The sequence below is a fragment of the Nelumbo lutea genome, chromosome 6 (genome assembly GCF_056320005.1).
Source record: "Nelumbo lutea isolate HS-2025 chromosome 6, American lotus-T2T, whole genome shotgun sequence".
Taxonomy (NCBI): domain Eukaryota; kingdom Viridiplantae; phylum Streptophyta; class Magnoliopsida; order Proteales; family Nelumbonaceae; genus Nelumbo; species Nelumbo lutea.
The window spans coordinates 44,134,405-44,206,493 of NC_142689.1; the positions used below are offsets into that span (position 1 = coordinate 44,134,405).

The window sequence follows — 72,089 nt, forward strand, 5'->3', positions numbered from 1 at the left end:
ATATAAATATTATAATATGATATTTATAATCTGCATATGATATTTTATATCTTATGCCATTTAATATAAAATATAAAATATAAATAAAATATGTAGGCCTGAAATCAGGTCCATCTAGTCCCGACCCTTGTAGGCCTAGGCCCAGGTTTATGTGCCCTCTATTTGAAACTTCCTATCTTCCCTCATCTTCCCTCCTATCTTCCCACGTTTCTCTCTCTCTCTTCTTTATTCTCACCGTTTTCCCCTCTTTTCCTCACCCCAACTAATCAAATTGCTGAAATCACCTGGAGGATAGATCATCTTCTTCCCATCAACACACCAAACAGGGGTGGTGGTGCGCTCCCCTCTGATCGACCACCCTTCTCCCTCTCCTCTAATCCCTTCCTCTCTTATTTTGTTTTTCCCTCTTTCCCCCTTTCCCTTCATCTCACTGGCGACCGTTTCGAGCCTATTCTCACACCCTGTTCTCTGGTCGTGAAGGAGGCCTCACAATGGAAAGATCCCCCATTTTCGATCGGATTTCCGGTGATTATTCACCGTTTCCATAGCTTCATCTTATTCCCACAAAATTTACATCAATTTCCTTCAGCTTTTGGGTTTTCTAGCCATTTGCCAACCCCCTTGTCTGAGTCTCCTACGCCAATTGCGTAGAATCGTTGAATATCAATGTTGTAGTCATCGGTAACCACTGTTGTTAAAGAAAACAATCTGGGAGGAAGATTACTAGAGCCCCTGTTGCAGCATCTGCATTAAGGCCTACAAGCCACCACCGGTTGAAAAGGATCGAGGCTCCCTGTTCTCTTGATCGAACCAGGCCGAAACCCCACCTCAGGTAAGTTCTAATTTACTCTGCAACTCTTTTCCATTCTATTGTCTATATATCCCATTTTCGATTTCTCCTCTCCAATGTTGCATTCGATTGTTGACTGACAGAGGTGGCAATGAGGTTCTGTAGAGCCACCCTCTGTAATTTTTTTGCCCACATCGTTACTAATAATGAGACCCCTGTGATCCTTTTTCTAGAACCATTTTTTTATCTTTCTTTGTCTTCTGTCTTTAAATCCTATTTGAATGAAGATGCTAGTGAAGTCGCAGATTCCTTAGCTTTTTTTTTTTTTTTGTTTAGTTATTTCTTACTCTAGTTCTGATGTTGTTTAGTGCCAGATTTCTTGTCTTTTTTTTGGAAGATGCTCACCTTGAAATTCCAACCTATCAAATGTTCAGGTCATACTAAAAAATTGTTTGCCGTCACTAGATATGAGAGAGATGGTCATTACTTGTGAGTTCAGGACTAGGAAGATTTCTTACCCTAGTTCTCCTACCCTGGTTCACCTTCAATGGTAAAAACCAGAAAAGGGCAAAACGGATCAAATATCATAAATACAACTTCATAAAAATGTAATCAGATATATTTCAACAAGTGCATTCCTTTTTTTATTTATTCTCATTTCATCTGGTTGGATAGTTGCCTTTGCTATGGTTCATGGCTTTCATATTTCTAATTAGAGATGTGTAGGTTATATCTCCAACCTTAAGCAGCTCATTCTTGCGGTTCTCTAATCAGCTAACACTTTCCCTTAACTGGCTCAGGGGCCATTTGATAACAACTAAGTGGCTGAACTGAATGACGTTAATTTGTCTAAACAATGGGTTTTTAACAAATAGGATTTCAAATGAATGAAGATTCTGACCCTATGATTTAGAAGTTCTAAGATGTGGTTAATTTAACATGCTTTGTATATGTATATGTTTCTTGAATTTCATGTAAAGGGTGGTGTATCAATTTTTATATCTATATTTATTTGGAAATTTCTTATATTTTAGTGGGTCACTGCTTATGTTAACAATCAATCATAAAATGAGTGGATTTTATGTTAACAAATAGGACTTCAATCTAATACCTTTAATGTTCTTTTGTTCAGTCTTGGAAAAAGGGCAGCACAAAGTATTTGAAGTAGTGGGTTTTATGCTGCATTTTTGGTCGATATGGATAAAAGAATGAATTGGAACTTGGTATCATTACATTATTCATAGAATCATGGAATCCATTCTGCTTTTTGGCTCCTGCACATCAGTCCAAACATAACCTAGTTGTGATTCTTGAAAACCCATATATGAGTGTCATGCCATGCCAAGTACTTTGGTTGAAGTTTGAAGGTTAGGATTTAAAGTTGACGACAATTGTCCATGGTTGGATAAACCTTCATCAATAGGAGGCCTAGGATGCCTTGAAGTTGATGATGGAGAAATATGTGAATAGGAGTTTAAAGTGTGAACTCAACTAATTTGAAGGAAGAAAATAAATCATATGGGGTAGGAGTTTAAAGTGTAAACTCAACTAATTTGAAGCAACAACCCAGGATCTTTACCTAGTACAACCCAGCCCCAGGCAACCCCATTCTAGTACCTCTTTCCCCACCCCTGCTCTTGCTAAACCATCTACCACCATATTTGCACTCTAGGAACCCAATTGAATGAGGAATCACAGTTTGATAGTCCCCTTCACCTACAACATCTTTCCACCCCCTACTATTGTATCAATTCTAAACCTTGAATCAGTGCTAACAACTTTGCCCTCAGAGAGATACCCTGTCCTGCTGGGCCTGTAAAATTGAGAATAACAGTGCTTTGTCAATCTCTTACTAAACCCCCTAACCCAGATGGCCCTAGGTTCCCCAGACAACACCCATCAAAAATGAACTGAATTACACCCGCTTCAGGAGGATTCCAATCCAGCACTCTTTGTTGTTTTCTAACCTGAAAAGCAGCTAAAGGTTGCCATCCCCTCAGCAAATCATTCATGGAAACTCCCTTGAATTCCTTTGTCCCTAGTGTCCAATGTGTCACCCTAATTATTGTTAACTCTAACATCTCTTCAACAGACTTGCAGTTTTCCTCAAACAGTCTTGCATTTATTTCAGCCCACAACCCCCACAAAATTGCCCCTCTCAACACTTCCAAAGGACCTTTTGTCTCTGAGTAGTAAAACTAATGAAATCTGTCTTGAATAGGTCCACAACCTCCCTTGGTGCAACCCAACTCTTTCTCAATAAAGACAAAAAATGCTTCCATGATTGATCGACAAAGGGACAGAGCAAAACCAAGTGGTTGGTGGACTCCCCACTCTTCAAGCACAACACACACACATGAGACAAGTGCCAGTTCTTCCATCATCAGGTTAATTCAACCTGATATGCAAAATGTGACTCAATTTAAAGAATTTTGGAGGGAATATCTTAGGAGGAGAGAGAAAGAGAGAAGAGATGATGAGGAGAGAGAGGAATGAAAAAAGTGGGAATAGAGAAGAAAGAATGGGGGAAAAAGGAGAGAAGATATCACCAACAAAACCTTTTAATGAAAGAGCCAAAATCCTGAGTTTCCAGCCTTCTATTCAAGTCTATCTCACTTTACTTATTATAACTTACAGTTATTAAATCTGAAAATTGTTGAAAAATAAGTACAAACACTTTTGTTGGTAAACAAGCATTAAAGCTTGGTTAGGTTTCACAATACGGAAGGCAAGTTTATATTTCAACTATAAATAAGCTAGAGTAGCAGTTGTCTGCCAATTTGATATTCGTCAATCAAAAACATTTCATGACAAAATAGCAATGGTACCAAACCACCTCTAAATTGATCAAAATATCATTCTACCCTTGTCTTTGACTAATTCAAGTGTGTTTAAAATAAAAGAATAGAAAATCCATAATCTGAGGTAAGGATTCCATTATTAATTCTCATTTAATCAGCTGGTCTTAAACATGGATAATATCTTAGCTCCGGGTCATCCGTTTATTGGATGTGCATCTTGAGCATATGAGATCGAATAATTTGTGGAGGGCCTATTCAACCAATCTGAATCCAATATAGACCACCATTACCTTGTACTTATTGCTGTCTTTCATGGCAAGATATTCCCTGTGTGCAGTTACATTTGTGTTGTGCATAGGGTGTGCTAGTGTTTTGTAGTCACCAAATCCAAACTCTATATATATCTAGAACCTATATTACAAAGAGAGAATTTCGATCCCAACTTTAGTCGATGTTCAAATTTATATATACCCACAATGACCCTTTACCTATAAAAGTTCCATTTCCATTCTCTCTCCCTCTCTAAAAGATAAGTCTTTGTTTAAAGCCACCTTGAGCTCATAGGCCAATGTACTACATCTTTAGTTCTAGCTCATTGTTATAGGAAAGCTAATAGATGTAATGATAGATTAGTTAATATAGCCTTTTATCAAAACTGTCGTAGTCATTACTTTGATCATCCTCCTTTTGATATTGTATATATAGTGTGAGGATATGATTGGTATTTTGCAGTGGTATGCTTGTTATATTCACTTGTTCAGTTTAGTACTTTGGAGAGAGATAGAAAGGGTCATTTGTTTTTGATAAGTAAAGATGTATTTATTTACACATAGAAAAGATTCAATACAATTAGGGGAGTATTTTCTATTTTATCTCCAAAAATGTGATTTCTAACTTATTTTCTATTATTTTCTTATAGGTTGAACATGGTAAAGGAGGACACTTCACATGTGTGGATGGAGACATTTAACCAAACTTTACACGCCATTTTTTTTTTTGGGATTGAGTTTCATGTATTCAAGAACCTTGAATTTGTAGCAAACACATGGATGTTAAAGCACCTTGAGATATAATTCATTTTTTATTATATAATCTTTTAATGGAATTTTAAATTTAAGTTCATCTTATATTATGAATTAGTTGTGCTTGTATTCAATACAGGAAAGAAGGCTTCAAAAAATAATGAAAAACACTTAGGATCTAGTTGTAATAGGTTTATGTTTTTAGCTACAGCCAATGACAACCGTTGCTAAACATTCACATCCGTAGCTATGGATTGTTGTTCTTCTACCACTGACAACGTGAACCATAGCTATAGGTTTTTTTAGCTATGGTCAGTTAATATCTGTATCTATAGAGTGATGTATTTTGCTACCGACTATTTAAGTCGTAGCTATACGTTTTTCATTTTTTGTTACGGGCAACTTGGTCCATAGCTATAAATCCAAATTTTGTAGCTACGGACATCACAAAACTGTAGTTAGAAAGCCAACTTTGTAGCTACGAATGACTTAAAAATAGTAGCTACAAATGCATATATACTTATTTAGATTAGGCTTTAGCTACGGACACAAACTATAGCTATAGGTTAGTTCTAGCTACGGATTTGTTCAGCCGTAGCTATTGCTTATAGCCACTGCGACTGTAACTACTGTTTCTTGACTGTAGTCCGTAGCTACAAACCTATAGCTATGGATTTTTGCATTTATAGCTACGGATTTGGTTGTAGCTATAGGCCTAATTTCTTGTAGTGGTTGAAATTGTGTTGCTGAATTGGCTTCACATATGCATTTTGCCATCTTCAGTTGGAAGCCGATTTTGGGACTGATATTGGGCGTGAACCACCAATCTAGGAACTGTGCATTGTGGTCTTCGTATCAGGTATGATTAGTGTGAGCTCTTAGAAGCTCATTGTCGGCTTAAAGTAATGGAGTCGCCACCCTTTTTTCAGAGGAAATGGGCCCTTGTTTTCTAATTCGAAAATCCTTTTATTTGCTTTGATAGTGACTTCATTATTTGCTAAGAAAGGCACCTAACTAAGAGATTCTGGATCCCAATTATTGGAAGAGGGAAGGTGTTAGGTACCCCTCTTTCCAAGCTGTTATAGCAGCCCAATACGGGTGTTGTCTTGGCTCTATTTGTTAGAAAAACACAAAAATGGTTGTTAGAATTTCTGAACTCTAGAGAAACATGTTCTCAACTTCTCCTAAGACTGATTTTGAGGTGATGCTATCGAGTCTTAGGTATTGATTTCCCTAAGGCCCTCACCTCCTTTGCCTCTATTCTCAATCTAGAATAAATTGAGAACAATGGTTCTCCAAGGTCTCAAAACTTCAAGTAACCCAGAAATATATGAAAAACAGAAATTACTATTTCAAGATTAAATGTTAAAATGAGAGACTTACCTCTCATGTGCAACCTTGATGGGAGTTTTCTAGTAGTGGAAACAAGTTCAAAGAAGCTTAAATGAGATACTGGGATGGATGGTGTGCCTTTGGTTTCAAATCTTGCAGTTGAAGACAGAGGGGCAGATTTGAAGTTTGAGCTTTGAATGCTTTGGGATTTCAGGTGACAAAGGGATTCATAGAGATTAGGAAATAATGCTCTTTTGGGTCTCCTCTTCCCTTTGAGATCTCTCCTACCAGAGGGCTTGGTTTTCAAGAAAGCTTTTACAAGAGATAGGCAAGGATTTTTCAAAGAAAATAATGCTCAATCAAACTCTCCTCTTTGGTGAAAGATTTTCTTCGATTTTTGGGTGGTTTTAATGGGTCTTGTGCCTCCAATGAGAGCTTGGGAGCATGCTAGTGAAGGGATGAGAGACCCATCGTATGGACGCTCAAATCTTGCGAAATAAATGGGCGATTTTCAAAAAAAATTTATCTCCCTTCAACTGGGAATCGCATTCCCTATTTAGAAAATCATATTTTTAATGATCAATCTTGAACCATAAACTGAACCGGATCTGAACCAAAAGGAGTAGGAGAGAGGTATACCTGATACAGAGAAGTATTATCTCTCAATGAAAGTGTTCATGCCCAAGGAAGGATCCAAACACTGCTCCCACTAAAGATGGCGCAGTGTAGGATGGAGTAGAATCAGCAGTGTTCTTCTCTAAGGACTCTGTCCTTTGTAAGAAATAGCAGGATGGCACGTGAGCACAGCTTCCGATCAATCATTTCACAAAGAATTGATGTCAAGATTGAATCTTGACTTCTCCCACAACTGGAGATCGAACTGGCAAAGTGGGCGGCAAGAACAAGAAGGCGGCAAGAAAGAATTCTGTAGGGTTGCTTAATTCTTCCTTCTGTGATTTCAGCTCTGAAGAGGATGTGAGTATGTATCTCCTAAAGGCTACCGCCCCCTCCTTCTTTTGTAATCCTAAAAGATCAGCTCCTAATCCAATTAAGAGTTGCTGATCCAAATCATATTTGGATTAGACATCATTTTAGGTGATAAGGATAAACCCTTATCTTATCTGCAGATTAGATCAGCCTTCTCCTAATCTCATTAGGAGGTTTCTAGATCTGAATTTAGATCTGGACTCTCTGAGTGGATGGGGTTAAGACCTTATCCTATCTGCTGATCCATCTCAAAATTCGCCCATATTTAACTTATTAAGTCAGTCCAGTTCGAAATGGGCTTTAGGCCCATTAAGCTTATGCGCTCACTTAGCCTTCCTAACTACTGTCCAGTTGGGCTTCCTTGTATGGCATGGGACCCAAGCATTGATCTACACATCAGCCACATAGGTTCAGCCCAGCCTTTGTTATAAGGCCTGGTCGAATACACTGCTATGAACAGTGCACCCCCTGAAACCCATCAAATGGGCTCTATGGGCCCAACACTTACCCTAAGTGGTCCATGGGCCAAGGCACCTTGTAACACCCAGGGACTATGGGCAGATGCAAGACTAGCCCATCAGGTATTACCCTCAATGCTCTTACACTTAACCTCTCAGCCCATAATGATCTAACATTGCCCAACAAGAGAGGACCTCTCCCTCGGCTGCAAGGAACGGTGTTGCACTCTCTGCTTATATGGATCCCAGGATTTGAAACATTTTGCAAACATTTTAGAAACCATAGTATATATACTTTTATATCTCATATATAAAATATATTTTACAAAACAAATCTCAACGATTGAAATCGGCTACCAGTAGTCTTGGTTTCCATCACTGAGAGTACATCCCCAATCATTACCTTTGTCCGGCAAAGGGGTTGATCCCGTCACTATGATCACCCACTCAAATGAATTCTCAGACTGTCCCAACATACCCAGGTTTTGACCCCTGCTAAGGATCTCACTAATTGGTACATCAAAGACTGCCCAATCCGACACCTAGTGCAGTACCATAATCGAGTCTAGGGGTTGGGTGTAACTTTCCAGTTTTTCCCATTAATCTCCAAGGTCCAGGGCAATACTGGAAATCTGGTTCAATTCAAATATTCAATTAATCCTACACTGTATGTGCCTAGGGTCTCACCCTGGCAGTTGAGACAGGCCACCCCAACCGACTTGGCGGAAAAATAGTGTTAGCCTTATCAGGATAGGTCTCCCCAGACCAACCCACTGGCTGTGAACATTCTAAATTAATACGTGTCTCATTAAGTGTCCAGTTTAAGGGTATTACACAGAAACATACCAAGGGAACATGAATCAAATATGTATTTTTATTCATTTACAATAAACTCATAATGTACATCATTCTGATTGAAGCTAAGGGCATACAAAACTGTCTAACGGCTAGATGTTGTAGTCCCATATTTAGGGTTGTTATTGGCATAAAATGTAAATTTGATGAACTTTTAAAAGTGGTTTTTTCTTTTCTTAGTTTTAAGTGGGGGTACCTTTGGGTTTTTGGACGTTTTGGGTTTATTAGGTTCAATTTCATTTTTCAAAGTGTTTGAACAATTCAAGAATGGGTCTGACATTAGTCATCACCCTTTTGAAGTTTCAGGTTGGGACAAATGAGGTGGCAATTTGATTTAAAACGTCAAAAGGGCATCTCCCTAGTTTAACAGTCAAACTAGCAAATTAGGTTGTGAAATTTGTCGTGTTCGGGTTTATTGGGTCTCTAAACATAGTGGTGAGGTCTGATTAGTCAAATAGGGTTGGGATGATGAGGGAAAGGGAGATCCATCATATGGATGGCTGAACTATGCAGGGTGGCAGGGGAAATTTCAAAAATTTCTTTTCTCCCTTCTGAAAATTGTATTCCCAGTTTTAGAAAAAAACTGTATTTTTAAATGATCATTCTTACTCCAAACCAAACCAGATCTGAAACCAAAAGAAAGGGAGAGCAATACCTTATACGGAACCCACATGTGTAGCTCCCAACATAGGTGTTCACGCTCAAAGAGGGTACCAAAACCCACTTCCACTGAAAATGGCACAGCTTGAGATGAAGCAGGTTCAGCAATGCAATCGTTTAGCAAGAACTGCAATCCAAAGACTTGGGTCAAGCAAGGGAGGTGAGCGCAAGTTTGATATGATATTTTCTTCAAAATATCAGAACTAGAATTGATCTCTATTAGCTCAAGAATGGAGGTCGAATTAGGGTTAGGGCGGCAAGAGCAAGAAGGAGAGAGAGTTGAGAGCTGAGTAATCTGGAGGAGTTCGCCCTCCCCTATTTATAACCCTTAAATATCTGATCTCCTAATCTGATTAGGAGCTTCCTAATCCAAATCTTTATTTGGATTTGGACTCTTTAAGGGGATAAGAGTTATCCTCTGTCATGTGACACCCTTGATTAATCTAATTAACCTTGGGCCCTAGGCCCATTAAGTAAGTAGCTCACGTCCCTTATTGATTGTTGGCTAATTTGGCTCTTTTGTATGGCATGGGACCCTAACATTGACCTTACAAAAGTCCACATGGGTTCAACCCAACTTTTGTAACAAAGCCTGGCCAAATTCACTATTGACACAGTGAACCCCTATGTCCATCATTATGGGCTCTTAATGAACACAACATTTACACTAAATGGTCATTAAGTCTAGCCATCCTATGAAGGCCCAAGGACAATGGATTTAAGTGAGATATAGCCCATCAGGTATAAAAGTCTAAATGGTCTTACACTTAACCTTTCAGCACATAACGATCAAACACTGACCGATAAGAGAGGACCTCTCCCTCAGCAGCAAGGTATAGTGTTGCACTCTCTGCTCAGATGGATCCCGGGAATTAAAACCTTTTTGCAAACCTTTTTCATAAAACATAATATATATATATATATATAACAAAACTCAAACACGGTTGAAATTGACTGCTAGCAGTTTTGGTTTCCACCAAAGAAAGTGCAGTCCCCGATCATTCACTTTGTCCAACAAAGGGGTTAATCATGTCACTATAATCACCCACTCAAGTGAATTCTCAAATTGCCCCAACATACCCAGGTTTTGACCCCCAAAGGATCTCATTGATTGACATATCAAAGACAACCTAACCCGACACTAAGTATAGTACCATAATCGAGTCTAGGGGTTAGGTGTAACTTTCCAGTTTTGCCCACCAGTCTCCAAGGTCTAGGGCATAACTGGAAAATGGTCTAGTTTCAGTGTTTCAAACAAACACACACTACATGTGCTTCAGGTTTAACCCTGACAACTGAGACAAGCTACCCCAACCGACTTGGCAGCACATTAATGTCAACCTTGGTAGGATAAAGCTCCCCAAGTCTATCCAACGGCTAAGAACATTCTAAACTAACATGAGTCTCATAAGTGCCCAATTTAAGGGTAATTGCATAGAAACATACCAATATAACATGAACCAATTATGTACTTTTATTCATTTACAGTAAATGTTCAATGTACATCAATCTGATTAGAGTTAAGGGCATACAAACAACTTCCACTTCCACAAACAGTTTCTCAAACACTTTCTATATCAGTGGGTTTGTCAATGGGTCTAACTGGAAATCGGCATCGGTATACCCTAGGATCTGTAGTGAACTACCATCGAATACCAGACAAAACTCTTTTGTCCTTCGAAGGTATTTCAATATCTTCTTCACAGTTGTCCAGTGCTCCTGTCCTGGGTTAGACTGGTATCTACTTACCACACTTATGGCCTGACCAATGTCTGGTCGAGTGCGCAGCATGACATACATGATGCTCCCTACGGCTAAGGCATAGGGAACCTCTCTCATGCCCTCAATCTCCTCAAGAGTCTTAGGAGACATACCCTTGGAGAGAGTGACTCCGTGCCTGAAAGGAACATTTTCTTTCTTGGAGCTCTCCATGCTATATCTATTGATAATCTTGTCAATGTAAACAGATTGAGATAATCCTATTATCCTTTTCGATCTATCTCTACAAAGTCAAAGTCTCAAGATATAGGAGGCTTCTCCAAGATCTTTCATGGAGAATTGCTGTGAAAGTCATACCTTCACCGTAGTCAACATCCCTACATCATTTCAAATGAGAAGAATGTCGTCTACATACAGAACCAAGAACATAACTTTATATCCCACTACTTTCCTATAAACACAGGGCTCATCCGGATTTTGCTCAAAGTCAAACTGTTTGATAGCAGAGTCAAATTGGATGTTCCAACTTCTTGAAGCTTGATTAAGTCCATATATGGATCAATTAAGTTTATACACCATGTGTTCATGACCTGCAGTAATAAAACCTTATGGCTACTACATATAGATATCTTCAGTAAAATCTCCATTCAAGAACACAATTTTGACATCCATTTTCCAAATTTCATAGTCATAGTGTGTCGCTACAGCTAGCAGGATCTGTATGGATTTAAGAATGGCCACTAGTGAAAAGGTTTCCTCATAACTGATTCCCTCTTTCTAAGTATACCCCTTTGCTACAAGATGAGCTTTATAGGTCTCAACCTTTCTATCATGGCCCTTCTTCCTCTTGTAGATCCATTTGCAACTAATAGCTTTCACCCCAAGGGGTGGGTCTATGAGAGTCCAGACCTTATTGGTTTCCATTGAGCCAATCTTGGCTTTTATGGCATCTATCCACTTCAAGCAATCTATGTCCAACATAACTTTCATATAAGTCATGGGATCTTCCTCACTAATCATGGCTTTCATCAAGTAACTTTCTTGATCATAGCCATAACAAACTTGAGGCCTAGAAACCCGGGGAGATCTTCAAAGTTGGGTTTTATCTAGAACTTATGAGACATCTCTCATTACTCCTGAGTTCTCCTCATAAAGAACAATTTCTTGATGACGATTGTCCAGGATGTAATCTTCTTCCAAGAAGTAGGCATTTTGACTGCAAAACACCTTTTGCTCTCTTCGGTCATAGAATAAGTACACTATAGAGCTTTTGGGGTAGCCTAGAAGTAGGCAACGACTGGTCTTGGATTCCAATTTGTCAACACTTGTTCTTTTAACATGTGCTAGACAACCCCAAATCTTCAAGTGTTTTACACTTGGTTTATTATCGATTCAAAGCTCTTAGGGAGTCTTAGGAATGGATTTGGTTGGAACTCGGTTCAACACGTATATCGCAATCTCCAATGTGTATCCCGAAAAGGATATAGGTAGTTCTGAATGGACGATAAGTGACCAGACCATATCTAATAAAGTCTGGTTTCTCCTCTCTGACACACCGTTTAATTATGGTGTAGCAGGAGGAGACAACTGTGATACAATCCCATAGTCTTTTAAATAGTCCCCGAATTCGTCGGAGATATATTTGCCTCCTCGATCTAATTGAAGGGCCTTGATTTATCTCCATAACTGTTTCTCGACCTCTTGTCTGAATTATTTGAACTTCTCAAAGGATTTAGACATGTCTCATTAGGTATACGTAACCATATCGAGAGTAATCATCGATAAAAGTTATGAAATAAATGTACCGGTTACGTGTCCTAACATTCATGGGACCACATACATCAGTATGTATCAGGTCAAGTGTGCCCATAGAACTTTCAGGCTTTCCCGCAAATAGTCATTTTGTCATCTTGCCCTGAAGGCAAGGTTCACAAGTTGGAAGATCTTCTATAGTTAAAAAATCCAAAGAACCATCATTTACCAATCTTGTGATACGATCTATATTAATGTGGCCAAGTCAGTAATGCCATAGGCACGTGAGATTAATTGTATCACGCGATCTTTTCTTAGGAATAATTTCCAATGAAGTTTCGGTTATATTTGTTTCCAGAGAAGAACGAAGGACATAGAGACCATTCTCAAGTTCTTTGTAAGTAAGGAACTTGTTATTTAGTTTAATAGTAATCGTACTACTAAACAAAATAAAATAACCATCCTTGTACAATTTTGAAACAGAAATTAAATTTCTTCTCAAAATAGGTATATAAAGACAATCTTTAAGTTTGACAATGCATTCTCTGAAAACTAATTTTACAGTTCCTATAGTTGTAACTGCAATAGTTGCAAAAGTCCCCAAGTATCACCCTGTCATCACTCAGCCTTTTGCTTCTTTGAACCCCTACAATGTGTTACATGCATGAATAGAAGCCTTGGATTCAATACAATAGGATGCTGAAGTGACCAACATATTGGTCTCTATGACAAAAGATTCAAAATTACATTCGTTGTTTTTGGTCTCCAGATACTGAGGACAGTTTCTCTTCTAGTGTCCAGTCTGCTTGTAGAAGTGGCATGCATCCAATACCTTGTCCATCTTATACTTTTTAGGCTTGCTTGCTTTCTTCTAAGGTTTCTTCTTAGCCTTCCTCTTTTTGTTGCCTAACTTGCCACCTCCAACAAGCATGACTATCGGCTTATCCTTTTTTATCATTTCTTCGGATCTCTACAACATATTGCTGAATTTCTGAAGGCTAACTTTTAGCTTGTTCATGTTGTAATTCATGACCCATCATTTTTAGTGTCCTCGTCTAGTTGAGAACCAAGAGCCTCCAATTCATTGATATAACCCATCATTTTTAAATAATGGTCATGGACGTATTGACTCTCAGTCATCTGTGTGGTCATCAATAGTTTGAGGACCTTCTGACGAGCAGAACGATTCTACTCCTCATACATTGTCTTTAGACTATCCATGATATCCTTGGATACTTCGATCTTATCGAATTGTCTCTGTATCTGATTATCTAAAGATGCTATGATGTAACACCGGGCAAGAGAGCTCTTCTCCTCTCATTCCTGATACTCTTTCTTACAGGCCTTGGAAGCCCTATCACCCGGACGTTCTGATGCAAGATTTTTGGCAACCTTATCTAATTTCTCGGACATCAGTTGCAGCATAAGTTACGAAACCAATCAGCATAATTTGGTCCCTTAAGCTTTTTATCATCCAATAACTTGGTGAATTGCCCATTTGCAATTTCTGATAAAAGGCAACACAAATTACTCCATGACCTAAAATTGATTCATGTTGACTACATAGAAAGGTCTTTTGTCTATGTTCCATTTCCATTTATTCATCTTTGAGATTCCCCTCCTATCTCAGTGACAGAGACGTGGTTATGTCTCTAGAAATGTAGAAAATCACATAGGGCATGGAGCCAACTATTTCAACTGCAAAACCCCACCACTTTCTGTAAAGGATCATTGTCATTTAATGAGTTTTTCCTTTGGCCTCTATCAGATAAGGTTCATTGTCATTTTAGGTTAAACCTTTCTGTCTAGTAAGTGTTGACCCATCATATCGTGGACACTAAGGTACCATGAGAGAGTCTTCCATTTTAGGATAGGCCTCTCCCACATCGGTCTATGATGCCCCTATCATCTCATGGAGCAATCAGCCAATTGGACCAGCAAATGGATAGCCCAATTTTGTGGTGCATCTCCTCATTGCCGATTCATCCCGCCTTCATGCTAATGACAGAAGACCTTTAGAGAATTCATCATGTGAATTTCCCTATCACTTGCACTTATATTAATTGGAGAGAACAAATCAAAACGTTCCTAGATCTGATTTAGGTCAAACCAAAGTGGCTCCCATTGAATTTCATAAAGTCATATTCAAATGGGCCCAAAACGGGCTAGGGTTCCTCTTAGAGAAGAAGCTGATCTGGGGCCCATTGAGAAGGGAGATCATCTAATGATCTTTAGGGCACCATGGCAATGATGTGCATTCAACCATGGTATTCGCAGAGAGCCACTAATGATTAAACATGGGCCAAGTACTTATGGACCATGTGCAATTCACATTCAGCACATCACATACATTTACATCCATAAATTGATCCAATTAATTAGATTACTTGTAAAACCCTTAATTATTTAAGTTAACACAAAATCAGCCCATTAAGGCCCATATATCATCCAATAATATCATTTCGTTATATGGGCTAAACGAAAGGCAGTTCAGCCCATACAGTAGTTGGATTGTTCTTGCTTTAACTTAACATAAATTAGGTCTTACAAGGGAGGGCCGAATTGTATCATGTATTGGGCCATTAAACCCTTAGTCCATAACCGAATTTAAGCCACTTAAAACATGACCCATGGGGCTGAGATCAGACCCCATCAAACCATGAGTTTGGTCCAACCAGTTTGAACCAAACTAGGTCAATTCAGCCTAGGGTTTGGTGTCCAAAACATGTTACAATTTTCAAGATTTTGATCTGAATTAATTATCAGCCAAAATTAGCATTCAATCACAACAATAAAACACAAAACATAGGGCTGCAAGTGTGATGGTCCGAATCTGATCCGGACAAACTACAAACCTGCAAGAAAAAGGGTTAATCGCAAATTGCAGATTTTGTTTCTACAAAAATCTTCTTCTCCTCCACACACTCCGCAAGTCTTCCAATGTAAAAAAAAAAAAAAAAAGACAAACCTATTTTTTTATCAGATCGAATCTTATACATTTTGTCTAAAAATTAAAAAAAAAATTATTTACAAACCAAAATTGAATAGAATGTATTTGCAAGGTGCGCAAATCTTGGCGCCATTAAAGAATTTGATTTCCATCACACAAATAGCCCAAGAATTCAAGAAGCAAAGATAGAACCATTCTAAAATTATTACAGAATAATAAAGATTTAAATTCATATCAAAACACTCAAAACTAAGAACCGAATTCTCAGGAAAACTACTAATTTGCATAAATCGGGTAGAACAGTTATGCCGATTTGCTTCTTGATTCAGCTCTGGTTTATTTTGGTTCAAGATCAAACCTGGCTCTCATACCACTAAAGGGAAGGGAGATCCATCATATGGATGGCTGAACCATGTAGGGTGGTTGGGCGAAATTTCAAAAAATTTTTTTCTCCCTTCCGAGAATCGTATTCCCAGTTTTAGAAAAACTACATTTTTCAATGATCATTCTTGCACCAAAATGGATCGGATCTAAAACCAAAAGAAAGGGAGAGCAATATCTGATATAGAATCCACACGTGTAGCTCCCAACATAGGTGTTCACGCCCAAAGAGGTTACCAAAACCCACTTCCACTGAAGATGGTGCAGCTTAAGATGAAGCAAGGTCAGCAATGCAGTCCTTCAGCAAGAACGGCAATCCAACGGCTTGGATAAAGCAAGAGAGGTGAGCACGAGTTTGATCTGATATTTTCTTGAAAATTATTAGAACTAGAACTGATCTCTATCAGTTCAAGAATGGAAGTTGAATTAGGGTTAGGGCAACAAGAGCAGAAGGAGGGAGAGAGAGCTTAGAGCAGAGTAATCTAGAGAAGTTCGCCCTCCCCTATTTATAACCCTTAAAGAGCTAATCTCCTAATCTGATTAGGAGCTTCTCTTATCTGTTGATCCAAACCCTGATCTATATCCATATTTGCCCCATGTCAAATGATTGTTTAAGTTATCATGTGACACCCTTGATTAATCTAATTAATCTTGGGCCCTAGTTCCCATTAAGTAAGTGGCTCACGTCCCTTATTGATTGTTGGCTAACTTGGCTCCCTTTGTATGGCATGGGACCCTAACATTGACCTCACAAAAGTCCACATGGGTTCAACCTAACTTCTATAACAAAGCCTAGCCGAATTCACTATTGACACAGTGAACCCCTGAATCCATCACTATGGACTCTTAATGAACCCAAACATTTACACTAAATGGTCACTGAGTCAAGTCATCCTATGAAGGCCCAAGGACAATGGACTTAGTGAGATATAGCCCATCAGGTATAAAAGCCCTAAATGGTCTTACACTTAACCTCTCATCCCATAATGATTAAACACTACCTAAGAAGAGAGGACATCTCCCTCAGCTGCAAGTGAATTATCAGATTACCCCAACATATCCATGTTTTGACCCCTAAAGGATATCATTGATTGGCATATCAAGGAAAGCCTAATCCGACACTTAGTGCAGTACCATAATCGACTGCTAGCAAGTTTCCATCAGATAGAGTGCAGTCCCCGATCATTCACTTTGTCCGACAAAAGGGCTGATCCTTTCACTATGATCACCCACTCAAGTGAATTCTCAGATTACCCCAACATATCCATGTTTTGACCCCTGAAGGATATCATTAATTGGCATATCAAGGAAAGCCTAATCCGACACTTAGTGCAGTACCATAATCCCCGGCAACGGCGCCAAAAACTTGATGTGTGTTGCTCATTGTGACACTAGCAAGTGCACTAGCCGTTCAAGTAATAAAGTAGAGAGTGAAGTATCGTTCCCACGAGGATTTAGGAAACAATTACCAATACTAAATTGAGCACTTCTTATCTGATCAATAAATAAATCAAAACTCTAATGAAAGCTAAGAAATCCTAAATTAAAATCTATCTAAATCATTGGCCCAATTGCCTTCAATTCAGGTTAGAAGAGTAAGCAGTAAATGTCAATCTCAGAATTCAGCAATCTATTAATTTGGATCATTCGAATGAATCATGATTGAGCCTTGGTTTGGTGAAACCCCAAGGTCATGAACAGCCTCTCTCAAGCGCATGTTCATCCTATGCATGAGTGACGGTTCTTCTATCTCTAACAAGAATCTAATCCCCATGCATGCATTTCTTCAAACACTTCTAAGGCATCAATTCAAATCTGAATTGATCACCAACTGAATTGTGCAAGTTATCTCTAACCTTGCACTCAATTCAGTTCTTGAATAGTAGATCTGAATTCCTAGAGTCTCTCTCAAGCACTCTAGGAATTCCAAGCTGTAGATTAATTCGCCCAATCTGAAAATTGCAGATCTGAATTCTCTTTCAAGCAATTCAAATCTTGCAATCTTAGATCTGAGAATTCAGATCTGAGTTTTGAAGGTTAGTTGGCCGAATTAATCTACAATCACACCCTTATTCAAGAAACTTCAAGTACAATGCATGACCATTTGAATGAATCAAAAAGAATTAGATTGCTGAACTGAAATTTTACAAGCTGAAATACATCAAGGAAGAATGGAAACAAGGAGAAAGAAGAAAGAACATATAACTAAGAAACTGAATTCAAATCAAAAGAGAATGAAACTACAAATGATTTATTACAAAAGATCTTTGAATCACAAACCCTCAATTCGAACTCACCTTCTTCTTCTAGCTTGCTTGTCTTGAACTTCCTTCAGCCCTTCTTCTTCTTCTTCCTTGCACCTAGCCTTCTTCTCTTCTCTTCTCTCAAGGTGGCCGAACCTCTAAGAGTGGGAGAGCCTTCCTCTCAAGCAATTGAACACCCTTCTCCCCTCCTAGAGGCCTCCTTATATAGTTTTTCAAGGGGGCTCTTGCCCCTTCTTGAAGCCTCTAGAATGGGGTGTATTACACCCCTCATGAACCTTCTAGAGTGCTCCCTCCTTCTCTTCAAGAAACATCTAGGAGTTGCCGCCCCTAGCTCCCTTTGGGCTGCTATTTGGGCTACAACTTAGCTTGCTTTTGAGCTCATGTGGGCTACACTTTAGGCTGTTATTTGGGCTAAAAATGGGCTGGGCCGAAATTTCCTTCTTACTAGGCTTCTTCCTTTGGGTTTTCCAAAGAGTTAGCTTGCACTTCTTGGGCCGAATGAAAACTCCCTTGCTCTCATGGCTGGGCCGGGCTGAACTTGATAAATTTTGGGTTTTCTTTTCTTGCTTTTGCCTTCTTTTTGTTGATTTGGCTCCCCCTGAAATCTTTCTTGCAATCAAGCTAAAATAGGGCAAAATCTAATTAAACCAGCATAAAATTTTATGCAAAAACCTCATAAAATATAGATAAATTGTAGGTTCATCAGTCTCCTAGGTTCAGAGCATAACTGAAAAATGGTACGGGTTCAATGTTTCAAACAAACACACACTACATGTGCTTTGTGTCTAACCCTGGCAGCTGAGACAAGCTACCCCAACCGGCTTGGCAGCACATTAGTGTCAGGCTTGGTAGGATAAAGGTCTCTAGGTTTATCCAATGGCTAAGAACATTCTAAACTAACATGAGTCTCATAACTATCTAGTTTAAGGGTAATTACACAAAAATACACTAGGTATAACATGAATCAATTATGTACTTTTGTTCATTTATAGTAAATGTTTAATGTACATCAATCTGATTAGAGCTAAGGGCATAAACTGTCTAACAGATGATGGAGATCTATAGCTGACAAGTTTGAATCAATGAGATTTGCTAAAATAGAATCTTTGTTTGATGAAGGATCAAACGGGGGAATTTTTAAGATAAAATTTGGTGGGTAGGCACTTTTGAATGTCCTAAATTTGATAAAAGTGATTGATCTTTGATCATAGGTGTAGATTGATGGATTTAATTTGGGTCAATGGTTTATTAATTAACGAGACGGTCTGAAATAGAACCTTACTTTTACATGCTAGAGTTTTTTGGGTTTTGTGACACAACGATGAGGTTTGATTAGCCTAATGAAGCTGGGGTGATAAATGATAAGATATAATCAATGATAGTTGTTGAAATAGGATTTGGGCTTGATGGTAGGTCAAATGATGAATTTTGAGTTGAAATTTGGTAAGTACTAATTAAGGTGAGGAGTCAAATGAATGGTTCTGATATTAGAAAGAAATGGTTTATCTAGGTTTTCTACTTCTAGTTGTACAAGGTTGTCAAAATAGAATCTTAGCACTTTTGAGGTTAATCATTGTAGATTTACAGAGGGATTCACTAGTTGATTGTATCCTAATGATCTTGAGGCGATGGATGTATTTGATTAGGGTCATTAGAAAGTTGATGTGACAAATGGTGGATGTGTGACTAATTTATGGTTTCCCAAGTTTATAGGCCATATTTGATTGCAATACTGATCTCGATGTTTCCATTTGTCCTATGGATTGTGTCAAAAGAGGGATTTTAAAGTCCCAATTTGGTCTGGTTGTGATTCCAAGTTTTGGGGTCTAAAAGGAGGATACAAAGAGGGGGCAAAACATTTAGAAGGTGAGAAAGCCAAGGTCAAACTTGAAGTTGGAAAACAAATCCATTGTCCAAAGAAACTTTGAAAAACCTTTTGGGGGTCTGAGCAAACTTGATTAACTTTACTGATTTTGATGAGATTAAAAGAGTAATCACAGACTTTGATGTTTTCTAGAGTTTATGGAAGGTTAATTTTTCAATTGGCCATACATCATTATTATCATGTGAGTTAGTAATTGATAAAGGGACTTTATTTTGACAATCCTTACAATAGAATTTGATGGTTTTACAATTTTATTTCATTTCATTTTATGAGTAGTTCATTTATTGTGTTTTTGTTGACTTGATAGATTTTTATATTGGATGATTCTGGAAATTGATTTTTATTATGAGTTAGTTATTATGATTTGATTTTATTTGGTGCATTTGTTCTTTTCCCTCGTTTTATTATTAATTTTGGGACTTGGGCAACTAGTGTTGTAATTAGGATAAAGTTATAATTAGAAAATATTCTTGGGTTTTAGAAAATGTTAAGGCTTGAAGGAAATGTCGAGAGTAATTAGTTCCTACACCATGTTTATGAAACAAGAACCTTTTTGATGTTGCTCTCCAAGAGTAAACTCATTGGGTTAAACATCTACTCAGTTTGGAGAAGAGTAAAAAAGATATTTGAGCTCGAAAGTTTATGAAGGATCATGAGAATGTATTTTTGATACTGGCTAATGGAATATTAATCCCTACACCCTATGTGTACCTACTTGAGATCCCAAAGTTTTGAAGGTATGAAAGTCCAAGTAGCCTTTTGATGTTATTTCTCAAGAGTAACTCATAGAGCCAAACATCTACTTGGCCTAAGTTTGGTTAAGTGAATGTAGTATCCTTTGATATTGGTCAAGGGAGGGTTAAACCCTTTATCATATATATCTACTAGATACTCCCGGAGTGGGTCAAGGTGACATTTTGATGCTACTTCTTAAGAGTTGAATTCATAGAGTCATGCATCTACTTAACCAAGATAGGGAACAAAAACCTAGAGCCAAAAGATGATCATTTTAGATGAGAATTTCAAACTCTAATAATTGTAGTTTTGATTTTGATCTTAACTCCTAAATTTCTTATCCTTATTATTGTAATTTGAATCTTAGATGAAACTTGTGGATTTGATTTTGATTTATTTTTTATTTAACTGGTTTCAATTTTTTTTATCTTACATTATTATTTTTATTTGACTTTGATTCAAGATTTTGATATGTTGAAGCTTACTTGGAACCAAGCTTAAACTTGATAACATTTGGAATTTTGGGCCTAGGTGTTGCCTTCGGTGACTTTTAAGGTGTTTTAGTGTCTTTTAATGGAAGATCAAATGTTCTTTTTTATTGTTTTTTTTAACGGGTTGAAAGAGTTTGGATTTTATTTTTTTATCATACTTTTAGAGATGGAAACCACATAGTGCAACACTCATGGTGTCCTAGTCCTAATTATATTACATTTCCTCTATCCTACTTTCATCTAAGGCTTCTATGTATGGGTATTATAGGTTCGATGCATGAAGTTGTTAGGTGGGTTCTAGACACAGAAGTTCCAGTCAAGTTGCTAACTTTCAAACATCCACCCATTGACAAGTGGGCTTCTTTGGTTGGTGGCTAGTTTGAAGGTTTTGGTGGAGCCTTTGAGGACGAAAGTCCAAAGGCACACCTACTATCTTTCCTCTAATAGATAAAATGATATTCCCATTCTATTTAAATGAGAGCATGTGTGGCTGTGAGTGTTCAAGCATGCAAGAAAGATAAATAGGAAAGCAACAAAGAACAAGGGGAGAATGCAGCCATATGTTCAAGCTTACAAGCAATCCTATAAGTCTCTAAGTGGCCACATATGAAAATCTAATAGAAGCTAAGTTCTCTTGATGCATTTTTAATCAAAACAAAGGAGAGGAAAGAGCAAAACAAGAAAAAAATACAATTTACTCCTACCATAAAACAAGGCTAATTGCACTCAGTTATAAAGAAGGCAAAAAACTACAAATTTTGAGAGATTACCAAAGGAAAAGAGGGGGGAAGGAAAAAAACCCAAAAAAACAAAAAAAAGGAAAAAAACAAGGGGCTTACCAACCAAAAACTATAATTTTTTTCACAATACTGAAGGCTAGTCAAGATAGAGAACAAGTGCACTGCAATGGAGGATATGGTGCGATAACCAGGTACGAGAAAGGTAGATGGGGTGATTTCAGGTGCAATGGGTAGGTTCTAAGGTGCGATGGATAGGTTCTGAGGTGTGTTGAGTAGGTTTTAGAGTGTGATAAGCAGGAAGGAATGTGCAATGAACAAGTTTTGGAATGCAATGAGCACGCAAGAAGGTGTGATGATCAGGAAAGAAGGTGCGATGAAAAGGTTCTAGAGTGCGATGAACATGTTCTATGGTGCAATGAGCAGGTTCTAGAGAGCGATGAACAGGTTATGGAATGCGATCAACAGGTCCTAAGGTGTGTTGAACAGGTTCTGGAGTGCGATGAATAGGAAGGAAGGTGAAATGAACAGGTTCAGGAGTGCGATGAGCAAGAAGGACAGTGCAATGAATAGGTTCTAGAGTGCGATGAGCAGGAAGGTGCAATAAACAGGTTCTGGAGTGCGATGCACAGGAAGGAAGGTGCAATGAATAGGTTTTGGAGTGCAATGAACAGGTTCTAGAATGTGATGAGTAGGAAAGAAGGTGCAATGAATAGGTTGTAAGGTGCGATGAGCAAGTTCTAGAGTGTGATAAGTAGGAAATAATGTGTGATGAATAAGTTCTGGAGTGTGATGAGTAGGTTCTAAGGTGTAATAAGCAGGTTTTAGAGTGCAATAAGCAGGTTCTAAAGTGTGATGAGCAGGTTCTTCGATGCGATGAGCAGGAAGGAAGGTGTGATGAACAGGTTTTGAGGTCTAATGAAGCTCTGAAGGGGTTACAATTTTGTTGTTGTGGTCTGCAATGGGATTAAACTCAAGTGTGATTTTGCAGTTCTGGGCTATAATGGGACTGAATTGAGTTACGATTTTAGGCTTATGGGTTGTGATGGGAGGGTTCTGAGCTAGGGGTGATCATTTCAACCCGGCCCGGCCTGGCCCGCACAAGCTCGGCCCGGGCCCGGGCCCACATCAGGCCTGTAAATTTTAGGACCAGGCTTGGGCTTAATACTTCAAGACCAGCCCACATATATTTAAACTTACACATATTGTGTACAACGTATACATGTGTATACATGTTATTTTACATTATATTATATATTTTATATATAAATATTATAACATGTATACTTTATATTATATGTAATATTTTATATTATATAATGTATAAAATAAGTTTATATACATGTTTGTCATTTAATATATAGATATGTAATGTTTTATATATGAGTGACATTGACCCAGAATCCGTCCCGGCCTGGCCCAGGCCTGTATAGACCTAGGCTAGGGCTTATGTTTCAAGCTTGGAACCCTAGGCCGGCCTGGGCTTGGGCCTAGGCCTAAGCTATAGCACTTATCATATTGCAAAGCCCAGCCCGTGCCTGGCCCATGATCACCCCTATTCTGAGTTGTAATGGAAAGATTTTGAAACACAATGAAGCTCTGAAAGAGAGCAAATTTGATGTTCTAGGTTGTCCAGGCCTGTATAGACTTGGGCTAGGGCTTATGTTTCAAGCCCAGAAACCTGAGCCGGCCTAGGCCTGGGCCTAAGCTATAGACCTTATCATATTGCAAAGCCCAGCCCGGGCCTGGCCCATGATCACCCCTATTCTGAGCTATAATGGGAAGATTTTGAAACACGATGAAGCTCTAAAAGAGAGCAATTTTGATGTTCTGGGCTGTAACAGAGCTGAAGTCAAGTGTGATTTTGTAGTTCTAGATTGCGATGGGATTAAGAGAATGTGCAATTCTGATGTTCTGAGCTGTGATGGAGCTGAAGGAATTTTGATTTTGAGGTTTTGGGCTGTGATGGGATTGAAAGGAGTTGCAATTCTAATGTTCTAATTGCTATAGAGTTGAAGGAAGGTGTGATTTTGATATTCTGGGTTGCGATGGGATGAAAGGAGTTGCGATTTTGAATTTATGAGTTGCGATTGAGTGAAAGGAATGTGCGATTTCGAATTTCTGGGATGCGATGGGCTGAAAGGAATGTAAGATTTTGATGTTCTGAGCTGCGATGGAGCTAAAGGAAAGTACGATTTCAAATTTCTAGGTTGTGATGGGCTGAAAGGAAGGTGTGATTTTGGCACAGCAACGGTTTTGGGTGAAAGTTTGGTTGCAATTTTGACCTAGGGATGGTTTTGGGCATACAAGGAAGAAGTCTCCCACACCAGAGAATGCTAAAACGTGGTTTTGAATCGTAATCAAGTTTTAATTCTTAAATCTTTACATCACACAACAAAAAAAACATAAAATTAAACTAGAATAACACCTGCAAAGGTCTTGATAACTCCTTAGTAGAGTCACCAACTGTGAGCTTCGGGAAGCTCATAGTCGGCTCAAAAAGATGGAGTCACCACCCGGTTTTAGAGGAAACGGGCCCTCATTTTTAGATTTGAAAATTTTGATTCAAGTCTTTGATAGTGACTCCATTCTCCATGGGAAAAGCATTGAAACCGAGAGATTTTAGGTCCCAAGGATTGTGAAAGGGAAGGTATTAGGCACCTCTCTCTCCAAGCTACTGTAGTAGCCTAGTACGAGAGTTATTCAGGCTCAATTTCTTTTGGAGAAAAACAAAAATGGTTATAGAAATTTCTTAAATCTAGAGGAACATCCTTTCAACTTCTCCTACGACCGATTTTGAGGTGATGTTATCGGGTCTTAGGTATTGATTTCCCTAAGACCCTCGCCTTTGTGCCTCTATTCCCAGTCAAGAAAAAACTGCAAACGATGGTTCTCCAACATTTCAGAACTAGGGGTGAGCAAAAAAATAACAAACCAATCAAAATTGAATTGAAAAATCGATAAGTTTGGTTTTGGTTCGATATTCTTAAAAAACCAATAGTTTCATTTAATTTTGGTTAACCATTTAAAAAACTGGCGGTTAACAGTTTTAATTGAAAGTTTATTCAAAAATCTGCCTCTACCAAAATGCCAAACTGCTAGTCTATCAGTCTCAAAAATCGAAAATTTTCAAGCCTTTCTTCTCTTTTGTCTCTTTGAATTAGAAACCTAAACAGCTAAACCTTCTCTCACTCTCTCAGTCTTTTCTCTTTCGTCTCTCTCAGTTCTATTCGAAGTTCTCAGTCTCTTTTATAGTCTTACTCTTCTAGTCTTCTTTGACTCTTCGTATTCCCTAGATGGTCGTGCAGCCTGCGCCAACCACCAGCACCAAGCGGCAATGCCGTTTGCCGCTTCGCTGGCAAGCAAGCACCAATGCCATCTCTGATCTCTATATCTCTCTTCTCTCTCTCTCACCTCTCCTCTTTGCGGCTCCACCAAGCACCACCTCTCAAGCTCTCACTTCAGGCAATAGCCGACAGCAACCATTGGCACCAACTAGTCCGACATCGATAGCAACCACTGATAGTTTTAGTTTTTTTTTTTTTTTAAGTTTATAAAAAATGAAAAATCGATTAACTAATTGCATCGGTTCGATTTCAGTTTGGATATTTAAAAAACTAATCAAGTCAATTCGGTTTGAAAAAATACCCCACGATTCGGTTAACCGAACCGTGAGCACCCCTATTCAAAACCTCAAGCAACCAAGAAAAACTAAAAAAAAAAAAAAAAACAGAGATTACGAAATCAAGTTTAAAAGTTAAAATGAAAGACTTACCTTTCGTATGTACCTTGACAGGAGTTTCCAGCAGTAGGAACAAGTTCAAAGAAGCTTGAATGAGATACTGGGATGGATGGTGTGCTATTAGCCCAAGTGTTCTAATGGGTCGGGAATGGGTTTGACATCATCCATCACCATTTTGAGGCTTTAGGTTGGGATAGATGATGTGGCAATTTAATCTGGTGCATCGAAATGATATCTTTCTAGTTTAACAATTAAATGGATGAATCTGATCATTAAATTTGGCGTGATAGGGTTTTTGGGTCTCTAAACACAATGGTGATGTCTGGTTAGTCAAATAGGATTAGGATGATTGAGGTCTATGGCTAACAAGTTCAGATCAACAAGACTTGCCGAAGTATGACATTGGTTTGATTAAGGATCAAGCTCAAACAGGGAATTTTGGGATGAAAATTGGTAGGTAGGCACTTTTGGTTGTCATGAATGTGATGGAAGCTACGGATCTTTGATAAGAAGAGTGGATTAATAGATTTAGTTCAGGTCATGATCCTAGCTTATGGTTTTCTAATCAACGAGAGGGCCCGAAATTGAATCTTACATTTTCAATGATCAAATGGAGGTGTTTGGTTATGAAATTTGATGTAATGGGATTTTTTGGCTCCCTGAATACAATGGTAAGGTCTGATTAGTCATGAAATTGGAATGACAAACAGTAACCTCTAATTAATAAGATACAGTTTTGAGTTCAAATTATATTAGTATATATAGAGAAAGGGAGGGGGATAGGTTTGAATTCATTCAGCTATAGTGCTTGGGATTCAATAAAGTTTTTTCATACAAATTGACAAAGATTCTTCAGAGAAATAGATGTCTAATCAAACTTTTCTATTAGGTGAAACATTTTCTTTGATTTGGGTGTGGTTTTCATGGGTTTTCTATGTCCAATGGGAGCTTGGGGCATGCCTGTCATGGTAGTCTCGTATTTAGCACTATTAGTGGTAGAAAATATAAATGTGGTGAACTTTTAAATGTTATTTTGTCTTTTATTGGTTTTAAGTAGAGATATCTTGGGACTTTAGGGCTTTTTGAATCTATTAGGCTCTGTTTCATTGGTCCAAGTGTCTTAATGAGTCAAAAATGGGTTTGACATCGGCCATCACCTTTTTGAGGCTTCAGGTTGGGACGAATGATGTAGTAATTTAATTTGGTATATCGAAAAGGTATATTTGTAGTTTAATAGTCAAACAAATGAATTTGGTCATGAAATTTGGTATGCTAGGGTTTTTTGGGTCTCTAAACATAGTGGTAAGGTTTGATTGGACAAATAGGGTTAGGATGATTGAGATCTATGGCTAACAAGTTCGGATCAACAAGATTCGCTAAAATAGATTCTTTGTTTGATGAAGGGTCAAACAGGGAAATTTTGTGTGAAATTTGGTGGGTAGATATTTTTAAACATTCTGAATCTGATGGAAGTGATGGATCTTTGATCAGAGGTGTAGATTGACTGATTTAGTTTATATCATGGTCTTAGCTTATGATTTTCCAATAAACGAGAGGGCTTGAAATTGAATCTTATTTTCTCAACAGTCAAATGAGAGTGTTTGGTCATGAAATTTAATGTGCTACGGTTTTTTAGGTCCCCGAATACAATAGTATTATTTTATTAGTCATAAAATTAGAATGATAGATGGTAAAATCTAATTAATGAGATTTTCTAAAAAATGATTTAGGCTTGATGGGGGTCAAACGGGGGAATTTTGAGCTATAATTTGGTAGGTAGGCATGGTAAGGAGTTAAGTGGATAGTTCTGATCTAAGAAAGATATAGCTGACATTGGTAACCGCTTAGAGCCATCAGAATTGAATTTTGGAGGAGTTAAAATTTGAATATCGCAGAGATCAGGGCCGTTAGAAAGGAAGTTGGTGTGATGAACATTGGATCTTTGTAGTGTAGTCATGGAAACTGATGTGTAACTAAGTTATAGTTTTCCAAGTATGGGGATAATGTCTGATTGGACATTGATATTGATCTCAAGGTTCTTATTCGTCTTGTGGATTATGTCAAAGGAGGGTATTTCATGTTTTGGAAAGTGTCAAGTTAACCTGGTTGTGTTTCCAAGTTTTTGGGATTAAGAGGTGGGTATGAAGAGGTAGGGTGAAGGGACCGAGCAAAAATTGGGTGCTGACATCGTGTGCCTCCTAAGATCCAAAACTTTATCTGGAGAGTTTGCAATAAAGTTGTTGTAGTAGGGAAACATCTGGTGGAGTGGGGAATTGCAATTTCTTCCTTATGTCTGAGATGTGATGGTGTGGAGGAGGACTTGAATCATTTATTACAGAAGTGCCCCTTCATAAGAGTAGTTTGGTTGGCTTGCCCTCTAGTTTACATATCTAGAAGTGATGAATTCAACCATATAGATAAATGAGTGGATTGTATCTTGGTTTAAGAAAGAAAACTACACTGATGAAGATTATGAGAGGCGGAGAGCTTTATAAGCAAACATATGCTGTTAGCTTTGGCTCACCAAGAATGAATTGGTTTTTAGAGGAGTTGATAAAAACCCATTGGAGGTGATTTCAATTAGCAACAAACTGCCAGCAGATCTCTAGTGTGAGAATGAAGCAGTTCAATCTCACCCCCAAGTCTAGCGATTTGGGAGCCTCTCGACTCTCAGCAAGTTTAGCTTGTATTGCGAGGGATAGATCTAGAACAATTGTAAAAGCTCAATTGCAACAGATATATGTAGTTCAGCCTTAGATGCAAGAACTAGAAACCTGCATTTGGGTGCAATGCTAGTGAAAAGGATAGGTTTGCATCAAGTTTTAAAAACTGACCCGAAAAACGAAATCGTTCTAGGTACTGGTTTAAGGGTCAGCGGTTTGACTGTCTAGGTTGAACGGTTCAGATGGTTTGTATTAGGGCAAAATAGCAAATAGTTATATATAGTTATATATGAGAAAGGAGAAGTAGAGAAGAGAGTCTTTTGTCGGTTGAGAAAGAAAGGAAGGAGAAAGGAAAAAAAGGAAAAGGAGAGAAAGAAAAGGAAGGAATGAAAGAGGGAAGGAGGGAAGAAGAAGGAAGAGGAGGAGAATGATTTGATGTTCACTAGCGATGGCGACAACGCTAACAATGCAGATGACAGATATGAGATATGAGATATGAGTTCATGGATCTCAGATATGAGATTGATTTTTCAAAATTTTTCTCAGATCTCTGCAACTTTTTCTTCTTCTTCTTCTTCTTCTCTCTCTAGATATCAGATTTGAGTTCGTGTCTTAGACTTAGAGTTTATCCCCTCTTTGTAATTTCTTAAACCATGAACCGCTATCCAAGTCAAATGAATTGACGGTTCGATTGCCCAGGTCAGCAGTTTTCTAACGAAGTCAACAGTTTTTGACTCAAGAACGGGTCAGGGGGTGTAATGGAACAAGTTGGTTTGCATAATGTTATCTTCGAGTCTAACTCAAAATAGGCAATTGAAAATCTTTAAAAGGGGGGTAAAATTGATAGTCTTTATCAGGGGGATAAACAAAACATCTTCCCCATTCACCCGATGATTCATGACACCCATAGTCTAAATTGCAAAAGAAGACGTGTTCGATTCTCCTACACTCCTAGACTTGCAAACACTCTTGCCCATGAGCTCACAAAAGCTGTTACTCAACCAAGAAATGCTTTTATGACCACGAATATGTTTACCTCTTGAATTCATCATTACCTGAATAAGAATTATGACTTTGTATTTCCTTCTTGATGGAGTTTTATAATGAATGATATCTTCCCTTTTTTAGTACAAAAAAAAAATCACATCACATGACACATTGTATCTTATCAATAATATCCAACAATACAACAAAGAATGTAGGTATTCTAATGGTTTTAAATGTTAATGTCCAACCCACAAATACCTATGTACGCAACCTTTGCATACCCGATGTATTTGATAATAGCGGAGACCCATGCTATGCACAAGCTTTATTAAGCGAAAGCTAAATAATAGAAACACATAAGAGTATATAATTGTTTTGTATTTTAATATTTTAAAGACCAATCCAATCAAACTCGATCCTAGTTGGTCGATTTTTTAGTATTTTCCAATCGGCTTTGGTTCAGCAATTTTCCAACCCAACCAAGTTAGGTCAGTTTTGGTTTGACCATTTGTAAACCGACCAAAACCGAACTGACTTGACCATGGATATATATTAATGTTTTACTTTTTAATATGGGAAAGTGGGAAAATTACCAAATTTGTAGTCTAAAATATTTTATGTCAGTAATGTATTTATTAATAATACCACTATAATTTATTAAATTTAAATTTAATTTTTAAGTTTAAATCTTTTGAACAAACAAATTAAATAAAAAATAGATCCAAACCAATACAACATGAGTTGGCCAGTTTTCACTAATGGTTAGTCAGTTTCTAGTGATAAACTCCCAACCTGACTAGGTCGATTTGGTTAGCGAAACAACCTATAATCGAGCTGAACCAATATTTGAACACTCCTAATTTTAACTAAAATAATAGTCTAATTTCTAATAAATAACAATAGTTTAATCTCTAATAATTATTAAAAATTTATAGCAAAAATACATAATTATTAAATATAAATTTATAATGAAAATACAATAGATATCTAATAAAAATACAACAGTTACAAATATTGGAAATATACTAAATTAGTCAATAAATAGTGTAATCTCAAATAATAGTTTAATCTCTAATAAATATTAAGCAATAAATTATAAAAAATACATAATTACTAAAAATAAATTTATAACAAAAATTCAATAAATACAATAACTTAAATTTAAAATGTTAAGAATAGTTGTTCAATCTCCAATAATTATTGACAAATTTCTGTTAAATAATAAAACAAAAATAGATTTATAAATAATTATTGAAAATATATTTATAAAAAATTATAATAAATAATTACTATAAATACTATAAATATTAATTTTAGTGCATATAAATATGTAATGAATATACACTATTATTGTAAAATTATTACTGATAAATATTAACTTTTTTGAAAGTTATTTTCTATAATTAGTAATTGATATAACTGAAATTAGTTATTTACAATATTGTTTAGTTATTTAAATAATATTGTTATTTAAAATTTTAAAATATTAATTATTTATTGAATTTAATAATCCATAAAATTATAATTAGTACTATTATTACATAATTTGTTATTAATTTTTTTTAAATGTTAAATTATTATTAATATGAATATTATGAAATCTATTATAATTATTTTTCTACTTTTAATATTTTTTAAATTTATTGAATGACATTTAAATTGAATAATTCATAAAATTATAATTTATATTATTACTACATAATTTCATGATGGAATTTGTAAAAATATAGAATTATTAGAATATTATTAGATCTATTATAATTATTTTTTGTGTTTTGAATAAATATTTTAAAGTTAGTATATAATTTTGTTATAATATTTAAATAATTCTGAAATTTTTAATTGAAACTTTTTTAAATAGGTGTGGATAAAAAGTGGGGAGAGGATAAATAGGAATTAGAGATAATGTAGGAGATATATAGGAATTAGAGACAATTTAGGAGAAAGTAAGGGAAAGTGATGCCACTTTGCTAAACATTAGAAAAGCAAATCCCTCTTTCTTTATGCTTGTTAGAAATAGTTAAGCCTATGTTATTTCTTGGTCTAATGGGTAATTATGTGAAATTAAAAAAAAAAAACAAGAAATTAGGAAGAGAGGTTTAGAAGGTTGACATGGTGATGTATACCATCTTGCTTCTAGTTGTGATAAATGCTAAGAAATCTTGAAAAAAAAATATTACATAACATTAGTTAAATTTGTTTTTCTGATTCTTGGGGAAGAGCTACCCAAAGTTCAAAGTATTGATACTTATTGGCCAGTATCGACCCTTTTTTTAACTTCCATTTATTTTTTTCGATTTTGGTTTAGAGGGGCTGGTTTAAGTCTCAGCTACCCTTTGAACCAGGCCCTGACCCAATACAACCCTTATAGGGGCGTATCGGGAAGGGCCCGATACTAGGGATGAGCGAAAAACAACTAAAAAACTGAACCGGCCGAAACCGAATAAAAAAAACTAGTTAACTGAACCGGTTGGTTCAGTTTCGGTTTGATATTCTTAAAAAACTGATACTTTCGGTTCGGTTTCGGTTAACCATTTAAAAAAATCGGCAGTTAACCGAACCGATCGATATATATACAGTAATATATATTTATATAATATTATATATATATATATATTTTTTGAAAATCGAATAAAGTTTCAATTGAATGTTTATTCAGTAGTCTGCCTCTGCTAGAGTGCTAGAGTGCCAGACTGGTAGGGGTGTCAATGGTATTCAAAAATCCTATTCATATCGAATAGTTAATCAGATTCATATTCGAATATGACCTGATTCGATTCAATAAATATCCAAATTCGGTCGATTATTTAATTCTTATATATAATATATAAAATAGGATTTATATTATATATATATAATAATTAATCTATATAAATAAGTTATATATTTATATACTTTATATCAATAAAATATTTATTAATTATCTAAAATAATTAATTAATCAAATTTGAATCGAATTGAATATTCGAATATTTAATCGGATTTGAATTCGGATAATTTTCAATATCCATTGGATATCGGATTTTTTAATCGGATTCAAATTCGGATATTGCCTGATCCAATTCAAATTCGATCTGTTTACACCCCTACAAATTGGAGACTCCCAGTCTCTCAGTCTCGAAAATAAAAAATTTTCAAGCCTTTCTTCTCTTTTGTCTCTTCGAATTAGAAACCTAAATGGCTAAACCTTCTCTCACTCTCTCAGTCTTTTCTCTTTTGTCTCTCTCAGTTTTATTCGAAGTTCTCAATCTTTCTTACAGTCATCTTCAAATCTTTGTATTCCCCAGATGGTCGCGCGGCCCGCGCCAACCACCAGCACCAAGCGGCAACATTGGTTGCCACTTCGCCGGAAAGCAAGCACCAATGCCATCTCTGATATCTGTATCTCTCTTCTCTCTCTCTCACCTCTCCTCTCTACAGCTTTGCCAGACACCACCTCTCAAGCTTCACTTCAGGTGACAATCGACAACAACCATCGACACCAACCATTTCGGCACTGACAATTTTAGTTTTTTTTTTTTAATTTTAAGTGCATAAGAAAACTAAAAAACCAAATCGTGTTTAACCAGTGAACCGATTGCATCAGTTTGATTTTGGTTTCATATTTAAAAAACCTATCAAGTCAGTTCAATTTAAAAAAATACCCCATGGTTCGTGAGCACCCCTATCCAATACGATACAATACCGGCCGATACGTAATGATTTTTTGAACCTTGGAGCTACCAAGGTTTGTGTAGCACCCCATTTTCTCTACCAAAAAAAGTAAACACTACTTCACTTGATGAATATTGTGGTTGTGGGCCTTGTGGCTCAACCAGCGTACTTGGAGCCCCGGTAGCCAATAAGGTCAGTCCATGGCCTGTCTTCGGGCTGGTCATAAGTATATATGACCGAACTGGGCCGCCCTGGTACGAGAGCCAAATAACCCTAGATTCAATCTCGGCCCAAATCTAACTATATAAGAAAACGTTTCTAGGGTTTTGGGGTCTCTGCTGTGACTGAAAACGGAGAGAGATAAACGAGAGAACCAGGAAGGAGAAGGCGTCTTTCACCTTTGTAGCCATGGTACTAAAACTTGCTATTTTCTCTATAACCATGCATTTGAGGTTGCTATGCTCATTACTATTAGATTTGTTCTCGATCATTGATATTCTCGTCTTCGCAATTGCAGATTATTCCGGAGAAGAACCGGAGAGAGATCTCCAAGTATCTCTTCCAAGGTTTCTACTTTTCTTTTTTTCTTTGCTTGTTTGTGGGGACTTTTTAATGATTGTCACTGCTTCATTCCTGACGTCTGACTTTATCTCTCGATTTCTTGTAAATGTACAGAGGGCGTTTGCTATGCGAAGAAAGATTTTAATCTTGCGAAGCACCCGGACATCGATGTGCCGAATCTACAGGTCATCAAGTTGATGCAAAGCTTTAAATCGAAAGAGTATGTGCGTGAGACCTTCGCTTGGATGCACTACTATTGGTACCTCACAAACGATGGGATCGAATTCCTCCGAACATACCTCAACCTCCCTTCGGAGATCGTCCCTGCCACTTTGAAGAAATCTGTTAAACCTGCTGGGAGGCCTATGGGCGGGCCTCCCGGAGATCGCCCACGGTAAATGTTTCCTGCCAAAGATGTCCGTTTTCAATGTTTTCTGCTGGTAGGCCTACGCCTATATGCTTTTTTAACCATCCTTACGAGTTTGTGGTTTTGGTTTTAGTGGACCGCCTCGTTTTGAGGGAGACCGGCCTAGGTTTGGCGACCGTGATGGGTACCGTGGTGGTCCACGAGGACCTCCTGGTGAGTTCGGTGACAAGGGAGGAGCCCCGCCTGAGTACCAACCATCGTATAGGGTAATGAAATTTTAAATGCTATTTGGCACCTTGTCATGGTTGCTGACATTTGTTGATTTGTTAGATTCTATTGGTTGGTTAAGTACTGATATTTTATTATCTGTATGTTTTGTTGTTATTACTAGCAAGTGAACCCAAATGCATGGGCTTGAATAGAAATTTGGTTAGATTAGGGTTTTAATATCAGTTTGGGTCCATGCTAGGTTCCATATTTTAGGGTTGGGATGGCTCTTATCTTGACTCAAACCCATCTAATTTATGCCCCTGCTTTATTAAGATAGTCAAAAGGGTCAATGGAGATTTAATGGGAGGGAAGGTGGTACAGACATCAACTATTGGGGGTGAGGTTCAGAATGATTTTATTAGAGTAATGATGGATTTCATTGTAATTTCTTACAGTTTTAATAATTTAATTAAAAATAGACGACAACGTCTGAAAAATGAGAGGAGCAGAGTGTATGAGCTTTGTGGCTAGAGGACCCCCTCGCCTGGGCTGTAGTAATTAGTACTCAGTCTGTTTTCCTGATTATAATTGGTGGCAGAATCTAACTTGAATTGAAGAAACATAATGAATGTCTTGGTGATGACTCTCACACTATGAGAAATTAAATAATGAGTTATCAGGAGAATCCTCATGCAAACCACTCTACCTTGGAACAATCATACGTAATGATAGAGAAATTAAATAGGATGTTGTCCATAAATTAGAGTAGAGAGGTGTGTTCAAGTCAATTGAAAATTGTTGGGATTAAGGCTGAGTTGAGTTGAGGTTTCTAGTAGCTTGATGGCATATGGTGGTTAAAGTTGTGAATTGTTCAAGTTGATATGCTACATGCTTCACTATGCTTTTTTGTTTCCCTCTTTACACGTAATACAAGTCAAACCCCCCATCCTATGCTTCAGGCATTTAAATGTTTCCATTTTCCACATTACCACAAAAATAAAGAAAAATTTTAAAATTAAGCCCAATTCGTTTTTCTACATTCCTTTAGGCTTTAATTTAAAGTACCTTGTTTTGGCTTCTTGGCTTTACCCCTTAAAATGCCCATAGTGCTTGTCATTTTACTAAAAATTTTCATGTTACTCTTTTTATTCCCTTGTCCCAGGCTCCCAGCTCATCCCTATCCGCTTCACTCTCTCTGACATATACATAAATATATTCATGCATGCTCCATAGGCACTCCAAGAGTTTGGAGCCTTTCAGGGTTGACACACAGATTGCATGCCCATCTCCTTTTATGCTCTTCTTGATTGGGTCCATGCAACTCTGTCCTTGGAGTTTAGATGGTGTTTAATGCTGGATTCTGAGTTTAGATGGTGTTTAATGCAATCTTGACACACAGATTGCATGCCCATCTCCTTTTAATGCTGGATTCTGAACCAAGTCAGTCATGGCTTCTAGCCTATACAAGTTTCATATGCATCATTTCCTAGGCAAGCAAACATTTATTAATAGGATTTTTGTTGTTAAAGTATTAGAGGTCTGTTTTAGTGATATATTTGGTTGGGGAAGGTTTTGCCAAACCCCATGTTGTGCTTTATGTGCCCGGTGTGCACCTGATGCACCTTGCGCCTTGGCCCAGGCGTGTGCCTTGTGAAAATTGTACTCTTTTGCTTTTTTTGAACCTAGCAGCTGGGCGGGGGCTCCACCCCCGGATCTCTGAGAACCCCCTATATGGTAATGTTTATTCATTCATCCTACTAAAATATCTTCTTAAAAAGCAATTCAAATTATAAAATCATTATTTTTTGTGTGGAAACTAAGAATTTAGGACCCTAACATGGACTTATTTGGGCTTGCCTCAAGGGGCGTGGGCCACATGGCACAAAGGTGACCCATAGAATTAGAAATGTAATATGTTTTACATCACATTAGCTACTTGAAGTAGTGCAATCAAAGAAAAAAAGAGATTGTGGGTTTTACATGCTTGAAAATGTTTTATATGTTTGATTTTATTTTTAAATTTTCATTTGAAAATGCTTTACATGTTATGTTTATGTATTTTAATTTTAGATAATAGGTTTTTTAAAACCATTAATTTTAAAAATTAAGTTTATATTTCTTATTAATATTATGTTTAATATTTTTCATCTTTTTTTGCTTTTTTGAAATTTTTGTCATTTTTTTTGAAATTTCTCTTTTTTTTTTATATTTTTTAGCATTTTTTTTTGTATTTTTGCGCCTTGCTTCAAAAAGACATGTGCCTCGCCTTGTGCTTCTCCTTGGGTGCAAATTGTCACTTGCGCTTTTTTGTGCCTTGCGCCTTTAAAACACTGTATGTGGGTTTGGATGTTTCCATTATCATCCATAACAAGCAGAACTACATATCACTGTTTTCTTGGTGTTTGCCAATTAAAGAGCCCTGATACTGCTACTACAGAGCCTTTCTTTGGATCCCTTGATTAGAGAACGTAAGAGGGGCCTTCACTCACCTTTTTAGTCTTTGTTTCTTGCTTTCATTCATGCATTCTATATTCATTAATTTTGTGAATTTGTATGCTGCATGGGTTGGACCTCTTGATAGAGGAGTGGTTAGAGCCATGCCAACTACTTTTGTGAACTTGTATTCTGCATGCATTCTATATTCATTGATTCTAATGCTTTTTATCTTCTGTTTTCCAATGCAATGATGATATTCTTATTCCCAGCTCATTATGAGACCTACTCAAAGGTCTGGGAAAAGATTGTTTGACATATATCTGAGCACAAGTATCTTCTTTTTTTGATCAATTCTGAGCACAAGTATCTCATTATGATTCTTATTCATTATTGTTTTATGTAGTTTATATTTCTATCATTTTTTTGTATTGAGTCTACCGTTCCCAATGATGCTTATTTCTACCACGCTAATACCGATTATTTTCAATGATTGGATGTTCAATATGTCTCCTGAGGGAACTATGTTCTTTAATTTATTTTAATTATTTTTTGGGACACTTTGGGGATGCAATGAAAATGTAAAGTGTATCAAAGGTTTGGCACATTTGACCCAAAAGGTTGAGTTGTTGACTCACCACCAAATACGAAAACAATTAATCTGTCACACATTTTTTTATATATATATTTTTGTTATCTTTTTTTTTTACTTTTTATTATTGAACTATAATGTCATGGGTTGACACATTTGATTTTAAAGGTTGAATTGTTGAAAAATCTAGGAAACATTCCATCATCAATTAAACCTTTTGGGTCAAACGTTGGTTTTGAATTTATATTTCATTTCAACATCAATAAGAACAATTATTATTTGTCACTGTTATTTTTCCTTAACATTAGAGATTGTCTATTTTTTGTCTATTCATTTATTTCTATTTAAAAAATTTTAATTATGACATCATGGATATAGGTCTAATTGGTATAATTTATTGGTAAAAAGAATAGGTTAATAGGATTTAATTAGAGAATGGGAGTTGTTAGTACTCTAAATATAAAACTTGTTGAGAGGGAATTGAATGAGGGGAAATGTAGTATAAATTACATTTTGGGCCTTCACAATTAGAGGGACCAAATTCAACAATAGGGGTATTCTAGTCAAGAATGGGATTCAATGGGAGTTTATACCTTAATTATGATTTAGGGATAGTGGTTTAAATGACAAGAAAAGTGGTTGTTTATGTTAATATCCTCACAATTAGTGTATTTATAAAAAAATATCCTGACAATTAGTGGACCAAATTAAAAAATTAGATTTTTTTAAGTCAAACAAGAGTTCTTCACTCTCATTCACACTTTTAATAGTAGTATAGATTTATTTATGCTAATGATGAGTATATCAGATGGTAACATGGTTGCCCTTTTGCAAGAGTGCAGGATCAAAGCATCATAACAGGCTACTTCTTTTCACTAAGTCAATTAATTACCTTTCAAGTTTATAAAATAACATGATCAGGTGCATTTTGTGATTGGGGTCCGGGGGAGTTTCGAGTTTGCTTGGGCCTCTTCACTAAACATCTGATTCAAGTGGTAACCTTGTTTGGCAAGCTGTTGCATGCTGTTTTGGTAGCTAAACTGCAACCTTGTTTGGGATTTGAACAGCTTCCCGCTACTGGTGTGACTGAATCTCATTGTATTGTGGGTGGCTTTTGTGGCTGAGTGGGCTATTTTTGCTCTCAAATTAAACAGTCTCTCAGTCAAAAAAGTATTTTATTTGATAGCAGTCATGATTTAACAGTCAGTTTCAGTCATGATCTACTGAAAAATCATGGTTCATCATTTATGTATTCAACGTGCTACTTTTGAACTCACAGGGTCCTGGTGCAAGGCCTGGTTTTGGCCGTGGAGGTGGTGGTTATGGCGCGGGACCTGGTAGCTCAAGTTTGGCGTAAAGAGGTGTCGAGTATGGCGGAGTACTCTTAATTTTTGATAGTTTTAGTTATATGCAACCAGAAAAGCTGTTATATATTAAATTTGTTGCAGTTATATATCGAGTATGTCGCAGAGTACCGTCTTAAATTTGTCATGAGATCTAATTTGTTACTAGTTCTTGATGGACGAGGAACTGTCAGAACTACTCTTAAGTAGTGTTCCATCTATCTTAGCAACCTTTTTTCACAGCTCGATAAATAATATAATAGGGTACCTCTCTGCAAACAAAATTATCAAATTTCAATTACTTATAACTTGATCTTTCAAGATTCAAAGTCGACTGTGTGGGCTGCTGTGCAATTTTATTTGCATTAGTACAAATGCATGGGAGAGTGCAAATGAAAAAAAATTAATTCTAGTTTACTTTTATTCTGTTTCAGGTCTTATTTTACTGTATTTGTACCGTTATCAAGGTAAATTTTGAAATATAAATATCATAATTTGCACGAAATCATTTACACTACCATTGTTTATCAGTGCAAATAAATTTGCATTGCAACTATACGCAGCCTAAAGTATTTCTTTTCCTGAGGCTTAGTTTGGGAGGAGCCCAAATAAAAACATGTACGGTATAAATATAAGGTTTAGAAATGCAAAGTGTATTTTTCCCAATAGGATAAAACTGAGCGACAGAATGTTGGTGAGGTCTAAAGGTCCGCTGTTGGTTGATTTGGTTCTTTCCTCGCTATTTAATGCCATCTAGCGATATCTACTTGGCCGCTAACATGTGTCTTCTCTCTCTCTCTGCCATTAGGTTGTTTCCATTGTCGTCAGTGAAGTGTTAACCAATGTGCGCCTGAATTTATGAAGCTGCACTTTCTAAGTTTAAAATTTCAGTAACAAATTTCCTGGTGTGACTTTAAAATAAACATTTTGGTAATTAGAATGACTTCAAACAAAGTTTAAGTGAGTTACGGAATTGGGTTGAGCACTTTTAGTGTTAAGTCTCGTTTATGACCTTGAAATAAGTTTTTTAGTAGTTAGAAAGGTTTCAAATGAAGCTTGAGCTTATTTATATTTCATCATAGAATAAAGTCTTTATTGATCATCTGAGTGTATTGATAACTTTACATCTTGATGCCCTAAGGGTATTAATTCAGGGGTATTTTTGGCTTTAGAATAGTCAAGATGTGCTATTTTTTTAGTAAATGCAATGTTGTGTGGCCTCTAAGGGTTCTTGTGCAAATTATGGGGAAATTTGGCAAGTTTTCATCGCTAAAATAGAGATTTTAGGAAGTTGGTGTGAAATCCAGCTGAGAAAGAGGGTATTTTCGTGAAAAACTGAAAGCAAGAGGGAGCCTTTTAGTTGCTAAACCCAGTTTGGCGCCCCTCCTATTGTATTAGCATGCTTCCCAAGCTTTAACAAACCCTAGGGCGCCTTTTAACCCATTCTTTTCACACTTAACAAACCCTAACTGTCCCTAACTGTTAAATCCTCACCTTCCATCCCTTCTAATATCCACCATTTATTCTAGGGCACTCTCTTTTTAGCATTAACCCTAGGAGCCACCTAATTTCTAATCTTCACCATTCAGCCTTTAGCCATTAAATCTCAGCCTTACATAATATTGAGTGCCTTATCCTTTTCTTCTCAGTCTCAGGATCAACCTAAAACCATCCTAACCCTCCATTAGAAACCCTGGGGCGCCCGTATCTTTGCTAAAGCGCAGCTGCCACCCCCCTCATTCTTTCTAATTCTAGTTGTATCCACCATTCTCCATAAAAAGGACCTAAGGGTTATTGAGAAAGGGTTGGATTTTGCCCTTAGGAAAGACGAAAGGTTAATCTTGAGAAGTTTAAGGGTAGAGGAAGAGGAGAACGCCCAAGCAAGAGGAGGGGTTCCTACTTGTAGTTTGCCAATACCATTACTGCCACCTCTGGAATCGGATCCCAACCACTTTTACTTTATTTTAATTTTAATTTTTGTTATTTCAATTCCAGTTTCGTTATTTACTTTCTGCAATTTTATTTTCATTCCGTTTTATCTTCATTTTATTTTCTGCAGATCTACAATTCGGCTAGGTAACACAGAAGGCCTAGCTGGAGAAGTTCGAGAGTCAAAGGAGAGGTCCGAAGACTGCTACCTCTGATTGGATTACAGATTTTTATTTCGTTTCTTTTGTTAATTTATTTCTGTATTTATTTATGTTTTTGCACTTTTAACTTTCAGTACTGTTTGAATTCTATATTTTTCTCAATTTAATTAATTAATTTTTATATTTCTGCACTTCCCTCTTGTGTTCTCTTGTCCAGATTTGAGTGTATATTAATTTTTCGCTCGCTTCCCTATGGATACGACCAGTTCTCATCCCTTTACTGTGTTAGTAATTGTTTGAGAGTCAAAAAATTTTATAGATATTAAACTGGTGTTCCGAAGTGCTTAACGACACGCTTACGGACACACCAAGTTTTTGGCGCCGTTGCTGGGGAAGCACAGAGAAAAATTTTTATTTTTTCCAGATTTGTTTCATTATTTTTTCTTTTTCGTTTGATTACTTGATCCATTATCCCAATTTATTTCTTGTTTCTCTTTGATTCTGCAGGACGTAATAGCAAAAGGTGGGGTACCGGAGCATTGTGGGACTGGAAGACGGAAGAGAAAAGAGAAATTGGATTGCGTTTCAGGTGTGGTCGTCCCATTTTATTTTTATTTTTTTTTTGTTTTTATTTTCAAACTCTTTTTTTTTTCAATTGACTAGTGATTTTTGAATTTTTAATTATTTTTTTCTAGATCCGATTTATTTTTTTAGTATTATTTTTTTTGTTCAGTTTTGTTTCTAGATCTATTTTTCGTTTATTTTATTTTAATTTTTTATTGCCACATAATTTTCTTTTGTTTATTTTATTTTCAGTTTAATTTTTAGAATAACAATTTTCTTGTTAGAATTTATTTTGGTAGTTGTTAATCTTGTTAGCATAATTATTTCTTTTATTTTCTGCTTGTTATAATTATTTGTTGCCTTATTTAATTTCCATTTTATTAGTGCTTTAATTGAACAATTAATTGTTAAAGAGGAAATTGTTTAAATTTTCGAATTTGAATTTAAATTTCAAATTTGAATTCGAATCTGAATTTGAATTTCAAATTTTGAAATTTAAATTTAGAATTTCGAATTTCAAAAAAAATTAATAATAATAATAATAAAATATGTATAAATAAATAAAAAAATAAAAAAATTTAATTTCTGCACTCCAACATTTAGTGTTTCATATTCTAGAGCATGCATCATATAGGTTTATTTAATTGTTAAATTATCATTGCTGGTTGTGAATGTGTTAGGATTTCTTTCTTTTTATCATTTTAATTGTTTCTCTTGCTTTTATTTTATTCTTTTATGTTATATTGCTGAATTGCATATTAGAAATACTTGTTCATGCATTGTAATTAGTTGCATTTGTTGTGTTTATTTTTCTTTTTCGTTAATCCATTTTAAGGGCATCCAATTTCATCACCCTTCATTGGCCCAAAAATCACCACCCTTCACGTGCAGTTCACCCTAACCCTAATTTAAAATTTGGATAGCAAATCCTTTAGGGAGCCTCACATTTGGTTCAAAGGTGTGCTGAATTTTAGGAAAGCTTGTAATTACTTTCCATAATTGGTGGTTGGTGTCTAAGGAAAGAGATTAAATGGCTATGCCAAAGCGGGTTTTGTGGTTACTTAATTAGGTCCTTGCGAGAGCAAGGGGAGCCTCCCACATCCCCACCTCTTACTTGACTAACCAAAGGAAGTGGTGTAATTCCAAGTGAACCTAAAATGATTCACATTGGTTAAACCACTAGTTTAGGAAACCCTAGGTCAGCCCCTAGGTCATGTGGTTGATTTGCTTGCAATTTTTTTTTAAATTTAAAAATTCAAATTTGAATTTAAATTTTGGGAATTTAAATTTCAAAATCTGAATTTGAATTTAAATTTCAAAAAAAATAACTTTATAATTTAAAAAAAAAGAGAAAAATTTTAAATTTGAGTTTAAATTTCAAAATCTAAATTTGAAATTAAAATTCAAAATTTAAATTTCAAATTTCAAAATAAATAATTTTAAAACAAAATAAAGTGAATGCAATGGCCAGAGTTTGTGGAATGAGAAACTACTTCCAACCTAAGCCATAGATAAATTGGAACCATGTGTCTCGACAACTGGACAAGATCAATGGGACGACCCAAAGACTTGACCAAGTCCTTGCATTTCGCCGAAAATTTAGCCCATTCCCAACCTTGTCATCCTACCCAACATGTTCCATCTGTGCAAGCCCGACCCATCATGTTAGTTAGTGCCCTACGACGGGCCCATGTCAACCGGTCATTCCAGAGCAAGTACATGCAACTAACGGAAAATCAACCCAATTTCACTTATTGGGCCCAAGCCCAAGAAAGCACCCTGCTAGAGGTGCACTCTCAATAGTCTACAGCCCATGCTCACTATGAGTATAATGATTACCTTGGGACCCAACCGGTTCAGCCTTATCAAGTCAATTCATTTGATGATAGGTTTCTGCAGCTCCAACAACTGATCTTAGCTCAACAACAGTCAGTCCTAAAATTATAGAGCCAAGTAATTCAGCTCATGGAAGCTAACCTGTAGTGGTAAAATGATTCAATGCTTAGTTAGATGGTTGTAGACCCCAGAGATGAATCCTTAGGTCTTCCCCAATACCAAGATCTTACAACCTTTAATGTCCCATACTTAGAAAATGTTGAAGAAATCTCAGCTCTTCAAAAGGAGGGAAAGTGTGAAGACCTGTATGAGTCTGAAAGTCTTTCTGCCTACCCAGAATAGAATAGGAATTGTTGTATGATAGATGTAGAGAGAAACCAATCTGGTCACAATAGATGACCCGACGGAAGAAGCTAATGCCTTAATGAAGTCTACTCACCCATTTCAATCCTGGCCTACTGTTGAAACTCTGCCACAAGTAAAGAGTGAACCACCTGTGCCTTCTCTTGAATCTCCCCTGCAAGTGAAACTAAAACCCTTACCAGACTCCCTTAAGTATGTGTTTTTAGGACCCAACCAAACACTGCCAATGATCATAGTAGTGGACTTAACCTCTAGACAGGAAGAGAAACTGATTGAGGTATTAAAGGAGTATAGAAGTGCCATTGGTTGGTCAGTAGCTGATTTGAAGGGGATTGGTTCGTCTATTTGTATGCACCATATTTACACATAGGAGGGTGCCAAACCTATTAGGGAGATGCAAATAAGGTTGAACCCAAATATGAGAGAGGTGGTCAAGTAAGAAGTAGTTAAGGGGTTGGATGCATGTATTATCTACTCGATTTCAGATAGCAGTTGGGTAAGTCCTACGCAAGTGGTGCCTAAGAAAGCTGGACTCATTGTGGTTACTAATGATCAAGGTGAAGTAATCCCTACTTGACATACCATGGGATGGCGAGTATGCATCGACTTTAGGAAACTCAATGCAGTCACAAAAAAAGACTGCTTCCTTTGCCCTTCATTGACCAAATTCTAGAAAAACTTGTCGAGCAAAAATATTTATGCTTCTTACATGGGTATTCTGGGTATAACCAAGTAGCCATTTACCCTGAAGACCAAGAGAAAACAACTTTTACTTGCCCTTATGGAACATTTGCCTTCCGACGAGTGCTGTTTGGATTATTAATGCACCAGCAACCTTTTAGAGGTGTATGACGACAATTTTTTCGGAAGTGGCAGGCGATTTCCTAGAAATATTTATGGATGATTTTTCTGTCTTTGGAGATTCCTTCAAAACATGTCTCGAACACTTACGAAAAGTTCTTCAGCGATGTATCGAGACAAACTTGGTCTTCAGTTGGGAGAAGAGCCATTTTATGGTCAAAGAAGGCATTATTTTAGGTCACATAGTTTTCGAACAGAGTATTGAAGTGGATAAAGCAAAAATTGACATAATGTCTAAACTTCCACCCCCCACTTCTGTCAAGCAAATCCGTTCTTTTCTTAGACATGCTAGTTTCTACCGATGATTTATTAAGGACTTCTCCTAGATCTTCAGACCATTATGCAACCTTCTAGCAAAAGATATCCCATTCAGTTTTGATGAAGCTTGTCTTAAAGCCTTTGAGTACTTGAAAGGGGAACTGACCAAGGCTCCAATTCTACAACCTCCTAACTGGTCTTTGCCCTTTGAAATCATGTGCGATGCCTCTGACTATGCCATCGGAGCTGTTCTGGGATAAAGGGTGGATAAATGTCCTGTGATAATCTATTATGCAAGCCGTACCCTCTCGGAAGCCCAATTGAATTATACCAGCATTGAGAAAGAATTGTTAGCTGTAGTGTTTGCTCTGTAAAAATTTTGCTCGTAATTGGGCACCAAAGTGGTTGTTTACTCTGATCACTCGGCCTTAAGACATTTGTTGTCTAAGAAAGAGGCCAAACCTAGGCTCATTAGATGGATCATTCTTTTACAAGAATTTGACCTTGAGATTTGGGACAAAAAGGGTTCTGAAAATGTAGTAGCTGATCATTTGTCCCGAATTCAAATTGAAAAGAGCGAGCCCGTCTAGGACTATTCCTTCCCAAAGGAGCATCTCTTAGCTGTTCTCTCATAGTGCTCCCCCGTAGTACATTCATATTGTCAATTACTTAGTAGTAGGTAAAATTCCTGAGGGGTGGTCTAAGAATGAGAAAGATAGATTCTTTTCTCAAATCAAATATTACTTCTGGGAAGATCCCGAGCTATTTCATATCTATTCGGATCAAGTGATCTGGCGTTGTGTCCCTAAGTCTGAACACCAAAGCATCCTCAACTTTTGTCAAACTCTCGCTTGTGGGGAGCACTTTTTGGGAAAGAAAACTGCGGCCAAAGTGCTGCAGAGTGGTTTTTATTGGCCGAGTTTATTTAAGGATGTCCATGTCTTTAGCCAAAATTGCCTAAGATGCCAATCTGTTGGGAATATGTCCCATAGAGATATGACGCCACTTAACCCTATTCTAGCTGTAGAAATCTTTGTTGTTTGGGGTATTGATTTCATGGGACCGTTTCCACCATCATTTGGTCACGAATACATCTTGGTGGCTGTTGATTATGTGTTAAAATGGATTGAGGCGTTAACAACCTAGACCAATGACCACAAAGCTGTAATGAAATTTGTTCAAAAGAACATTTTCTCTAGGTTTGGGTGTTCGCGAACAATCATCAGTGGTAGTGGATCACACTTTACTAATACACAATTCCATGCTCTACTCTACAAATACGGAATCACCCATAAGATAGCAACCCCCTATGACCCTGAAACAAATGGTCAAGTGGAAGTGTCCAATAGGGAAATTAAAAATATTCTGCAAAAGTCCATTAGGCCCGACTGGAAAGATTGGTCTGACAGACTGGATGACGCATTTTGGGCCTACCAGACTGCCTACAAAACTCCCATTGGAATGTCTCCTTATAGGCTGGTTTTTGGTAAAGCATGTCACATTCCCATCGAATTAGAACATCGGGCTTATTGGGCCATCAAGAAGTTCAATCTAGATTTATGCCAAGCTAGATCCCACCGAGCCCTGCAATTAAGTGAACTAGAGGAATTGCACAATGAGGCCTACGAAAGCTCGCACATTTATAAAGCCAAAACAAAAGCCTTCCATGATAAAAACATTTCAAGAAAAACTTTTGAGCCGAATCAAAAAGTCTGGCTTTTTAATTGTAGGCTGTGTTTGTTCCCTGGTAAATTAAGGTCTAGGTGGGACGGACCGTTTATTGTGGAAAAAGTGTTTTCATATGGTGTAGTTAAAATTGTTGACCCAAAGAATGGAAGCACATTCAAAGTCAATGGTTAAAGACTTAAACCATATGTGGAAGGAGTCTCTGAGAGCGGAAAGGTTGAAAAGATAGGCCTAAGTGATCTGGAGAGAAGTGTGTGAATGTGTCTGGATGAAGACGTTAAACTTAGCGCTGGTTGGGAGGCAAGCCAACGTAGCTTTTTGTTTTTAGGATTTGAATTTCCTTCTCTTGATTTGAGATTAGGTGGCAGCCCTTGAACCCCTCAGGAAAACCCTATTCCTTGTTCCCTTTGGCCCAAATCCTTTTTGCATCATTCTAGTCATGCCATTAGGGACAGTGTCATTTAAGTTGGGGGGTAAGGGAAGAGAGAGAGAAAAATTGAAAAAAAAAGAGAAGCTAAGAAGAGAAATTGAAAAATACTCCCAAGTTTGTCCCTACCAAGATAAGAAGAGAAAGATAGAGAAATTAGACAAAAAATCTTCAAATGGTTAGAAACAGTGCACTACCTTGAACAATGTTGCCAAAAAAAAAAAGAATAAAAGGTCAATGGACAATAGACACCCTAGACTTAGTAACCGGGTTTCTTTACCTAAGTCAAGTGTCGAGATTTGCATCAAACGGAAAAGGGAATGCCAAAGACACTTACCTAACACTTAGTAACCGGGTCTCTTCATCTAAGGCAAGTGTTGAGATTTGTGTCAAACGGTGGAAGGTAACAATAGAAATAAGTGTGCAAATCAAGTTCAAGAATAGAAATCCATTGTGAAAAAATGATAAGAAGAATACATATCTGATTTGAGAAATCAATCTCGACTTATCAAAGCAGGCTGCAAATGGAAGGGTAAATAAGATTTTTAAGCTATGTTTTTGTAAGACAGTTTTACCCCTTAAACCCAATACCGATCTTTATAGAGTTTGAGAATTCTGGAATCAGGATGCTCGACTAATTATATTAGGGATGATCTTGAGATGGGAAAGATCTCTATGCTCAGTGTAATTTTAAGGCTACATTGTTAAGGGACTAGCAATGTTTAAGTTGGGGGGTGTGATAATTCTGCATTTTGATGCCTTAAGGGCAACGATTCAGGGGTATTTTTGGTCTTAGAATAGTCAAGGCGTGCCCTTTTCCCAATAAATGCAATGTTGTGGCCTCTGAGGGTTTCTGTGCAAATTCTAGGAAAAACTAGAAAGCTTTCATGGCTGAAATGCAGATTTTGGGAAGCTGGTTTGAAGTCTAGCTGAGAGGGGTGTTTTCATGAAATACTGAAAGCAGGAGGGCACCTCCTAGCTGCTAAACCCAGTTTGGCGCCCCTCCTACTATATTAGCATGCTCCTTACACCTTAGCAAACCCTAGGGTGCCTTTTAACCCATTATTTTCACTCTTAACAAACCTTAACCGCCCCTAACTGCTAAATCATCACCTTCCATCCTTTCTAATCTCCACCATCCATTCAAGGGCACTCTCTTTTTAACATTCTAACCTTAGGAGCCACCTAACTTCTAATCTTCATCATTCAGCCTTTAGCCATTAAATCTCAGCCTTACATAATATTGGGTGCCTTCTCCTTTCTTTTCAGCCTGAGGGTCACCTTAGAACCATCCTAACCCTCCATTAGAAACCCTAGGGCACCCATATCTTTGCTAAAATGCAGCTGCCACCCCCCTCTTTCTCTCTAATCCCAGTTGTATCCAACCTTCTCTATAAAAAGGACCCAAGGGCTCCTAAGAAGGGTTGGATTTTGCCCCTAGGTAAGACGGAAGGCATATCTTGAGAAGTTTAAGGGTAGAGGAAGAGGAGGACACCTAGGCAAGAGGATGGGTTCCTACTTGCAGTTCGCCAACACCACTACTGCCACCTCTGGAATCGGATCCCAACCCATTTTACTTTATTTTAGTTTTAATTTTTGTTCTATCAATTCCAGTTTTTTATTTACTTTCTGCAATTTATTTTCATTCCATTTGATCTTCGTTTTATTTTGTACAGATTTGCAATTCGACCAGATAAGATGGATGGCCTAGCTCGAGGGTCAAAGGTATGACGGAAGGCTGATCTTGAGAAGTTTAAGAGTAGAGGAAGAGGAGGACGCCCAGGCAAGAGGAGGGGTTCCTACTTGCAGTTCACCAACACCACTACTGCCACCTCTGGAATTGGATCCCAACTACTTTTACTTTCTTTCGGTTTTAATTTTTGTTCTTTCAATTCCAGTTTTGTTATTTACTTTCTGCAATTTATTTTCATTCATTTGGTCTTTGTTTTATTTTCTACAAATCTGCAATTCGACCAGGTAAGACGGAAGACCTAGCTCGAGAAGTTCGAGGGTTAAAGGAGAGATGCAGAGACTACTACCTCTGATTGGATTTTAGATTTTTATTTCGTTTCTTTTGTTAATTTATTTATGTATTTATTTATGTTTTTGCACTTTTAACTTCCAGTAATGTTCAAATTCTATATTTTTCTCAGTTTAATTAATTAGATTTTATATTTCTACACTACCCGTGTTCTCTTGTCCGGATTTGAGTGTATATTAATTTTTCCCTCGCTTCCCTATGGATACGACCCATTCTCATCCCTTTACTACATTAGTATTTGTTTGAGAGTCGAAAATTTTATAAATATTAAACTAGTGTTTCGAAGTGCTTAACGACACACTTCCGGACACACCAAGATTTTGGCACCGTTGCCGGGGAAGATCAGAGAAAAATTTTTATTTACTTTTTTCGGATTTGTTTCATTATTTTTTCTTTTTCGTTTGATTACTTGATCCGTTATCCAATTTATCTTGTTTCGCTTTGATTCTCTAGGATGGAATAGAAAAAGGTGGGGTACCGGAGCTTTGCGGGACTGTGGGACGGAAGAGAAGAGAAGAGAAATTTGATTGTGTTTCAGGTGTAGTCGTCCCATTTTATTTTTATTTTCTAACTCTTTTTTTTTTCAATTGAGTAGTGATTTTCGAATTTTTAATTATTTTTTTCTAGATCCAATTTATTTTTTTAGTATTATTTTTTTCTTCAGTTTTGTTTCTAGATCTATTTTTCTTTCTTTATTTAAATTTCTTGTTCGAATTTCTATCTTATTAGGTTTGTGTTTTTCTTTTATTTCAAAAAAAAAAACAGAAAATTTCTTTATTTCAAAATTCAACCTTGTCCCTCATTTGTAGCTTACCATAAGTACCTATCTTTGACAAAATCGGTTTTACTACCTAAATTAAGCAACTAATCACTTTGTGATACATCGTTTTTTTTACCCAAATTAGGGCACCCCCTTCTTATGGATATTTCTTGATATGAATCTTTGACTTGCAATTTTTACATATCCAATGTTTGTTATTTTTTTTTCTTCAGTTTTGTTTCTAGATCTATTTTTCTTTCTTTATTTAAATTTCTTGTTTGATTTTCTATCTTATTAGGTTAGTGTTTTTCTTTTATTTCAAAAAAAAAAACAGAAAATTTCTTTTATTTCAAAATTCAACCTTGCCCTCACTTGTAGATTACCATAAGTACCTATCTTTGACAAAATCGGTTTTACTACCTAAATTAAGCAACTAATCACTTTGTGATACATCCTTTTTTTTTACCTAAATTAGGGTACCCCCTTCTTATGGGTATTTCTTGATATGAATCTTTGACTTGCAATTTTTACATACCCAATGTTTGTTATTTTTTTCTTCTGTTTTGTTTTGAGATCTATTTTTCTTTCTTTATTTAAATTTCTTGTTCGAATTTCTATCTTATTAGGTTTGTGTTTTTCTTTTATTTCAAAAAAAAATCAAAAAGTTTCTTTTTTTCGAAATTTAAACTTGTCCCTCACTTGTAGCTTACCATAAGTACCTATCTTTGACAAAATTGGTTTTACTACCTAAATTAAGCAACTAATCACTTTGTGATACATCATTTTTTTTACCCAAATTAGGGCACCCCCTTCTTATGGGTATTTCTTGATATGAATCTTTGACTTGCAATTTTTACATATCCAATATTTGTCTTTGAGGTCTGATGTGTTTTGATCTTAGCTTTTTGAGGAAAAGGTGGTCACTCTTATCTCTTATTTAAGTTTGGAATAGTCCCCACTCGAATTTCATCTTTTGAACATTCATTGCATTATAATAAAATCACATTGTTTTCTAGCTCTATAGCATATGAGTTTTCAGCCACTGTAGCACATCATAAATCACTTTTTTTTGCCGCCCTATTGCACATGAGTTTTTTCAGCTACTCTAGTACTTTGTAGATTATTGGGTATTCTCCACTCCATGGCACATGATAATTTTTTTCCACCATGATATTACATTATGAATCATCATTTCCGCCACACTATAGCAGATGCGTTTTTTCACCCCCAGCAAACCATGAATCAATTTTTTTTTTCACCGCTTTATAGCACACGGGTTTTCTACCCCCAACAAATCGTGAATAAAAATGTTTTCACTGCTTTATAGCACAAGAGTTTTTTTGCCCTCGGCAAACTATGAATCACCATTTTTCACCACTCTATAGCAAATGAGTTTTTTCACCCCACCAAACCATGAATCAATTTTTTTTGCTGCTCTATAGCACATTTGTTTTTCTATCCCCAGCAAATTGTGAATCAAAATGTTTTCACTGAAAGAATGGTAGGATCCATCTAATGGACGCCAAAAAGGTTGCAGAATGGGTGGGCGAATTTCAAAAATTTCCTACCTTCTCCCAACTGGGAATCATATTCCCTAAATTTAGAATACAATATTCAAGGATCCTACTTGAACCATAATCAAACCAGATCTGTACCAAAAGATAAATGGGAGGAATATACCTGATCCGAAGAAGCAGTATCTCCCAAAGTTGGTGTTCATGCCCAAAGAATGCTCCAAGATCCGTTCCTGCTGAAGATGACACAGCTGTGAATGGAACAGAACCAGCAGGGTGCGTCCTACACACTGGATCCTTCACAAGAATCCTCTGGAAGTATTAAACACTGAATCTTTTTCAGTCTTTCTTGCAAGACTGATGTCAAGAACAGATTTCTTGACTTTATTTTCTGCAAAGATCTAATCTTGCAATGGCATATGGCGGCGGCAGGAGGAGATCTCCAAAACGAAAAAGGCTGAACTGCTTTTTCTCTTTTTCTGGAGAGTATGATATCTGATCTGAATTTGCAGGAACCTTTCTTGCGATTTTTCTTGGTTTGAAATCTCCTCCTTTCTTCTTGATTAAGAAACCTCCTTATTAGGAGTTATCCCAATCCAAATCAGTATTTGGATAGGGGATAATCTTAATCCTTTCTGCAGATAGAGTTAGCTTACTCCTGATCTTATCAGGAGGTTACCGGATTCAAATCTAACTTGAATTTGGTCTCTAAGAGTGGATAAGGCTAAAGGCCCAATCCTTTTACTAACTTTAATCTCAGATTCGCCCCAAGGATGGGTGATCATATCAGCCCACCTCGAAATGGGCTTTTGGCCCATTAAATGTTCAGTGTCTAATTACTTTCCAATCTGCTGCCCAGTTGGGCTTCTTTGTATGGCGTGGGACCCAAGCATTGATCTACACACCAGCCACATGGGTTCGGCCCAACCTCTAAAACAAGGCCCAGCCGAATTCACTGAAAAACTCAATGAACCCCTTGAGTCCATCATATGGACCCTATGGGCCCAACACTTACATTAAGTGGTCCCTGGGCCAAGCCATCTTATAAAAACCCAGGGACTGTGGGCAGGTGCAAGATTAGCCCATCAGGTATTATCCTCAATGGTCTTACACTTAACCTCTCAGCCCTTAATGATCAAGCATTGCCCGACAAGAGAGGACCTCTCCCTCGACTGCAAGGAACAGTGCCGCACTCTCCTCTCACATGGATCCCGGGAATTAAAACCATTTGCAAACAATTCAAAACCGTACATATATATATAAATATATTAATTTTGAAAAACAAAATTCCAACGATTGAAATCAACTGCCGGCAGTTTGGTTTCCATCAGAGAGAGTGCATTCCCGATCATTACCCTTTATCCGACAAAGTGGCTGATTCTGTCACTATGATCACCCACTCAGATGAATTCTCAAATTGCCCCAACATACCCAGGTTTTGATCCCCGCTAAGGATCTCACTGAATGGCATATCAAAGGCAGCCTGATCCAACACCTAGTGAAATGTCATAATCGAGTCTAGGGGTCAGGTGTAATTTTCAAGTTTTGCCCATCTATCTCCAAGGTCCAGGGCAATACTGGAAATCTGGTCCGGTTCAAGGATTCAAGTAATCCCATACTGCATGTGCCTCGAGTCTTAGCCTGGTGGCTGAGACAGGCCATCCCAACACTTGGTGGCACATCGGCATCAGCCTTGGCAGGATAAATCTCCCTAGACTTATCCAACGGCTATGAACAATTAAAACTAACATGAGTCTCTATAAATGTCCAGTTTTAGGGTTTTACACAGAATTAAACCAAACAACATGAATCAAACAAGCACTTTATTTATTTCCACTAAATAACAAAAGTACATCAAATCAGATTGAAGCTAAGGGCATACAAAACTGTCTAACATCTCCCACTTGCACTTAGGTCCAATCTGGTACAAGCCGGAGTCCCATACTTTCCACGTGTTTCTCAAACACCTTCTGTGCCAGTGGCTTAGTCAATGGGTCTGCCACATTATCCGCTGATGCTACCTTCTGAATCAGGACGTCCCCTCTACCAACGATCTCCCGTAGTACATGGTACTTTCTCTCGATGTGCTTCGACTTCGAGTGAGCCCGAGGCTCTTTAGCCCGGGCGATCGCTCCATTGTTGTCACACAACAACGGGATGTGAGATGTGCTGGATGGAATCGCTCCCAATTCGTGTATGAACTTCTTCATCCACACGGCTTCCTTGGCAGCTTCACTTGCGGCAATGTACTCGGCCTCGGTTGTGGAGTCTGCAGTGGACCCCTGTTTGCTGCTTTTCCAGCAAACAGCACACGATCCTATCGTGAAAACATACCCAGATGTAGACTTTCTATCATCTGGATCCGACTAGAAATCGGCATCGGTATACCCTAGAACTTGCAGTGAACTACCATCGAATACCCAACAAAACTCTTTTGTCCTTCGAAGGTATTTGAGTATGTTCTTCACAGCAGTCCAATGCTCCTGCCCTGGGTTTGCCTGGAATCTGCTTACCACACTCACCGCCTGAGCAATGTCAAGGCGAGTGCACAGCATGGCATACATGATGCTCCCTACGGCTGAGGCATAGGGAACGTCTCTCATGCTCTCAATCTCCTCAGAAGTCTTGGGAGACATCTTATTCGAGAGAGTGACTCCGTGCCTGAAAGGAATGTTTCCTTTCTTGGAGTTCTCCATGCTGTACCTCTTGACAATTTTGTCAATATAAGCAGCCTGGGATAATCCAATTATCCGCTTCGATCTATCTCTATAGAGTCGAAGACCCAGTATGTATGAAGCTTCTCCAAGATCTTTCATGGAGAACTGCTGTGATAGCCATACCTTGACCAAAGTCAACATTCCTACATCATTCCCAATGAGTAGGATATCGTCCATGTACAACACCAAAAAGGTGATCTTATCCCCACTGGACTTCCTGTAAACACAGGGCTCATCCGGATTCTGCTCAAAGTCAAACGTTTTGACTGCAGAATCAAAACGGATGTTCCAACTCCTAGAAGCCTGCTTAAGTCCATATATGGATCTATTAAGTTTACATACCATGTGTTCCTGACCAGCAGCAATGAAACCTTGCGGCTGCTGCATGTAGATATCTTCACTAAGATCTCCATTCAGGAACGTGGTTTTGACATCCATTTGCCAAATCTCATAGTCATGGTACGCTGCTACAGCTAGCAGGATCCTAATGGATTTAAGCATGGCCACGGGCGAAAAGGTTTCCTCATAGTCGATGCCTTTTTTCTGAGTATACCCTTTCGCCACCAAGCGAGCTTTAAAGGTGTCAATCCTGCCATCGGGGCCCTTCTTCCTCTTGTAGATCCATTTGCAACCAATTGCTTTTACCTCAGGGGGCGGATCCACTAGAGTCCAGACTCCATTGGTCTCCATTGAGTCCATTTCAGCTCTCATGGCCTCCACCCACTTCTGGGAGTCTATGTCTAACATAGCTTCCGTGTAAGTCACGGGATCCTCTTCACTAGTCAAGGTTTCCACCAGGTAACTATCCTAGTCATAACCATATTGGACTGGTGGTTTGGATACCCGGGTGGTTCTTCTAGGTTGGTAATTACCTGGAATTTGTGGGACATCTCCCACTGCTCCTGAGCTATCATCATCAAGAACTATTTCCTGACGATGGGTGTCCAGGATGTAATCGGATTCTAAGAACTGGGTGTTTCGACTACAGAACACTTTCTGCTCATTCGGGTCATAGAATAGATAACCCACCGAATCCTTTGGGTAGCCTATAAACAGGCAACGACTGGTTTTAGATTCTAACTTGTCCGCACTTGTTCTTTTAACGTGTGCAGGACAACCCCAAATCTTCAAGTGTCTTACACTTGGCTTCCTTCCGGTCCAAAGTTCATATGCAGTTTTAGGAACTGATTTGGTTGGAACCCGATTCAGCACGTAGATAGCAGTCTCTAATGCGTATCCCCAAAAGGATGTGGGTAATTGTGAGCGTACGAGAAGTGACCGGACCATGTCCAACAAGGTCCTATTCCTCCTCTCTGAAACACCGTTGAGTTGAGGTGTAGCAGGAGGAGCTAATTGTGACACTATCCAATTGGCCTTTAAGTAGTCCCTGAATTCGTCAGAGAGATACTCGCCACCTCGATCTGATCGAAGGGCCTTAATTTCTCTCCCTAACTGTTTCTCGACTTCCTGTCTGAACTCTTTGAACTTTTCAAATGATTCAGACTTATGTCTCATTAGGTACACGTAACCATATTGTGAAAAATCATCTATAAAGGTGATGAAATACACATGTTGATTCCGTGTCCTAACACTCAGGGGACCACATACATCAGTATGTATCAGGTCAAGTGTGCCTTCAGATCTTTCAGGCTTACCGTCAAATGGCCGCTTAGACATCTTACCTTGAAGGCAAGGTTCACAAGTGGGAAGATTTTCTACGGTTAGAAAATCCAAAGGACCATCCTTTACCAGCCTTGTGATTCGGTCAATACCGATATGGCCAAGTCGGTAATGCGAGAGGCACGTGGGACTTACTGTATCACGATTCCTTTTCTTGGGATTTTTGACCGACGTAGTTTCGGTTAAGTTAGTTTCCAGAGAAGGATGTAGAACATAGAGACCATTCTCTAGTTCCCCGCATGCGATGAATTTATTATTCCGTTTAACAGTAATCACATTACTAAAATAAACAGTATATCCATCAGCACACAGTTTTGAAACAGAAATTAAATTTCTTCTCAAGTTCTGTACATAAAGACAATCTTTAAGTACAAGTATTCCTTCTTTAAAAACTAATTCTACGGTTCCTATTGCTGCTGCTGCAACACTTGCAGTTGTTCCCAAGAATAGTGTCACTTCACCTTCACTCAACCTTCTGCTAACTTTGAACCCCTGCAGTGAGTTACACGCATGAGTTGAAGCCCCGGAGTCAACACACCAGGACACAGAAGTAACTAACATGTTAGTTTCTATGACACAAGTTTCGATGTTACCTTTCTTAGATTTCAGGTAGGCAGGAGAATGAAAGAAGGGTAGGGTCCATCTAATGGACGCCATAAAGGTTGCGGAATGGGTGGGCGAATTTCAAAAATTTCCTACCTTCTCCCAACTGGCAATCATATTCCCTAAGTTTAGAATACAATATTCAAGGATCCTACTTGAACCATAATCAAACCAGATCTGTACCAAAAGATAAATGGGAGGAATATACCTGATCCGGAGAAGCAGTATCTCCCAAAGTTGGTGTTCACGCCAAAAGAATGCTCCAAGATCCGTTCCTGCTGAAGATGACACAACTGTGGATGGAACAGAACCAACAGGGTGCGTCCTACACATTGGATCCTTCACAAGAATCCTCTGGAAACACTAAACACTGAATCCTTTTCAGTCTTTCTTGCAAGACTGATGTCAAGAACAGATTTCTTGACTTTCTTTTCTGCAAAGATCTAATCTTGCAATGGCAGATGGCGGCGGCAGGAGGAGATCTCCAAAACGAAAAAGGCTAAACTGCTTTTTCTCTTTTTCTGGAGAGTATGAGATCTGATCTGAATTCGCAGGAACCTTTCTTGTGATTTTTCTTGGTTCAAAATCTCCTCCTTTCTTCTTGATTAAGAAACCTCCTTATTAGGAGTTATCCCAATCCAAATCAGTATTTGGATAGGGGATAATCTTAATCCTTTCTGCAGATAGAGTTAGCTTACTCCTGATCTTATCAGGAGGTTACCAGATTCAAATCTAATTTGAATTTGGTCTCTAAGAGTGGATAAGGCTAAAGGCCCAATCCTTTTACTAACTTTAATCTCAAATTCGCCCCAAGGATGGGTGATCATATCAGCCCACCTCGAAATGGGCTTCTGGCCCATTAAGTGTTCAGTGTCTAATTACTTTCCAATCTGCTGCCCAGTTGGGTTTCTTTGTATGGCGTGGGACCCAAGCATTGATCTACACACCAGCCACATGGGTTCGGCCCAGCCTCTAAAACAAGGCCCAGCCGAATTCACTGAAAAACTCAATGAACCCCTTGAGTCCATCATATGGACCCTATGGGCCCAACACTTACATTAAGTGGTCCCTGGGCCAAGCCATCTTATAAAAACCCAGGGACTGTGGGCAGGTGCAAGATTAGCCCATCAGGTATTATCCTCAATGGTCTTACACTTAACCTCTCAGCCCTTAATGATCAAGCACTGCCCGACAAGAGAGGACCTCTCCCTCGGCTGCAAGGAACAGTGCCGCACTCTCCTCTCACATGGATCCCGGGAATTAAAACCATTTGCAAACAATCCGAAACCGTACATATATATATATAAATATATTAATTTTGCAAAATAAAATTCCAACGATTGAAATCAACTGCCGGCAGTTTGGTTTCCATCAGAGAGAGTGCATTACCGATCATTACCCTTTGTCCGACAAAGTTGCTGATTCTGTCACTATGATCACTGATGAGACCAAAACGAACCCTAATTTTATCCCCTAATATTCATTCTTTTACATTTATTTATCACTTAAATGGACTCATTACTCTTGTATTTCGATTTAGGGTAATAAAGAAGGCAAGTACTTAAATGGACTCATTACTCATTATCTCCTTTGGCTATATAAAGAGGGGGGCGAACCAGCTCTAGAAATCACTCAATCATCCAGCAATCAAGCATCAAGCAACTCAAGAAGATCAGTTCGGCCATGGAGAAGCAAAGCATGGAGATTGCACAGATCATTAGCAGCTAAGCTTCTTTTTCTGGTTCAAGGGGGGAGGTTCGATTGTGTCATTGTGAGGTTCTATAGTTACTTTATTTTATTTCTTTTTAATTCAAGTATTCATTGGTTCTTGTGCACATTTTTTATTGGATATTAATGTTAATTAGTCTGACAAACTGAATTAATGTTGATTTTCCTACTGCTATCCATGATTTCGGTGATCCGTAATTGTCACGAATAATGGTACAAGTAGCAATTAGGTTGATATCTTTTTGGGTCAATTGTTCGTGACAGCCTTTGACCAATGTTTTAACATGGTTCAACCTAAAAGAATCGATGGAACAAAATTCAGTAATTGCAGCTATCTCAATTATTGTTATTTTGGTTTAACTGTTTTCACAAATCTTAATGCTATCATTGTTTAACATGGAACCCTATCGTACCCAGTTGAGTGGTGATAAGTGTTTTTCGAATGTTGGGTTTGGTCAACTGAATTAGGAAAACACAAGGTTTATTATGGCTATCCTAATAAATCAAAAGTTAAATGCTTGAATTGCAAGAATGCTGAATTGTACCTAGGATCGATGGCCAATCGATTCAACCTGAACCCTTGAACCAGAATTCGGTAAGACTGATTTTCTCTTGTTTGTTTAGTTTGTTATTCTTTTAATTTTAGTTATTTAATTTTCCCACACAATTACTTTACCCATTCGGCTAAGAGATTACTGATTTGCTCCCTGTGGGATTCGACCTAGAACCACTTTTACTACAAATATTTTATTGTGGGACTAGTAATAATTTTGAGGTCTTCGACAAACCCGTCAAAATTTTGGCGCCGTTGCCGGGGAGCAACGTTAATTTCTTAGCTATTGCCTTCTTTTTGTTAACCTTCTTGTTTTATGACTCGTGCTTCTCAACAAGGTGAACTCGAGTACAACCCCGAAATTGAGAGGACCACCCGTCGTTTAAGGAAGGAGGCTAAGCAAAGGAAGGATCGTTCACCTAAAAGGGTGAACTCAGATCTCGATCTACCCACTTGTGATTTTTCCATCTTCGAAGAAGTAGAAAGAATGGCTGATAGAGAGAGGACATTAAGGGAGTTGGCTGCACCAATTATGAACCAACAGCCCTTATGCATCACGTACCCCACTCTTGAGGTAGCCTTTGAACTCAAATCTGGTTTGATTCAATTATTACCTCTGTTTCATGGCTTCCCAGGTGAGGACCCTCACAAACATCTAAAGGAATTTCATGTCGTCTGTTCAAGCATGAAACCCCACGGTATGACCGAGGACCAGGTAAAACTCATAGCCTTTCCATTTACTTTAAGAGATAAAGCAAATGATTGGTTTTATATTCTCCCTCCCGGTTCTGTATGCACATGGGATGAAATGAATAGGATATTTTTAGATAAATATTTTCCTGTATCCCGGGCTGCGAATATAAGAAAAGAAATATGTGGAGTTCGGCAGTTTGGTGGTGAGACATTATATGAATATTGGGAAAGGTTTAAGCAACTTGTTGCTAGTTGTCCCCACCACCAAATTCCTGAACAATTGTTAATCCAATACTTCTATGAAGGGCTTCAGCCCATGGATAATGGTCGATGCAGCCAGTGGAGGAGCCTTAGTGAACAAGACACCCGAAGCGGCCAAGGAGTTAATCTCCAACATGGCCGAAAATTCACAACAGTTCGGTGCTAGGACAGACGATACCATTAGACGGGTTAATGAGGTAAGCCATGTAAATTTAGAAAATCAGATTTCTGACCTAACTGCTTTGGTAAGACAACTCGCTGCAGGACAAGTACAAACTGCCAGGGTGTGTGGTATCTGTTCGATTCCTAGCCATCCTACGGACATGTGTCCATCATTGCAAGATGGTTCGATGCAGCAAGTCAATGCCGTAGGAGGATTCCCGGGCCAGCCCCAACGAAAGTATGATCCCTACTCCAATTATTACAATCCGGGGTGGAGAGATCACCCAAACCTAAGCTACGGGAACCAAGGAGGACAGCAGCAATACCAGCCCCATTTTTTCAGTCGACAGCCCTAGTTTTCAACACCCATCACAGCGCAAGGCCAACCCTCGAATTCAGGTACGTCATTAGAAGATATAGTTAAGGCTCTAGCTACTAATACTCAGCAATTTCAACAGGAAACAAGAGCCAGCATTCAGAATTTGGGGAACCAAATCAGCCAACTTGCCACTGCCGTTAGCAAGTTGGAGGTGCAGAGCTCCAGGAAACTACCATCACAACTGGTAGTCAACCCCAAGGAGAGTGTAAGTGCAGTGGTGCTAAGAAGCGGGAAGGAACTACAGCTAGAACCTACCTCACAAAGGAAGGTGGATAAAAAACAAGAAGAAGACAAGGTGCAGGACTCAAGAGTTAGAGAGAACGTTTCAGCCATGATCAAGAGGACCTTACCAGAAAAACATGCTGATCCAGGTATGTTCACCCTACCTTGTGTGATTGGCAATAAGCAAATCGAGCATGCCATGCTAGACTTAGGTGCATCTATCAATGTCATGCCATACTTGGTTTACTATGCTTTGAGATTAGGTCCTTTAAGGGAAACTAAAGCTGTTATCCAATTAGCTGATCGTTCTAATGCCTTACCAGAAGGGATTGTTGAGAATGTAATGGTGCAGGTTAACGATTTAATTTTCTCAGCTGATTTTTACATTCTGAAGATGGAGGAGGACATGATCGAAAGTTCAGCCCCACTTCTATTAGGCAGGCCATTTATGAAAACAGCCAAGACCAAAATAGATGTGGATGAGGGTACCCTCTCCGTCGAAATCGGTGGGGAGACTATTAAATTTAATATTTTTGAAGCTATGAAGTACCCAAATGAAGACCATTCAGTTGACACTATTGATCCAACTGTGCAGGAATTTTTTGAAAAAGATATGAATGAGGAGCTAGAATCGAGTGCACAATTGGATACGAAGGCCCCTATTCCAGATTTGAACCCGCCCATGATGGATGGAAGGGGAGCACACCGAAAGCTGAAACCACGAGAGCTAAAGTAGCAAAGGAGGACGTCGAGCATAACGACGTTAAACAATTGCGCTTGTGGGAGGCAACCCATTGTGTTTAGTTAATTTTGTTATTTTGTTTGGTTTTGAATTTTGTATTTAGCAGGAACCCAACAAGACAAACAGGGAAGTACCCCCAAATCCTTCTACTTTATGCATAATCACATACATTAGGGACAATGTATAACTTAAGTGTGGGGGGATTACGGAAATCTGATGGAAATTTGGGATACCTTATCTTCTTCAAATTTCTGCTCCCTAGAAACTTATCCTTGAACGATTTCAACTTATCAGGAATCATGTGCTTAGGCTGAATAGATAAGATAGGATGCAAGCATGACTAACTGAATCTTTCTTGGCTGCATATGGTACCTCATGATTTTAATCGATCAATAGGCAAGATGCATAAGGGTTTGATTGATTTTCACATAATTATCTGTCAAACATGGGTTGATTATTCTAGAACTTGCTGTGTTAGGCGTATAGAGACCACGATCAATGAATTCATGGATCAGGCGATGAAACCCTATGATTCTTGTGAAAAAAAAAAAGAGAAGTTTGAAAATAAAATAGTAACTAATGTGAGATGGAGCATAAAATGCACTCACATCTAGAAACAAAAAAACAAGTGTGAGATGGAGCATAAAATGCACTCACATTTAGAAATGAAAGCAAGTGTGAGATGGAGCATAAAATGCACTCACATCTTGAAAAGAAGGCAAGGGTGAGATGGAGCATAAAATGCACTCACCCTAGAACCCCAACCCCATTCTCACCTTCAGATCCTAGGAATTCACACTAAGTGGTGAAGATGTGATACATAGCAAGATTATGGAAATAAGCACACATTGTTTTGATTCAAAGGAAAGTAATTGCATCTGGCTGAATTGGTTTGTTAAAAGCAATGAGCACCCGTGCAGTCCAAGGAGTTTCAGCCCTGGAAGGCTTGTCTCCTTGACTATCGGTTTAACTTGGGACCATGAGGAATGGTGATTTGCGATCACTCTTGGACAAGAAAAAGGGGAGAAAGAGATGAAAAGGGAAAGGTTACCAAGTCTGAACTAAAACATGAAATGAACCAGGCCTCATGTAGAGAAAAAGAAAGATTGAAAGTCAATAGTTAGTCTCTCTTGTGTTACTTGAGTTTTTGCCTTGCCCGAGGACGGGCAAAGTTTAAGTGTGGGGGGATTTGATGAGACCAAAACGAACCCTAATTTTATCCCCTAATATTCATTCTTTTACATTTATTTATCACTTAAATGAACTCATTACTCTTGTATTTCGATTTAGGGCAATAAAGAAGGCAATTGGAAGAAAACTGGACAAATCGGGTGATTTTGCACAATTTCGGCGACAGTCAGTAATCTGGGCCTAACTCTCAATTCCGGATACCGAATTGGACAATTCAAGAAGCATTAGAAAGATGAAAGGAAGGCCCACAACTTTTATGTTTTGGGTTTTGACATATTCGGCCCGCATCGAGTACGAAAACGAGCCTAAAGTCGGAGCAAGTTCGCAGCCAGGCCCATTTCACAACTTAAGCCCAACTCGCAGAAGTACCTTGAAACAGCCCAACTCGAATTCAAGAGTTAAGAGTCCGAATTTCGAATGTAATCTCCAAGGAGAGAGTTTTATCAGATCTAAAGTCTTGAATGTAATCCTAGAGAGATAAAAAGATTGAGATTAGAGCATTAGATAAGAGATAGAATATGATTAGTTCAAGATAAGATCAAAAGTCCCTAAGGATAAGATGATCTCCTAGAAGGAGTTGGAAAACAGCCCTCTCCTTTGGCTATATAAAGAGGGGGGGGAACCAGCTCTAGACATCACTCAATCATTCAGCAATCAAGCATCACGCAACTCAAGAAGATCAGTTCGGCCATGGAGAAGCAAAGCATGGAGATTGCGTAGATCATGAGCAGCTAAGCTTCTTTTTTCTGGTTCAAGGGGAGAGGTTCGATTGTGTCATTGTGAGGTTCTGTAGTTAATTTATTTTCTTGCTTTTTAATTCAAGTATTCATTGATTCTTGTGCATATTTTTATTGGATGTTAATGTTAATTAGTCTGACAAACTGAATTAATGTTGATTTTCCTACTGCTATCCATGATTTCGGTGATCCGTAATTGTCACGAATAATGGTACAAGTAGCAATTAGGTTGATATCTTTTTGGGTCAATTGTTCGTGACAGCCTTTGACCAATGTTTTAACATGGTTCAACCTAAAAGAATCGATGGAACAAAATTCAGTAATTGCAGCTATCTCAATTATTGTTATTTTGGTTTAACTGTTTTCACAAATCTTAATGCTATCATTGTTTAACATGGAACCCTATCGTACCCAGTTGAGTGGTGATAAGTGTTGATCGAATGCTGGGTTTGGTCAACTGAATTAGGAAAACACAAGGTTTATTATGGCTATCCTAATAAATCAAAAGTTAAATGCTTGAATTGCAAGAATGCTGAATTGTACCTAGGATCGATGGCCAATCGATTCAACCTGAACCCTTGAACCAGAATTCGGTAAGACTGATTTTCTCTTGTTTGTTTAGTTTGTTATTCTTTTAATTTTAGTTATTTAATTTTCCCACACAATTACTTTACCCATTCGGCTAAGAGATTACTGATTTGCTCCCTGTGGGATTCGACCTAGAACCACTTTTACTACAAATATTTTATTGTGGGACTAGTAATAATTTTGAGGGCTTCGACAAACCCGTCAATCACCCACTCATATCCACTCATCAAATGAGTTTCCCTTTGGCCTCTGTCAGACAAGGTTCAGAGTCGTTTTTAGGTAAACCTTTCTGTCCAGTGAGTGCTTACCCATCATATTCAGGTTACGCCAAGGTACCGTGAGAGAGTTCCCATTTTCTGGTGAAGCCCCTCCCACATTGGTCTATGACGCCCCTATCATCTCATGAAACACTCTAATAGATCCAACAGCAAATGGATAGCCCAATTTTATGGTGCGTTTCCTCATTACTGAAGGACCCATCATTGTGCTAATGACGGAAGGCCTTTAGAGAGTCCATCATATGGGTCTCCCTATCACATGCATTCATATTTGTTAGAGGGAACAAAAACGCCCTAGTTTTAATTTAGGTCAAACCAGAGTGGCTCCCATTGACTTTCATAAAGTCAGATTTCTGGTGGGCCTTAATCGGCTAGGGGTTCCGTACGCATCCCTTTTCAGGGTTATGGGGCCCACCAAGCAAAGATGGGTCATCCAATGACCTTGAAGGACACTATGGCAATGATGTGCATTTAGCCATGGTGTGCGCAAGAGCCACTAACGAGTCTTCATGGGCCAAGTACTTATGGCCCATGGTCACAGCACATCAAACATCCAAACATCACATGTAAAGGAGGAATTGATCCAATCAATTAACTGCTGTAAAGCCCATTGAATAGCCCATTTAAAATCTAAGTCATTAACAATTAATGACTACTAGGTGTATGGGCTGAATCGCAGATAGCAGTTCGGCCCATACAGCTTATCTCACAGTAATGGGCCTTTTGCAGTTTTAACCCTTTAAAACTGGGCTTTACAGGTGGGCCGAATTAATCCTTGTAATTGAACATCAGATTTGGAACAGCAAGTGTGAGAAATACTGACTGAGAAACAGTCCCTATCGAACCCCAGATTCGGTCCAAACAGTTTTGGTCCAATCTAGTCCGAGAGGATCCAAAACTGATTTTCAATTCAAGAATTAATTCATGAAAGATCTGAAATTAATAATCTTGATTTCAAATAATCACAAATCAAACTATGGACTGTTCGCACCACCTGCAAAACAGAGGTTAATCACAAGGGTTGCAGTTTCACAAACTGCAAATCGCAGAAAATGATTTCTCCAACTGCAAACCTCCGGCGCCGCCTTCTTCTTCCTTCTTCTTTAATCAAGAAAAATAACAGAAATCCCATTTCTATTAATTACATTCTTGATCAAATCCTATACATTCTGTCTAAAATAAAAAAAGATTATTTACAAACCGAATATAAATAAATAGAAAGAAAAAGGGTGCGCAGACTATCTGCGCCAAATCTGCACTGTGATCTCCAGGTTCGAACAGTCCATTAAATCAAAATAAATAAAGAACAATTCTAAATAAATTTTGGATTTAATAAAATTAATTTCAGATCAATCGCCCTTAACAAGAAACAGTTTCTTGAAAAAGAAAACAATCTGCGCAAATCTTGAAAGAATACCTTCTATCCATCTGCGTAGGGTCAGATCTGATTTTCTTTTGGTTCAAGATTCGAACCTGGCTCTGATACCACTGAAAGAATGGTAGGATCCATCTAATGGATGCCAAAAAGGTTGCGGAATGGGTGGGCGAATTTCAAAAATTTCCTACCTTCTCCCAACTGGGAATCATATTCCCTAAATTTAGAATACAATATTCAAGGATCCTACTTGAACCATAATCAAACCAGATCTGTACCAAAAGATAAATGGGAGAAATATACCTGATCCGGAGAAGCAATATCTCCCAAAGTTGGTGTTCACGCCCAAAGAATGCTCCAAGATCCGTTCCTGCTGAAGATGACATAGCTGTGAATGGAACAGAACCAGCAGGGTGCGTCCTACACACTGGATCCTTCACAAGAATCCTCTGGAAGTACTAAACACTGAATCTTTTTCAGTCTTTCTTGCAAGACTGATGTCAAGAACAGATTTCTTGACTTTCTTTTCTGCAAAGATCTAATCTTGCAATGGCAGATGGCGGCGGCAGGAGGTGATCTCCAAAACGAAAAAGGCTGAACTGCTTTTTCTCTTTTTCTGGAGAATATGAGATCTGATCTCAATTCGTAGGAGATTTTCTATCTAGCGATTTTTTCTTTTTTTCTTTTTTCTAAATCTCCTCCTTTCTTCTTGATTAAGAAACCTCCTTATTAGGAGTTATCCCAATCCAAATCAGTATTTGGATAGGGGATAATCTTAATCCTTTCTGCAGATAGAGTTAGCTTACTCCTGATCTTATCAGGAGGTTACCAAATTCAAAACTAACTTGAATTTGGTCTCTAATAGTGGATAAGGCTAAAGGCCCATTAATTGTTCAGTGTCTAATTACTTTCCAATCTGCTGCCCAGTTGGGCTTCTTTGTATGGCGTGGGACCCAAGCATTGATCTACCCACCAGCCACATGGGTTCGGCCCAACCTCTAAAACAAGGCCCAGCCGAATTCACTGAAAAACTCAATGAACCCCTTGAGTCCATCATATGGACCCTATGGGCCCAACACTTACATTAAGTGGTCCCTGGGCCAAGCCATCTTATAAAAACCCAGGGACTGTGGGCAGGTGCAAGATTAGCCCATTAGGTATTATCCTCAATGGTCTTACACTTAACCTCTCAGCCCTTAATGATCAAGCACTGCCCGACAAGAGAGGACCTCTCCCTCGGCTGCAAGGAACAGTGCCGCACTCTCCTCTCATATGGATCCCGGGAATTAAAACCATTTGCAAACAATTCGAAACCGTACATATATATATATATATATATAAATATATTAATTTTGCAAAACAAAATTCCAACGATTGAAATCAACTGCCGGTAGTTTGGTTTCCATCAGAGAGAGTGCATTCCCGATCATTACCCTTTGTCCGACAAAGTGGCTGATTCTGTCACTATGATCACCCACTCAGATGAATTCTCAAATTGCCCCAACATACCCAGGTTTTGATCCCCGCTAAGGATCTCACTGAATGGCATATCAAAGGCAGCCTGATCCAACACCTAGTGAAATGTCATAATCGAGTCTAGGGGTCAGGTGTAACTTTCCGGTTCAAGGATTCAAGTAATCCCATACTGCATGTGCCTCGGGTCTTACCCTGGTGGCTGAGACAGGCCATCCCAACACTTGGTGGCACATCAGCATCAGCCTTATCAGGATAAATCTCCCCAGACTTATCCAACGGCTGTGAACATTTAAAACTAACATGAGTCTCTATAAATGTCCAGTTTTAGGGTTTTACACAGAATTAAACCAAACAACATGAATCAAACAAGCACTTTATTTATTTCCACTAAATAACAAAAGTACATCAAATCAGATTGAAGCTAAGGGCATACAAAACTGTCTAACATTCACCGCTTTATAGCACATGCGTTTTTTCACCCTTGACAAATTATGTATCAAAATGTTTTTTGATAAATGAGTAATTGTAAATCAAAATGTTTTCACTACTCTATAGCACATAAGATTTTTCACCCCTTTGACACATCATAAATCAATATTTGTATCATGATTAGACCTAGCAAAAAGTTGATCCAACCCAACTCGAAAAAATAGAGTTAGGGTCTCATACTTAGCTACTTGAATGTGAGAATGAACCAAACCGACCCAACATAGAAAAAACTGGGTTGGGTTACATTGGGTCATGGGTTAACCCAATCAACTCAATTATCAGGTCTAATTAGGACTATTTATGTATTGTTAGAAGTTTCTACTCTTTAATCTTTACTATTTAGGCTTCGTTTGTTTGTAATACAAACGCTGATCTGGGTTATTTATGTATTGCGGTTCACGTTTGCGAGTGTTTGTTTGACATGTAAAAAAGTAATCATATCAAAAATGTATTTTCTGACATTCTTGTACTCTTAAAAGAGAGCATTACTGTACCTATTCTTTGGATACAATTTTGTATTCTTTTGATAATCAACTTTTTAACCAAAGTAAAGGCATTGGAGCATAAGGTAGTTGGAACATTTAATGATGGGGCCCACACTTAGCACCTAATGAGGGGTAGTTTGGCCCGACCTATTAGCACATGGATTCGTGGATCGACTTAATGACATTGATGATGACTCAACATTCCCTACCACCTTAGCGAGCTAGGTAAGCTCGGGTACCTCGAGCACCTCGGCCAAGACTGAGGTCCGAGTAGCTCGTGGTGGGCCAACCTACAGAGGTGACACGTAGCCAACTTCTAGAAGCTAGCCAGTTGTCTTTGGCCTCTCCGAGATCATGCCGCATGTCTGCAAGCCTTATCCTTATCCCGCCTTAGATCAGATGGACTCGATAAGTCTTATCAGCTCACACGAAGTCTACCTCCGAGTGTAGAACGAACTCCTAGAAGTGTAGGCCGGGGATCTCGGAGGTGTTACGTAAGACCTATGGCAGCTTGCCTATATAAGGGCTTCAACCCCAACGCTATAAGGTATGCATGATTATTGCTCACTAGCTCTCTACTTACAAGCTCTTCAACTTGCAAACAATAGTGCTAACTTAAGCATTAGAGTGCCAAACCTGGGTCATCCGAGTGTTCTTTTCTTGCAGTTCGACCGACCAGCTAAGTGGACTGATGTCCGAGCTACCATCTAGCTAGGAGCATCCAGATCATTCACTATCAATTAGCACTATCTGTGGGAACCACAACAAAAAGCCAAGTTCCTACTTCTAGTTTCTGAATTTCACACATCAATTCACTAGAGGGCAAGAGTAGCCTGCAATGAACCCAGAGATAACTTCTTTGACAATCGGGCAATTCACAATAACCTTAACTCTTCTAGGAGTACCGACAATACCGAATCCAACATTCTCACTGCAACAAGTAAATGCGCCATTCCCAGCGGTAGAGCCTTCTGTGGTTCCCACAAGGATAGACATGTGACAGTTCTATGAGCTAGTGCTAAGGAGCATGAACCTTTAGATACTTGCATGGGAGGAAAGGTTTGGAGCATTCATGCCACCCCAACATCCTCAACAATCTCGATGTCCATCACCACCTTAGGTCTGACACCACCTCAAGATCCAACACCACCTTTGGGTCCAACACCTTTCCAGCGTCTGTCGCCACCCCGAGCCCTTGCGATCAACCAACGGTATTGAAGGGATGGGAGATCCATCATATGGATGGCCAAACCATGTAGGGTGGCTGGGAGATCCATCATATGGATGGCCGAACCATGGGAGATCCATCATATTCTCTAATTTAGAAAAATTACATTTTTCAAGGTTCGTTCTTAAAACATACTGGACCAGATCTGAAACCAAAAGGAAGATAGTAGGGATATGCTTGATACGAAATAACAGTAACTTCCAATGTGGTGTTCACACCCAAAGAGGTTACCAAATCCGCCTACACTGAAGATGACACAACAAATGTTGAGGCAGGATCAACAAGAAAGGTTCTTCAGCAAGAACTTGTGATTCTATAGCAAGAATTATGTAGGGTTGTGTGAGCATGACTTTAGATTGTTTCTTCACCAAGAAATAATATCAAGAATAGTTCTTGATCACTCCAAGAGGTGGAGATCGAACTAGGCAGGGCAGCAAGAGAAGAGGGGGAAAAAGATTGTAGAAAAGAAGTGATCTTTCTGTAGTATAACCTTCCCTAGATCAGCTTCCTAATCCAATTAGGAATGATTTTCTTGGTCTAGATTGGATATTTGGATCTGGACTCTCAAGTGGATAAGACTTATCTTATCCAATTGCTAATCCAAATCAGTTTATAAACCCAAATTCGCCCATTTAATTAAACCACTTAAGCCCAATTCAAAATGGGCCCTAGGCTCATTAAGTCACACTACTCACTTTACCCTTTAAATGTTGTCTAGTTTGGCACTCTTTGTATGGCATGGGACCCTAGCATTGATCTACACATCAGCCACATGGGTTCAACCCAGCCTTTGTTATAAGGCCTGGCCAAATTCACTACAGAACATAGTAAACCCTGAGTCCATCAGTATAGGCTCTCAATGGGCCCAACATTTACACTAAATGGTCTTTGGGTCCAGCCATCTTGTGAAGGTCCAAGGACTATGGGCAGTGCAAGATTAGCCCATTAGGTATAACCCTCAATGGTCTTACACTTAACTTCTCAGACCATAATGATCAAACACTGCCCAACAAGAGAGGACTCTCCCTCGGTTACAAGGTACAATGTTAAACTCTTTACTCACATGGATCCCGGGAATTAAAACCTTTTGCAAACATTTTGTGAAACCATAATATATATGTATTCTCTATATAAATATATTTTGCAAAACAAATCTCAACAAGTTTCAATCAATGCTAGTAGTTTAGGTTTCCATCAGAGAGAGAGTGCATTCCCCGATCATTCACTTTGTCTGGCAAAGGGGCTGATCCTGTCACTATGATCACCCACTCAGGTAAATTCTCGGATTGCCCCAACATACCCAGGTTTTGACCCGGTCAAGGATCTCACTAATTGGCATATCAAAGACAACCCAATCTGACACCTAGTGCAGTACCATAATCGAGTCTAGGGGTTAGGTGTAACATTCCAGTTTTTCCCATCTATCTCTAAGATCCAGGGCAATACTGGTACGACCCTGGACTACCCGATGGTGGACTGCCCTACTTGGGTAGGTGCTGGATTGGACCTGGAAGGATGCTCCGACACGATGGGAATAGGGTTGGAGATGTGATGGCTGGCAGGGATGTTTGTAGGAGTAGCAGCTGGGGTGAAGGGAGATTGCTCGGTCTGGGCTGACTGTTAGAGAAGGATATGCAGGGTGGCCCTTGTCTCAGTCGTATTTGCTCGATTTGGTCAAACCAGGCCTCAAACCGAGTCTCAAAATCATAGACCTTATTCGAGAGGATTTCAATGTCGATCTTGTTGACTGTTTCTGTTTCGTACTAGTTTTCAACATCTGGGTTGGTGTCTTCTAGGATGTTGCTATGCTCTTCAGGGATGGGTGAAAGGTTGATTCTGTGGGTGGCCATCTTTCGTGATCATGGTACTATGCAGAGATTCTAATGTAAGTAAGGTGGTTAGGCTTCATGGGAATGGTCCCCTTGAAAGACGAAAGAGGACAGGGTGCATGTTTAGGGTTTGTAGATTAGGGTGAATAGAGGTGATAAGGGAGCAGGGTAGGAAAATCGGATGATTCTAATGATGATCTTGTCATGGGATTGACTCTCATTTATAAGAAGAGATCCCGAGGCCCCGAACGGAAGGCGCTAAAAGAGCTTGAATCCTACTAGTGAAACAGGAAGAAAAAGAAGAAGAGGACAAAGAAGAGACATCTTACTGAAGTGATGATTACGGAGCACCTAATGAACTAAACCAAGATCGATCATTACTGAGCACCAGCCGAACTCCCAAGCTTGCATCCACTAAAAATGACAAAGTGAATGGATCAACCGTCATCCTTAAATAGAGGGAGCCATGGCCAAGATTGAGTCTGATCAATGGCTCAGATGCATTGCCACGCACCGCATGCTGTAACCTTGTGAAGACAAAACGACATAATGGCTAGCTTGTACAAGTGGTGGGTCAATTAGTCCAATTTGGTCCATCAATCCAATTCGACCATGCTTCGACCAACAAAAAATTAGTTAAAGTTCTTTAGCTGAGAGCTCTAGAAACTCTTCCTCTCAACCATGGCTGAGCACTTCACTCCTGTACTTCAAAATTGGGGGAGTGGTGTTTGGGTGGTGCCCTATTTGGCCGAAGTTGTGACGTATTAACTTCCATAACTGATGTCTTTGGGCCCCGTTAAAACATGCCTTTGTCTGAGGATTCTCACAATTCACGTGTGCTACTTCCTTTCGTAACCTACTTAACCGATGTGGCATTGGTGACATCATTGTCTGACAGGTGCAATCTTTTTATTCCCACATGGCTCCTTACCACACGTGTGACCCAAATTGCACAGGCAGTTGATAATCAAGCCTGGTTTACAGTGGTTCGCAGTTATGTAAAGGGTATTGGGTTCATCACAAAATCACACACAGCTGAAGTTCATCACAGAACTTATGCGCATCCAAGGTTTATCATAGAACCGTGCATGTCTAAACTTCATCCTAGGTTCACATTGGCCAGAGTTTGTCCCAACTTGTATCGGGTACAAGTTCATCATAAACACTCGATGAGTTATAAGCTTATTGCAAACCATCGATGAGTTGTGAACTCATCGCGAGCATCCATGTGGTACCAATTTGGTATCTTCTATATTCTGATGGTCTGAGTGAGCACTATGTACCTACAACAGGCTAAATGCCGTGTCACCTTAGCACGGTCACGATGCCTAAATCAAGGGGAAACCTTGACCTGGTTATCAAGTTGTATTCATACATGTAGAGTTCACCAATCTGAGCTAAAGTTCCTTGTTCACATTGGCCAGAGTTTGTCCCGACTTGTATCGGGTACAAGTTCATCATAAACACTCGATGAGTTATAAGCTTATCGCAAACCATCGATGAGTTGTGAACTCATCGCGAGCATCCATGTGGTACCAATTTGGTATCTTCTATATTCTGATGGTCTGCGTGAACACTATGTACCTACAACAGGCTAAATGCAGTGTCACCTTAGGACGGTCACGATTTCTAAATCAAGGGGAAACCTTGACCTGGTTATCAAGTTGTGTTCATACATGTAGAGTTCACCAATCTGAGCTAAAGTTCCTTGTTCATCGATCCAGGACACCTCAACTCATATTCCTCGGGAATACAGAATGCCTCCCTAATTCGAATCATGTCCCCAGGCATTAAGCTACATGAGGTGGTTGCAAAGTGGTTAGCAAACCTCGGGTAATTGTCTGACTCCTCCTCGGATACAATCTCCACCTCAGCCTCATTGGTATCACTGACGTTAGCCCC

At 38.3% G+C, this 72,089-nt stretch overlaps 1 protein-coding gene, 1 long non-coding RNA gene and 2 other non-coding genes across 4 annotated transcripts; all 4 read left to right on the plus strand.

Annotated features, from left to right (window-relative positions):
* The first annotated feature begins 196 nt into the window (after nt 1-196).
* LOC148848796 (uncharacterized) lies at nt 197-4,718 on the plus strand. The gene is made up of 2 exons (XR_016101042.1): nt 197-832; nt 4,511-4,718. It is a non-coding gene; the product is annotated as an uncharacterized LOC148848796 (long non-coding RNA).
* A 28,474-nt stretch (nt 4,719-33,192) lies between these two features.
* Nucleotides 33,193-38,655, plus strand: LOC148848797 (small ribosomal subunit protein eS10z-like). Its single transcript, XM_088949420.1, has 5 exons — nt 33,193-33,276; nt 33,383-33,431; nt 33,541-33,820; nt 33,927-34,059; nt 38,308-38,655. The coding sequence occupies exons 1-5, from the start codon at nt 33,274-33,276 to the stop codon at nt 38,383-38,385; spliced, it is 543 nt and encodes a 180-aa protein (XP_088805546.1). The 5' UTR covers nt 33,193-33,273; the 3' UTR covers nt 38,386-38,655.
* Nucleotides 36,677-36,770, plus strand: LOC148848798 (small nucleolar RNA snoR69Y). The gene has a single exon (XR_016101615.1). It is a non-coding gene; the product is annotated as a small nucleolar RNA snoR69Y (small nucleolar RNA).
* On the plus strand, nt 36,879-36,960 carry LOC148848799 (small nucleolar RNA snoR53Y). The gene has a single exon (XR_016101632.1). It is a non-coding gene; the product is annotated as a small nucleolar RNA snoR53Y (small nucleolar RNA).
* Nucleotides 38,656-72,089: the final 33,434 nt, after the last annotated feature.

Coding starts and splice junctions, on each gene's coding strand:
- LOC148848797 (XM_088949420.1), top strand. Junction 33,432..33,540: donor CTCCAAGTATCTCTTCCAAG/GTTTCTACTTTT, acceptor GTAAATGTACAG/AGGGCGTTTGCTATGCGAAG. Junction 33,821..33,926: donor CCTCCCGGAGATCGCCCACG/GTAAATGTTTCC, acceptor TTTTGGTTTTAG/TGGACCGCCTCGTTTTGAGG.